Below are 72,089 nucleotides of genomic sequence, written 5' to 3'. Positions count from 1 at the left end.
CGCCCCTCCCTCCTCCGCCGCCGCCCTCCTCCCTCCGCCTGCGGCCGCCCCTCCTCCCTCCTCCGCCGGCAGCCCTCCTCCCACCGCCCTCGACCTCGCCGCCCCTAGCTACCTCTCCGTCGCCCCCCACCCCCTGCCACTAGTTAGTACTAGATTTAGTAGTAGTAGATGTTAATTTAGGGTTAGCTAGTACTAGATGTTGCTTAGTTAGTACTAGATTTTTAGTAGTAGTAGTGGTAGTTGAACTAGTTTAGTAAGTAAATTAATAAACTAGTTGAACTAGTTGAATTAACAGAACTAATCTATTTTTAGTAAGATAATTAATATAACTAGTTGAACTACTTTATTTTTAGAAAGAACTAGTTTTTTTTCTATTTATAGTAAGTTTATATTTAGTAAGAACTAGTTGAATTAATAAAACTAGTTGAACATGTCATGTTTGTTGTTAGTGATAACTTATATGGTTTCAGGTGACCTCCGCCGTCCCCGTCACCAACCCCCTCCGACATCCCCGCCGTCGTCCCAGTCACCGACCCCCTCCGACATCAAGGTGAGACCAACCAAATATCCTTCTATATCTTGTGTTGTTGCTCAAATTGGATATGTGGTTGCCCAAGTGGCCGTTCATGTTCAGTTTACATCTCCGAGTGGCCTATGTTTTGCCGGAGTGTTGATTAATTTCCGTTCCGGCAAATTTCAGGCGCTCGATATGTCCTTTTTTAGCAAAGGTCATGCCGGATTTTATCGTGAATTCTGGCATGACTTGTGCTAGAATATGTACAAGTTTAATCTTTGAATTATGATTGTAGGAAATGTCGTACTCGGACGACGACGGTCTCCCGGGGGAGTGTAGCTGGTGCCACGATGATCGAGGTATGTGCGACAGGTTCGTTCGGCTGGACGACGATCGGCGCTTCAGCATTAAGCTCGAGGAGACCTTCGATTGTGAAACGGTACGCAACAACGACAAGTGTTTTTTCTCCATTAAGCAGGACTTCAACTATTTCAACGTCTAATTTTCATATTTTACAATTCGACTAGCTTATCCCATGCCATGCAAGACGCTATGTCTTGGAGAGGATGGGTTTTGAAGACCATGAAAATTTCGAAACAAAGAAAATACACCTAAGGACCCATCATGATATGGATTTTGAAGTAAATCTGTACAATGCTCAGAGCATAAGCCATTTTGGTTGCCAAAATTGGGAAGCACTTTGCAAAATGTATGGTTTTTATGAGGGTATGATTGTCAACATGGATCTTGGTGATCCTGACAGCGAGGAAGACAATATGGACATTTGGGTCCTTGTTCATACGCTTCCGATTGTACCGCTATGTGAGTTTCTCAAACATAGTTATTAACTAATTTATATTGTTTATTTCAAAATAGTTGATAGCTTATTTCCATTGACAGCTTATTTTGATTCTTCAAAGACTGTGCGGAAGATGGTAGATAAAACCCACTACACCGAAGGCACCCAATTAACTTATAAGGAGAAAAATCATCTGATCGCATTTTGTACTCTTCTTGAGAATTACAATGACTATTATCGAACTCCTCCAAATTATGGTGAATACGTGCCACTAGTGCATGTGTTGAACAATGATAACTTCTCTGGAGATACCCTGGTAAGATTTTTTTAATATTACGACATCCGTGCATTTTTTGCATACTTCTAAAACTAGTACATCATTGCTAACTACGAAGTTATTATTATGTTTTTCAACAGAAACTCCCGATGGATTGTGTGCCTGATCTGATGTCTCTGCATGGTCGCCTCTCAGTTCTGTACATACTGCTAGGTAAATCTATGGAGCTCACCTGTGCATATCGGATTTCTAAAACCCGTGAACACATGATCATCAGAGAATGGAAGAAATGTATGGACATTCGCAAGGAGGTTCTTGGAAGTAACATTCAGCGAAAGGCAAGAATGGGAGACAGGCTAATCTCCATTCTCCATAATGGAGAGTCAGGGGCTATCTTGTTTTTTGTTATTTTACCTTAGAAAATGTAGTAGGTCTTAATCGAATGTAATAGGTCCTATGAGGTACAATATGTTTATTATGTGGTAATGTGTTAGAGTTGATAATGATGATCTTGAGGAGGTGTTATGTGATGTCAATGATGAAAACGATGATATTGAGGAGGTGTTATATGACAATGATGTATTATGATCCTAAGTTGTTAATGATATGATGATGATGATGATATTATTATATCATTGGGTGAAAGAACCGCGGATTAGTTTCAAGTGGATGGACATCCACTTGAAACTAGTCCACGGTTCTTTCACCCCATGATGTAATAACTCATTATGATGTAAAAACAATCTCTAAATTCCTGTTGTATGAAAACTTGTGTAAAGGTGTATGAATACAACATGAAAAAGAAAAGAAATAAAATACTAAATAATAGTAGTAGCGCGGGTAAGGAGAAGCGCTACTACTAATTACCAGCAGCAATGTTCTAAAGAACCGTTGCTACTAAGTCAATTTAGCAGTAGCGCGTGTCAAGACGCACTATTGCTAAGCATTAGCTGTAGCGCCTTATCAGTAGCGCTCCTGCCCGCGCTACTGATAGGCCCAAAACCTGCGCTGCTGCTAGGCTTTTCCCTAGTAGTGCCAACCTTTTGAGGATTTCGCAATGAAGCAAGTTTTAGGTTGAGCCTTTTTAGTGAAATCAACAATGTATAGATCACCTCTACGCACACCGGTAAAGACCATTTTATGATTATCTCGATGAAGCACTTGGCAATCTACTTCAGTAAATAGAACATTGAAACCGAAATCAGCAAGTCTAGATACTGAAAGTAAGTTGTATCCAAGAGATTCAACGAGCATGACATTTTGTATGGAGCTATCATGTGATATGGCCACCTTACCGAGGCCAACCACCTTACCCTTTGAGTTGTCACCGAAAGTGACATACTTTCGAGGACTATCATTATCAACAAGCTCACGAAACATGTCTTTATCTCCGGTCATGTGATCGGTACATCCACTATCAAGAACCCATTCCTTTCCTCCTGACATATATCCCTGAGGATTTGCCATAAGACCAAAATGTCTCATTGCATCATCAAGATCGAAGTCACTATCATCATCCTCATCATAGTATCCCATGTTCAACATCGTCATGTGGTGGATCAAGTCCTAGAGAGGGTGATTCATTAGAGTGAGTTTGACAATAATCTTGCTTATGAATTTTTATAGCTTTGGAAATAATATCACTAATGATACCAACATTTCCTTTGGCACGCATAAGGTTTGTATGCTCAAATAGACGATCACCAAACATAGGATCACTAGTATTCATCTTACTCAAAGCAATAGACTTATGGAGAATTTCATCAAGATTTTTCAAGGAATAATCTGGAAATCGTTCCTCAAGAAATTTCCATATGGTGTAGGCACACTTGAAGGTAGGCAAACATCCAAGCAAGTTTCTAGGCAATCCTCTAATGATAAGTTCGGCAGTTCTAAGATTCCTAATCATGTCAATTGACTCATCATGGGTAGGATGCATAGGATCAACATAAGGTGCACAAGGACTAGCAATGTAGTTGTTCAAATGATATTGATTGAGAATAACAAGCATCTCATTTTTCCACTCATGAAAATACTCTCCATCAAGAATAGGCACTCTATGTCTAAGACTCCCAATAGTAGACTCATCCATCTTCCTCCAATGGTGATTAAACCAAAGCAATGGAGACCAATGCTCTGATACCACTTGTAGGACCTTGAGAAGAGGTGTCTAGAGGGGGGTGATTAGACACTAAGTACCAAAGTTGCAGTCTTTAAGTTTCTTTAAGTTTAAGTGGAGTTTAGGCACAATTTCAACAGTCAAAATACATGTCAAGCAAGCATGCAAAGAGTATATGAGCAGCCGAAAGTAAAGCATGCAACTTGCAAGAAAGTAAAGGGAAGGGTTTGGAGGATTCAAACGCAATTGGAGACACAGATGTTTTTGGCGTGGTTCCAATAGGTGGTGCTATGGTACATCCACGTTGATGGAGACTTCAACCCACGAAGGGTAACGGCTGCGCGAGTCCACGGAGGGCTCCACCCATGAAGGGTCCACGAAGAAGCAACCTTGTCTATCCCACCATGGCCGTCGCCCATGAAGGACTTGCCTCACTAGCGGTAGATCTTCACGAAGTAGGCGATCTCCTTGCCCTTACAAACTCCTTGGTTCAACTCCACAATCTTGTCGGAGGCTCCCAAGTGACACCTAGCCAATCTAGGAGACACCACTCTCCAAGAAGTGACAAATGGTGCGTTGATGATGAACTCCTTGCTCTTGAGCTTCCAATGATAGTCTCCCCAACACTCAACTCTCTCTCATAGGTTTTGGATCTGGTGGAAAGAAGATTTGAGTGGAAAGCAACTTGGGGAAGGCTAGAGATCAAGATTCATATGGTAGGAATGGAATATCTTGGCCTCAACACATGAGTAGGTAGTTCTCTCTCAGAAAATGTATGCTGGAAGTGTAGATTCAGTCTGATGGCTCTCTCCACAAATGAAGAGGAGGTGGAGGGGTATATATAGCCTCCACACAAAATCTAACCATTACATACAATCTACCAAACTCGGTGGGACCAAATCGTTAAACTCGGTTAGAGCGATTTAGCAAATAATGTGACCGTTAGGATTTTCGGTGGGACCGCTATGCAACTCGGTGAAACCGATTCGGTTAGGGTTAGGGCATAACGTAATCTCGGTAAGACCGATTACACAAACTCGGTGAGACCGATTTGGTAATAAGCTTTCCAGAGAGTTGGTCAGGCAAACTCGGTGGGACCGATTACTCAACCTTGGTGGGACCGATTTTGGTAATAAGTTATCCAAAGAGTTTGCATTGTAATCTCGGTAGTACCGATTTCTCAAACTCGGTGAGACCGATTTGATAATGGACATACATAGAGAGATTACAATCCCATCTCGGTGAGACCGAGATCCCTATCGGTAGAACCGATTTGCTTAGGGTTTGTGGCAGTGGCTATGACTTTTGGAATCGGTGGCGCCGGATAGGAAGAATCGGTGTGACCGATTTTGGCTTTAGGTTTTAGGTCATTTGTGGAAGTGGGAAAGTAGCTGAGGGTTTTGGAGCATATCACGAAGCACATGAAGCAACAGGCTCATTAAGCAACACCTCATCCCTCCTTGATAGTATTGGCTTTTCCTATAGAGTCAAAGTGATCTTGGACCACTAAAATGTAAAATCAAGAGTCTTGAGATTGAAGCTTGAGCCAATCCTTTGTCCTTAGCATCTTGAAGGAGTTCCCACATCCTTTAGTCCATGCCACTCCATTGTTGAACTTATCTGAAACATGCTAGATAAAAGTGTTAGTCCAACAAGAGATATGTTGACATTAATTACCAAAACCACCTAGGGAGCACTTGTGCTTTCAGTTGGTCACATGGCGATGTGAACTATGGGTGTTAATCACATACATATGTGAACTATTGGTGTTAAATCACATGGTGATGTGAACTAGATTATTGACTCTAGTGCAAGTGGGAGACTGAAGGAAATATGCCCTAGAGGCAATAATAAAGTTATTATTTATTTCCTTATTTCATGATAAATGTTTATTATTCATGCTAGAATTGTATTAACCGGAAACTTAGTACATGTGTGAATACATAGACAAATCATAGTGTCCCTAGTATGCCTCTACTTGACTAGGTCGTTAATCAAAGATGGTTATGTTTCCTAACCATAGACATGTGCTCTCATTTGATGAACGGGATCACATCATTAGGAGAATGATGTGATGGACAAGACCCATTCGTTAGCTTAGCATCATGATCATTACAGTTTCATTGCTACTGCTTTCTTCATGACTTATACATGTTCCTCAGACTATGAGATTATGCAACTCCCGAATACCGGAGGAACACTTTGTGTGCTACCAAACATCACAACGTAAAAGGGTTATTATAAAGGTGCTCTATAGGTGTCTCCGAAGGTGTTTTTTGGGTTGGCATAGATCAAGATTAGGATTTGTCACACCGTGTTTCAGAGAGGTATCTCTGGGCCTTCTCAGTAATGCTCATCACTATAAGCCTTGCAAGAAATGTGACTAATGAGTTAGTTGCGGGATGAAGTATTACAAAACGAGTAAAGAGACTTGCCGGTAACGAGATTGAACTAGGTATGATGATACCGACAATCGAATCTCGGGCAAGTAACATAACGATGACAAAGGGAACAATGTATGTTGTTATGCAGTTTGACCGATAAAGATCTTCGTAGAATATGTAGGAGCCAATATGAGCATCCAAGTTCCGCTATTGGTTATTGACCGACGATGTGTCTCGGTAATGTCTACATAGTTCTCGAACCCGTAGGGTCCGCACGCTTAATGTTCAATGACGATTTGTATTATGATTATGTGTTTTGATGACCGAAGTTTGTTTGGAGTCGTGGATGAGATCACGGACGTGACAAGGAGTCTCAAAATGGTCGAGATGTAAAGATCAATATATTTGAAGGCTATATTCGGACTTCGGAAAGGTTCCGAGTGATTCAGGTATTTTTTGGAGTACTGGGGAGTTACAGGAATTCAACGGGAGAAGTAATGGGCCTTATTGGGCCATACGGGAAATAGAGGAGGCAGGCCAATGGGAGGTGACGTCCCCCCCCCCATGGGTCCGAATTGGACTAGGGGAAGGGGGCGGCACCCCCCTTGCCCTTTCCTACTCCCTCTCTCTTTCCTTCTCTCCTACTCCTAAAAGGGAAAGGATCCTACTAGGACTTGGAAGTCCTAGTAGGACTCCATACACTTGGCATGCCCCTAGAGGGTCGGCCTCTCTCCCTCCCTCCTTTATATACGGGGGCAGGGGCACCCCAAAGACACACAAGTTTCTCTTAACCGTATGCGGTGCCCCCCTCCACAGTTACATACCTCGATCATACCATCGTAGTGCTTAGGTGAAGCCCTGCGCCGGTAGCATCATCATCACCGTTGCCACGCCGTCGTGCTGACGGAACTCACCCTCGTCCTCAACTGGATCAAGAGCACAAGGGACGTCATCGAGCTGAACGTGTGCTGACCGCGGAGGTGCCATACATTCGGTACGTGGATCGGTTGGATCGCGAAGACGTTCGACTACATCAACCGCGTTATTGAAACGCTTCCGCTTTTGGTCTATGAGGGTACGTGGACACACTCTTCCCTCTCGTTGCTATGCATCACCTAGATAGATCTTGCGTGATCGTAGGAATTTTTTTGAAATTACCGCGTTCCCAACACTATAAATCTCTTACGGATTTTTTTCAAAGGACGGGCCTTTGCTCAGTCCCGCGTCCAAGGCACAGCAGTTCGGAAAGTCGCATATGCACCAGGGGCTAGTACTTAGCCACGTTGTCAAACTCCTATGGCTAAGTGAAAGTGATAAAGCTGCATAGTCTGATTGCCTAGTTCGCTGCGCAGACACCTCCTTTATGGACCAACACGTTGGGTCAAGTGTGGTCGCGCGATATTCCGAACACCCCGGTAGTACCTACGTGGGGGCTGAAGCCGACGACTGGTAAACTCTCAGCAATAAAAAGGGCCGCGTATGAGGAAAATAATTTTAGATAAGGGCATAAATATATTACAAAGCCTTGGTTCATAAAACAACACCTAGACAACTTGGATACATTCATATAAACATGATATCCTTTGAGCATTGGCCCTCTACTATCCGGGCACCCTCCAGGACGTCATCAAAATACCGCTCCGGCTTGCGGTGGTCCTTTCCTTCGGGCGGGCCCTCGGTTGCGATGATGGTGGCCTTCATCTTCGCCCATTGCATCTTGACAACTTCAATTCGGGGTAGCGCGTCAGCAAGCCACTTCACCAGGCCGAAGTAACTGCTAGGAATGGGTTCGGTTGGCCAGAGCTGGACTATGACATCCTTCATGGCCAAACCGGACATCCTACGCAGCTCGGCCAGCTGCATCATCTGGTTGTTCAATAGCGCCGGACGCTCTGGCGCCAGGTACTGTGACCAGAAGAGCTTCTCCGTGGTGTTCCCCTCCTGGGCCTGAAAGAATTGCGCAGCGTCGGCCGCACTCCTCGGAAGATCCGCAAAGGCGTCTGGAGTACTCCATAGTCGAGTGAGCAGGGCATATTTCTGACTACCAAATTTACTCTGCAAGAGAAAGGGCTTACCAGCCGCTATCTGTTCGGCCTGCTTAATCTCCTCGTGAGCCGCCCGGGACAAGGCCACGCCTCCTTGGCCTCCTGGAGAGCCTTGGCGAGATCGGCCGCCTGGGCCTTATTCTTCTCCTCCAAGGCCTCGCACTTGCCGGCGGCGTCCTTGAGTTCTCGCTCCACTTCGGTCACCCGCTCCTCATACCGGTGGCGGATGACAAGCTCGGCCTTTAAATCCGCGGCCGCTTTGCTCACCCGTGCCTGCTCCTTGGCTTGGGCGAGGGCGCTCTTCAGGGTTTCGACCTTGGCCGCACTACCTGTAATAATGATCAGGGTGACACACAAGCTTAGACTCCGCATTGACATATCACCTCAGGTGTACAAATAATTTTTCAAAACATACCTTGCATCTCATCGAACCGCTTGTTAATGTGGACGATATCATCATCGGCCAGTTGTAGTTTCCGCTTGAGTTCGGAAACTTCAGCAGCCTGGGCGGTTGTTGCTAACAGGGAAGCCTATTTACCAATAGACCAGTATGTTACCTCCTGCAACTATTATTTGATCCTCTATTCGACCGGTTTTTCAAAACAGAAAAGAGTCACAGGGGCTACTATCTATACACAGGCATATTTTTCATATGAAAAGCGGCTAAAAATATTACATCGCATACCTCGAAGCCTGTTAGTAGGCTGGTGAAGGCTTCGTTCAGCCTGCTCTTGGCGGACTGAACCTTCTCAACCACCACACCCATCAGGGTGTGGTGCTCCTCCACAATGGAAGCACGTCGCAGTGCCTCCATCAAAGTGTTCGACACCTCTTGATTAGTGGAGGTCGCCGCCGGAGTTGGCACTCCCTCCTCCTTCTAAGAGGGTTGCTCACTCGATTCCGGAGCCACATGGGTCTCCGGAATGGTGTTTGGCTGGGGGCCGGACTGGTCAGGGCCCCCGTCATCAGTCTCCATGGGGGTTGTGCCCCCCATGTTCTCGGCAGCCGAGGCATTACCCTTTGTCACCGTCTTGGCGGCCTCCCGCACCTCTCCTTAGCATAGAGAGGTCCTTTGGGATAACACCTTGGTTTTATCCGCGGTAGGTGGCGGAGAGGATCGTGGAGGCATCTCGCTCTCCACCATCTCCGGCACCAGACAGTTCCCCGAAGATGATGATAGTTGGGGGAGGTCACGGGCTGGACTGAAACACATAAAACAATACGTTATACCACAGTCATAAAAGACCGAATGAATGTAAAGCATCCTTAGATACTTACAATTCGGCCAGGGGCTTCGCCCTGAGGCGCCGCTTGGGAATGGTTTCAGCATCCGAATCCGAGCCATCCGAGAGGGATATCTTCCCCTCTTGGACGCCTCTGCCTCTCGGTCTACGGAGGCCGCCCTTTTCTTCTTCCTCCCCTTAAGGGGAGACTCGCTTTCTACCTCCTCCTCTTCTTCTTCGTCTTCATCTCCCTCGTGGGAGGAGGGAGCTTCGGTCTCTCCCAACACAGCGCCTGAAGTACCTTTACGGTGGAGGCCACTTTTGGCCTCCTTGCCCTTCTTCTTGGCCTTCTTCTCCGGCGCCGGGACCAGTATCCTTGTTAGTAGAGGAATGGCTAGGTCTTCGGGTAGCGGAGCCGAACACTTGATCCTCCCTGCCTTCTTTGTCCAGCCCTGATTGAAAGATGGAAGGCTCAGTATACCCTTTGATTTGTGAACTGAAGTTATGTTCGAAAACGAAATACTTACCGGGGTTGCCGGATGCGCGCTATCGAGGCAGATGTCGTCGGTCGTCTTCGGCCACGTCTTCTGGGCCTTGAAGAGCAGCTTCCAAATCTCTTCGTGCATTGTGCCGAAGAATCATTGCAGGGTCCTTGGCCCTTCCAGATTAAACTCCCACATATGTAGAGACCAGCACTGACAGGGGAGGATCCGGCGAAAAAGCATCACCTGAATCACATCAGTGAGACTGGTGTCCTTCTCTATAATATTATTGATGCGCTTTTGCAGCATCATCACTTCGTCGGTTGACCCCCAGTCCAGACCCTTCTTGGTCCATGATGCGAGCCGCATTGGGGGTCCGGATCTGAACTCAGGAGTGGCCGCCCAGTTGGCGCCGCGAGGTTCAATGATGTACAACCACTCCCGTTGCCATATCTTAATACTTTCCTTGAAGGCCCCTTTGGGCCAGGTGGCGTTGGGGAGCTTGCTCACCATGGCACCTCTGCAGTCTGCGTGCTGCCCGTCAACCACCTTCGGCTTCACATTAAAAACCTTGAGCCATAGGACGAAGTGGGGGGATGCGGAGGAGTGCCTCGCACACGACGATAAACGCCGAGATGTGGAGGAAGGAATTTGGGGTAGATCGTGGAAATCTAGCCCATAGTATAACATGAGGCCGCGGACAAAAAGGTGAAGAGGAAACCCTAGTTCGCGGAGGAAATGGGGGATAAATACCACTCTCTCATTGGGCTCCAGAGTGGGGATGACCTGCTTTTTGGTAGGGAGCCTGTGCGCGACGCCTACGGCCAGGTACCCCGCTTCCCGGAGCTCCTTGGCGTCCTTCTCCGTAATGGAGGAGGTCATCCACTTGCCCTAAGATCCGGATCCGGACATGGCTAGAGAGGTTGGGGGCGGTGGGAAAGATCGAAGTTTGGGTGCTGGAGCTTGAGGATTGGAAAGCAGAGGGAGGAAGAAGGCGTGGGATAAAAAGAAGGGATCTTTTCGCTTATATAGGCAATGAATATCAACCCCCCCCCCCTCAAGCCTTAAAATTCGCCTATTCCCAGGGGGTCGTGTGAATGGAGCAGTTGGATTACCCAAGCCCATATTCATGAGAATCCCGCAATAAGGGGACACGATCTCTGCTTGGACAAGACGTGTCAATAGAGGTTGCGCCTCGAAACGCAAAGCGGGAGGCTGAAAAATGGTTCGAAATGATAAAGAAGCCAAACGTGGCGTTTCGCCAAAAAAAGTTGTCAGTTCACAAGCCTCATTTTTTAAGTATATTGCCTTCGTGGTTGAGGGTTGTGGCTGTTATACAGAGCCAGATACAATTCATTTATTCAGAAGTTTGCTTTGAAGTATTCAGAGGAGGAACCCGCCTTGCAATGTCGAAGGCAATCTGTGCGCCGAACATATCGTCATTGAAGACTGGTTCAGGGGCTACTGAGGGAGTCCTTTGGTTATGGGGTCCTTGAGTGTCTGGCCCGAGTGTTATGGGCTGGACTGATGGGCCGTGAAGATACAAAGTAGAAGGCCTTCCCCCGTGTACGGATGGGACTCTCCTTTGCGTGGATGGAAAGATTAGCATCCGGGTGTATAGTTTCCTTCTCCTGTAAACTGACTCTGTACAACCCTAGGCCCTTCTGGCGTCTATATAAACCGGAGTGGTTAGTCCGTAGAGGCTATCAGAATTCATATAGGCTAGACTTCTAGGGTTTAGCCATTACAATCTCGAGGTAGATCAACTCTTGTAACCCCTATACTCATCAAAGTTAATCAAGCAGGACGTAGGGTTTTACCTCCATCAAGAGGGCCCGAACCTGGGTAAACATTATGTCTCCTGTTACCTTTGATCCTCAGACGCACAGTTCGGGACCCCCTACCCGAGATCGGCTGGTTTTGACACCGACACCCCCTCCACCCATTTCGGATTGTAATCGAGGGGAAGATAACTGTTCTGAGGGAGATTCAGAAGGAAAAGACCACTCCTATTTACCCCCTGAGGTCTTCGCTCTAACTTGGCATGCTGATGTTGGTTATATCATGCATATGGTGCCTTGCATTTCTTACTTTATACATCAAATATGTTATCTGCTTAGTTTAGACATGCTTTGTGTGAATGCCATCTGTTTAGTTTCTTCATCGTATATGTGAATTATGCAACGCCATCTTGTTTAGCCAGGCATCATATATGTGAATTTTGCAATGTCATCCTTCTTAGCCAGTCATCTTACATGTGAATTATATTAGGCCATCCTTTTTTTCATTACGTATTACATTTGTTAACAATGTTAGTACATTCAACTACTCTTCATGTGCATCAGCCATTTGACATGGTGATGGAAAATTCTGGAGTGAAAACAAGGTCTTTAGAGCAGACAATGCTATCTTACGAAGCACATATCTCGCTGGTTACGGGTAGCTCCTCAGAGGAGGATTCGGAGACAGATGACCAGTCCTATTTTCCCCCGAGGTGTATGCTCTAACTTGGCAGGGTTATGTTGCTCATATCATGCATATGGTGTCTTGCATTGGTACGTCATTTGATTAGATTAGACATGCTTTGTGTGAATGCCACCTGTTTAGTGTCTAATTACTATATATGTGAATTATGTATTTCCATCTTGTTACAAGACATTATATATGTGAATTATGCAATGCTATCTTGTTGCAAGGCATTATATATGTGAATTATGCAATGACATGTTGTTTGGCTAATCGTCATGTATGTGAATTATATCACGCTATCATTTTTTTGTATTACGTGTTCCATTTGTCGACAATGTTTGTATATTCAACTACTCTTCCTGTGCATCAGCCATTTGAAGAAGTGATGGAAGTATCTAGGGTGAAAACAAGGTATTCAAAGCAGACAATGCTACTTGCTGAAGCAGACATCTTGCTGGTTACAGAGAGCTCCTTAGAGGAGGATTCAGAGACTGATGACTAGTCCTATTTCCCACTGAGGTCTATGCTCAAACATGGCAGGGTTATATTACTCATGTCATGCATGTTATGTTGCATTGCTTAGTTTTTACATCATATATGGATTGCCATCTGCTTACTTGCTTACTATATAAATCATATATTTGAATTATATCATGCCATCATGTTTACATACACAACATCTATCTGAATTATGGCATGGCAACCCATTTAATAAAGAAATCATATAGTTATATCATCTCATCCTGTTTAGTGTTTACAGTCATCATATTTTGAATTATGTCATTCTATCCGTGAATTATATCATGCCATCATGTTTGCATAGGCGGCATGTATGTGAATTATGGGATGCCAACCTATTTAATAAACACATTATATAGTTATATCATGTCATCCTGTTTACATAGTCATCATATTTTGAACTATGTATTTCCATCTTTTTTAGTTAGCCATCATATATGTGAAATTGTGTCATGCTATCATGTTTAGTTAGCCATCATATATGTGAAATTGTGTCATGCTATCTTGTTTGGTTAGACAACATAACTGTGAATTATTTCATGCCCTCTTTTATTCCCCACTATCCATTGCACCTGTCTATCATGCAATGTTTGTACATTCAGTTACTTTTCTTGTTTATCAGCCATTTGAATTGGAGAGGATGATGGCAGTATCTAAGGGAGTAACAACACGGTCTTCAGAAAAGATAGTGCTACCAGTTGATGCAGATAGAACCACGGTTGTACTTGCCCAAGAACCAGCCCCACCACACATAACCCAGACTCTCGAAGATTGTACCCCTACCCAGTTGGACAGAGAACCATCTACACCCCTTCTAACCTCAACCCCAGCAGATAGTAACCCAGTTCCAGTTGACACAACACCATCTCCACCACAGAGCACCCAAACACGAGCAGTTAGTAAGGGAACTGCAGTGCCCAAAGCACGAGGACCACCACTCTGAATCCCAACACAATGCTTAAAGTGGAAGAAGAATTGTTCTCAGGTCAGGTTCTGTAGCTATGGTTCATACTCCTTTGCTCTTGCATCACTGTATTTACTCATACCAACTATTTTTCAAATTTGAAGGATGGAATTGAAACTCCAATGGCGCAACATGTATGTTTTAAACCTGTTTCTTTAACTGGTTTGCTGTTGTAACTTGCTCTATGTTGATTTCAGTTTCAATTGAATGAACATTTATGCTCTCATGTCATGCACATTACAAGTGTTGTTATTGTTTCCCACACTTATATTCTGTCTATTCAACTTTGTCTTGAACAAATATTATTTAAACTTTGTCTCTATCTTGATTTGGCAACAAAAACTAGAATGATATAGACCATAAAGTGACCATGGTACATAGATATATGTTTGTTTCATGTTGTTATCCTGTCCATTTTACTACTGAACTGATTTACCAAAATGAGTTTCATATACAACATGGTAAACTTGTGATGTGTCTGCTTGTTTCTCTTTTAGAATGCGGACAAAATATTGGAGAACAGTACCACGTTATGCAATGGTAAAGGAAGTAATGCAAATAAGGTTCAAGATAGTGAGACATCCCTATTGGCCTCCAAGAAAGCTGATAAAAACTATCTTGACGATAGTGAGAGAACCCAAAAGTCCTGTGTTGATGTAGTGTTCGAGTTACTGGCCACTATAGCTGGCACAAGCTCTTCGAACTCACTGCCTGAATCAGTTCATCTTCTTGAGTCTCAACTTCAAGTTAAAAGACATCAATCAGATGTGCTGCGACAGGAAGCTGAAGGACTGAGGAAGTCCCTGCAGAATTCAGATGCATACTTTCTGGTGCAACAGCAAGCGCTGGAGGATTTAAGTGCCAAACAAGAGAAAGTTAATAAGCTTGCTAAGCATCTTGCCGGCATTATGGGTACCCAGGATATTGTTTCTTGAGCTCTTCTGAAGTGGTTTCAGTTCTGGACTTGTTTTGTTGCGGCGTTTATTTGCACTGGTCGCCAACTTTGACAACCAGTGTATATAATATGCTGCTTTGTTCCCTATATTTGCACTGGTGGCGAACTTTGATGCCTAGTGGATGTAATATGTGTAATAGCCGTGATAGCCTAGCGTAAGTTGCTTGCTTATTTATTTCCTTGTTGTCTTGTTTATTTGTTTGCTTGTACTGAGTGCAGTTCTTTTTCCTCGGTTTGCTAGTGGCCGCAATAACCTATTTTTTAAAACTAGGCAACAATAACCATGGGCTACATATTTACTGTAGTTACCATGGGCCTCCTACGGGTCGTAGAAACAATGGGCCTTCTATATTGACCCGACCCGAAATCCGTCAAGTCTCTATGTAGCTGTACCATCCCAAGATCATGCTGGCACACACAGTACATTGATGCAAAGATTCAAAGTTCAATCACACCTGAATTTATTACACGATTCTCATATCGAGTCTTTATTACAAGATAATAAATTCGGCCGAAGGCCAACTCATGAGAAATAAACTAAATAAAGTTGCGGAAGCGTAGACGAATAGCGAGTCCATCCGACTCCATAGGGCAATCGCCAAGCGTGGATCGTAGCCTCACTCCTGATCGGAAAACTCTGCAACATAAGACGTTGCAGCCGTGTAGGTCAGCATTTTTGAATATGCCGGCAAGTCATAAAGAGAGTACAACAATAAAATTACTAACACTATATGCAATTTGGCTGTGGGGCTCTAAGTTTCATTGTTTTGCGAAAAAACCAGTTTTTCCCTACGACAAGGACTTGTTTGCAAATACTACAAAATGTTGGTAGTTATTAAGATGGTTCCTCCAACCAATGTCTCATTCCCAATTATTAAATAACCCCCTCAATTAATTTATTAAGTTCGGTGTTGAGATATCCGAAATACTCCAAGTTCTAGAGGCTCAAATTGTCCGTAATCGGGGACACGGCTAATCCATTAGATCTTCACTCTGTAGAGGTTTGCGCACTTTACCCGCAAGAATCGTTCCCTCCTTTAAGTCTTTGCACTTCCTCGTGTTTGAAGACGGGACGAACGAAACAGGGTCTTCCGAAGAGTTCCTCTGGGCCACTGCCGGTGCCCATCCAATCCTACCGTTCTTCTACATCTCGTAGCACCGTCCGGCCAGAGTCACGCCTAGGGTCGACCAAGCCAGAGCCCATAATGGCTTGCGGCTGCACAGGTAAGCTTCCGGTATGGGGTATCCATCCGACTCTTTGTGGCTGGGTGAAGCTTTCAGCAAGATGTCATGGCGCTTCTCCATGCATCCCGGCCATCCGCTGGTTTCTCCAAGGTGCCCGTCAACCGTCCTCCACCCAGTAGTGAATTTTGAAGTCCATCTTGAGCTTGAAGTCATGGGGTTTGTCATCATCTTGACTCTCGCATCTCCCTTATGAATCACTCAACCAACCCCGTCTACTAAAGCATATCAATCAACTACATCGTCCCGGGCATCGGTAACAAGGGAGAAGGGTTCATCCTACCTCATGATACTACTCAAGAACAACTTAACAAAATTCTCCTACTGCATGCAAGCTGGGGAGGTATAATTCTGTTGAACTTGGAGGAGTAGCGTACCAGGAGCAGCTGCTGTTGTGTCTTTCTTGGTCTATGGCGGCTCACACGAAATAGAGGAGGAGGAGCTCCTCTTCTAGGTCAACATTCCTCATGGGCTTGGGCCTAAGAGATAGGTACAGATGGGCTAGGGCCCATACCGGTTCAACACTCCCCCTCAAGATGAGTGGTAGATATCTATCATTCCCATCTTGTCGCAAGCTAGGTTGCATTCCATTGCTGCCAAACCTTTTGTCAAGCAGTCTGCTATCTGTTGTCCTGTGTGCACATACTCAATATTTATAACCCCAGCATCAAGCTTCTCTTTGATGAAGAATCGATCAATCTCTACATGCTTAGTTCTGTCATGTTGCACTGGGTTGTTAGCTATGCATATAGCAGACCTGTTGTCACACCAGACATTCAGAGGTCCTTCTCTTAGCAATTTCAATTCACTTAGAAGGTTTCTCACCCACAACATCTCACTTAACCCCTGAGACATGGCTCTATATTCTGCTTCTGCTGTTGATTTTGATACAGCTGGCTGCTTCTTGCTTATCCATGAAACTAAGTTACCTCCCACAAACACACAATACCCAGATGTTGATCGACGATCATCCAGGCAACTTGTCCAGTCTGCATCACTATACCCATCAACTACCAAGTGGTCATTCCCTTCGAACCACAGTCCTCTTCCTGGTATTCCCTTCAAATACTTCAGAATTCTGTGTGCTGCCTCCACATGTCCACTTCCGGGCTCATGCATATACCTACTCACTATGCTCACAGCATAAGCAATGTCTGGCCTTGTGTGACACAAGTATAGTAAACGCCCTACCGGTCTTTGGTATTTATCCTTATCCAATAGATCTCCAGATTGTGCTGTTACCTTATGGTTTTGGTCAATTGGGGTAGTAGCAGCTCGACACTCTAACATTCCCATATCACTGAGGAGATCCAAGGTGTACTTGCGCTGGGAGAAGGCTATCCCTTTGGCAGATCTTGCAATCTCAATACCCAGAAAATACTTCATCTGACCAAGATCCTTCACTTCAAATGCCTTTCCAAGACACTCCTTTAACCTTGCTATCTCCGTCCCATCATCTCCAGTTATGATTATATCATCTACATAGACTGCAAGGATGACAATCTTCCTATTCTTATGCCGGTAGAAGACAGTGTGATCCTTATTGCATTGTTTGTATCCCATCTCACACATAGCCCTTCGGAATCTATCGAACCAAGCTCTCGGTGATTGTTTCAGACCATACAAAGACTTTTTCAATCTACACACCTTGCCTTCAGTTTTAGATGAGTCCAATCCAGGGGGGACTTCCATATAGACTTCTTCTTTTAGTTCTCCATGCAAGAAAGCATTTTTCACATCTAATTGATGCAAAGGCCATCCAAAGTTTGTTGCACATGATACTAATATCCTCACAGTGTTCATTTTTGCTACTGGAGCAAATGTTTCGTCATAGTCTATCCCATAGGTTTGACTATATCCTCTTGCAACTAGTCTGGCTTTGTATCTCTCAATCTTGCCTTCAGGATTCTGTTTGACAGAATAAACCCATTTGCAGCCCACTGTTTTCTTTCCTGCTGGCAACTCAGCTAACTCCCAAGTCCTCTGTTTTCTCAATGCTTCTAGTTCTTCTCGCATAGCAGCACACCACTTAGGGTCCTTCTTTGCATTTCTCCAATCTGAAGGAATAACCATCTCTTGAAGAGAAGCAATGAACACTTTATATGATGCCGACAGAGCATCATAATTCACATAATTCCCAATATTATGCTCAAACCCATATCTCTCGACAGGTTTGGCAGCCGCAGCCCTAGTTCCCTTCCTCAACACAATTGGCATCTCCGTGGATGAGTCCTCCTGTTCTATGTGTGACTCCCCCTGCATCACATTCCCATTTCCTGCTTGCTCCCCCTGGGGTTCATTTGCCTTGGCTCGCCGGGTGTAGACTTTAAGTGGCTTCTGTGCTATGCCCTGCTGCTGCTCAGGTTGCTCTTGAACCTGATGCGTTTCTGTTTCACCTTCTCCACTAGACAATGGCAACACGGGTATAGTGCCCACCATTGGCGGTCTTGCTTGCTGCATCACCTCTTCCTGACCTCTTCCTTGTTCTCTCCCTCTTGCTTCAGATACTTGAGGTTGCAACACCACCTCCCCCTCTGGACCAACCACAGGCTGGTCCAGACATTCAAACAACAAGCTCAAGTCAGTTTTTTCCCCATAGTAAGGATTAGATTCCCAGAATATCACATCCATGCTCACGAAAGTGCGCCTATCAGAAGGACTCCAGCACTTATACCCTCTCTGTCCAGAAGGATAGCCAATAAAGATACACTTCACCGCCCGAGGATCCAGCTTGTTCACAGCAGGTCTATGATCCCTGACAAAACAAGTACATCCAAACACCTTTGGTGGCACACTAAATTTATTCTCTCCTAATAAGAGTTCACAAGGAGATTTCATACCCAGTATCATGGATGGTGTGCGATTGATCAGATAGGTTGCAGTTAGAATGGCTTCACCCCATAGACACTTTGGCACATTCATAGTGTACATGATTGAGCGCGCCACCTCAAGGATATGCCGATTTTTCCGCTCTGCCACGCCATTTTGGGGAGGAGTGTCCGGGCAAGATGTCTGATGCAGAATACCTTAGTCTGATAGGAACTCTCCCAGCCTTCTGTTGACATATTCTGTCCCATTGTCAGTCCTTATCATTTGAACCTGCACCTTGAATTGAGTTTTCACGTACGCACAAAAGTCCTTGAAACACTCAAACACCTCATCTTTATGTTGCATTAGATACATCCATGTCATGCGAGTATTGCAATCAATGAAGGTGACAAAATATTTCATTTCCGTTTATCGAGGTTGATGGACATGTCCAAACATCTGAATGAACAAGCACAAATGGGACTATACTCCTGAGCCCCTTACTCACATACGATATCCGAGTGTGTTTAGCATACTCACATGCCTCACACCTTAACTTGGTTTTATCTAAACCATTCATTACATCAGGGAAAGCTTTCTTCATTTTCTCAAAAGAAACATGTCCAAACCTACAATGGTGGATCATAGCTAATGCTTCCTTCTCTGTCGCAGTCGCAGCAAGAGCCATGCCAGCAGTCTTCACATCCTCCTGGCGATCCATGTACCATAGTCCTCTATGCCTGGTTCCTGCCCCAAGCCTCCTCCCAGTTCCCATCTCCTGAATCAAACAGCGGTACTTATTAAGAGTTACGTCACAATCTATCTGATCAATCAAAGCACTCAATGACACTAGACTAACTGGGAAAGCTGGAACATGCAAAACTGATTCCAACTTAATACTTGGAGTACATTGCACTGCCCCAACCCCCTTAATAGGTTGTGCAGTACCATCTGCAGTTTGAATAGTTCCATTGTACGATTGGGGGTACTGTTGATAGCATTCAAACTCTCTAACGTTGCCGGTTACATGTTTCGATGCCCCTGAGTCTAAAACCCAATCTACACCAGCCCTATGAACAGCAACAGATGCAGTTTCATTACCTTCATCAGAGTACACAAAATGAGCAAAGTCACCAAACACTGTCTCTGCTTGCTGTTCGTTCCTCTTGTCTTGACCCTGCTGCTCATTTCTCATGTCTTGACTATGAGAAGAACTGGACTGACCCTCACTCATGACAGATACATTCGCTCTGGCCTCCCCTTGGTAGCGATTGTAGTTGTTATAGTTACTTGGAGCACTTCTGCCCCTGTTGTTGCTTCCACGATAGTATCCCCTGCCATCTCCTCTGTAGCTGCCTCTGTAACCTCCTCTGCCTTTGTTGTCTCTCTTTGGTGGGGCTGTGCACTGGTAACTGAGATGCCCTTTCAGCCCACAATTGTGGCAGTCTCTTGTCTCAGGCCTATTCATTATGTGATAAGCAGGTCTGGAAGCCACCTTTGACCGCTCCACAGCTTTCAGTCTAGTCTCCTTCTGTGCTATAGCAGCAATGGCATCTCTTAGTGACGGCAACTCAGCTTGTTGCATTAAGATAGCCCTTCTATTCTCAAACATGGAGTCCAGCCCCTTCAAAAACTTGAGGACACGCCTATCCTCAACCCACTTTCTAGCTATCACTGCACACTCAGCATGTGGCAACACAATAGGTGCAAGATAGTCTAAATCAGCCCAAAGATGTTTCAGCTCTTCAACATACATCATTACAGTCCTATCACCTTGAGTGAGATCATGCACAGTGTCTTCAATTTTGGAGACCAACATGACATTTCCCTTCCCTGAGTACATACTAGCTAACGCTGCCCATACCTCAGCAGCAGTAGGGAGGTCCTCCACCGAAGCAGCAACAGAAGGGGATAGAGAACTCAGCAGCCAATTCAACACGAAACTGTCCGTGGCATTCCATTTCTTCCATGAAGCTCCCCTCTTGTCTTCTGGTTCCTTCACCTCACCAAGAGCATAGTCTTCCAGTGACTTAGTTCTGAGGATGAGTTTACCTCTCCTCGACCACCTCAGGTAGTTTTCTACACCTTCTAACTTCACCTCGTTTGGAGCCAGCTCAATCTTCTGCACCATCTCTGCCTGCGCAGCACTCGAGCCCACATCAGTAGGTGCCTTCTCACCGGCAGCCACCATCTTCGCGGCCATGATGTCCGCAAGCTTGTCCATTGCAGCCGCCAGTGCTTCCTCCGCCATTTTCCCTTTCAGTCAGCAGCAGACCAAAAACAGCGGGACTTTCAGCACCTGCAAGCAGCAGTAGCACTCCTCTTCTCCTCTTCTCAATCAGCAGTAGTTCGTCACCTCTCCTTCCTTTACCAACCCGCAGCAATCAACAGCCGAGAGCAGAAGGGGACTTGGAGACAAACTGCAGCTTCTCGTGGTGGACCTGACAGCGTTGCTGCCGTGTCAGGTGAGATGCGTGACCTGCCCTTCCTTTTCTCTCTTCCCCTCAATCTCTCTCTCGCTGCCTCACGCAGCAGCAGCAGCACCTCCAGCACGCAGCAGCTCCAGCAGCACGTGCGCACAGCAACCTCCTCTCCCGAGCCGGCTGCGCCGTCTCGCTGCACTCCGCCACCAGCCGCAGCCGCGGCGTCTAGCTCGCCGCCGCTCGCCCCCCGCAGGTCCTCCTCGCCGGACTACACCACCGGCGCCGCCGCTGCCGCTGCAGCCTGGTCTGATACCATGTTGAACTTGGAGGAGTAGCGTACCAGGAGCAGCTGCTGTTGTGTCTTTCTTGGTGTGTGGTGGCTCACACGAAACAAAGGAGGAGGAGCTCCTCTTCTAGGTCAACATTCCTCATGGGCTTGGGCCTAAGAGATAGGTACAGATGGGCTAGGGCCCATACCGGTTCAACAAATTCTAATGCAATAAAACCATAGGTATTGTAAAAACATGATCAAATGACTTGCCTGGCTGACGGTCTTCGAAAGCTAGCGACTCGTAATAGCAGGCTTCGCACTCCGGGAATTCTACTGAGTCAAACAATAGCACAAATAAGTATAGCACAATATAACATAACAGCAAGTTGAAGTAAAACACCCAAGCACTCAAACCAAAATCCAAAGAAAACTCAGAGAAAGCAATTCAAGGTTTTCACCACATCAAGCAACAACTAAGAAATAGTTTTACACAACTAAAACTTTTCTTAACAAAACCTAAGCATGGGTTTTGCTAACTAACAGAAGGAAAATCATCATACAAACTATGAGTAAAAAGAATCATATTAAAAGCTATTATAGAACTCATATTATGCCTAAAACAATCCTGGCAAAGAAAATAAAATAAAAAATTTATTCTACTGTAAATAAAAGTTCATCCTCTGTAGCTATAGAAACTAATCTAAAATAAACTATAACATAATAAAAATAAAATAATTTACTAACTAGAACAGTAGGAAAACAGTTGCTAGCTAAATAAACAAGAAAAACTTGATTTCGACTAAAAATATTTTTTTTATTAAATCTAAAATACCCAAACAATTTCCTACTGCTAGGCATTGACTAAACTAAGCAGTAGCAAAAAGAATCACTAAAAATAATAATCCTAACTCAATTTATGGCAAAAAAAACTAATCTGTCTAAATCTAATATAAAACTATTTATAATAATTTAAGCATGGCTAAACAAATTTTCTACAGAAACTACAACAAATTTTCAAACTAACAAAAAAAGAATCAACTAAAAATAATAAACCAGCTAAAAGAAATAGCAAAACAAAAACAGAACTATTCTGCAAAAATAATAGAAATTGAAAATAAATAAATAAAGAAAACTAGCGCGACTGGGCCTATCTAACGCTCAGGCGTAACATAGCTAAGTCATGCCCGCGGCTAAACAAAAAAACCTTAGACTGGTTCGATCTAATCTGAACCGGTAACTAAACCACAAAAAAACCGTAACTAAACCGGCCTTTTAAATAAAAACCTACCCCTTCACTCTTCTAATCTATGTCGTGGGTTTCAGATCTAACGAAGGAGAGGGCTCCGGTGGCTTATCACGGCGGTCGACGGCGACGGCGACGGCGCGGCTGATCCGGTGGTCCTGGGCGGCGGCGGAGACGTCAGGCAGGTGCGGCGGCTCGAGGGGAGGTCGAGGGTGGAGTCGATGGAGCTCAATGGTGACGGAGACGATCGGGGCGAGCTCGGGTGAGCTCTTGCTCCAGCGGGCGGCGGGCGAGCTCGGGACGACGGCGTCGGGGACTCCTGGGCAGGTAGATGGTGTCAGCCGGGTGCGCGTGGAAGCAGCGGTTCGAGCGGAGTAGTAGGAAAGGGCAGAAAGTGCTCACCGGCGGTGAATGTGGCGGCGAACCGAGGCGGCGGCGGCGAGATGCGAATGGCGATGGCATGTGCTGTGGTGGGTTTGGAGCGTAGGGTTTTAGGGGGTTCAAGGGAGGAGGGACTTGGCCTTTTATAGGGCATCAACTTGGAGGAGGGGGCGTCTCGGGATCACGATCCCGAGAGGATCGGAACCGCGGCGGCGGTGGTCGCGCTCTGGGCGGCGTTTGCGTGCGTGAGAGGAAAGAGAAGGGGTGGGGCCGGCGCGTCAGCGAGGGAGAGAGGAGAGGGTTCGGTGGGGCGACTGAGGCGGAGTGGGATCGGGCGCGGGGCACTGGGGGCAGGCCTGCTCGGCGCTGGTGGGTTGCGCCTGGCCCGCTGGTGAGTGGCGCTCGGTGCTGGCTGGGCCAGTTGGCCTGGCTGGCGCTTGGGGCTTTTCCTTTCTTTTTTCTTGAATTAGACAGGAAAGAAAAAAATATAGAAACATATATATTATTTTTATATATGACATATATATATATATCAAAATTCTCACGGGAATTAATCCTACAACATGGACATTTTTTCAGGGGCAAAACTCAAACTAAAAAAACACTTTCTGGAAAATTCCAAATAAAATTCAAATTTGAATTCAAACTTTTTGGCAATATTTTTCTTCTGACATTTTTGGAGCGTCATGTTTACTCCTCCCATACTTTTTCACAAGTATTTGTCAAGCATTGATTTGAAAGAATTTCATTTGCCAATTTGAATCCAAATTCAACAAACTCAAAAGCCTATGAAATATTTCAATTGCCACTCAATTTCAAACAATATGCATAGATGCTTAGCTATAATTGTAAAACATTCCAAATGGGAAATTTGGGATGTTACACCTTCTAAGGGCCGTAGAAACAATGAGCCTTCTATGGGCCATAGCATCAATAGGCCTTCTACGGGTCGTATGATCGATCGGCCAAACATGGGCCAATAACAGACCGCATTATGGGCAATAAACGGGCTAGATTTGGAATTGTCCGTTCATGGGCCGACCATAACGGGTTGTCGTTAATCGTTCGTATTTGATGACACTATGAAAACGGCCCAATGGGTTAACGGGCCGCAAACGGGCTGATTGTAACCACGGGATGAAGTTGGCCCACAAGCAGTAAAGGCCAGTAACGGGTCGTAAGTAACCGAATGCTGGAAATGAGCCCAAGAATAAATGGGCCCTGAGAAGGCCGAAGGATAACACGGGTTGGAAATGGCCCAATGGAATAATGGGCCGTTAACGGGTATAAAGCGGTACACTGTTCATTGCGGGCTAGATTCACCATTAGCCGTTAATGGGCCAAGAGTTACAAATGGCCTCGTATGGGCCGAGAGACATCATGGGCCATACATTGGCCGGAAGTTACAATGGGCTGGCATCATATTGGACGGCCCAGATGAAGCTACTCGGCTTAGTTCCGATAGGCCGTAACGGGCCGGGAGTTAGCGGGCCGTAAATGGGCTATATACGAACAGGCCGTTAACAGGCTTTCCGTGGGCCGGCCCGTTACCTTTTGACCAAGTCAAACGGTCCGGCCTTTTCACCAGAATGGGCCTCTATTGGGCCATGCCACATGTCGATGTATCATAGGCACCTCATGTCCAATGAATGGATGACATCTGTCCCAACGGTGAGCCAACACGTGTTTCCTCCAGCCAATGAGAATTTTACACGTGGAAAATCCTCATTGGTCCGGGCTGTTAACGGGTTATCGGATCCAAAACCGGACCCGATAGCTTAACAGCGACCTGTTACGGTGGATGCCACGTGTCGGTCACCCTTGACGAAAACACTTCCATGACGCGCCATTTATCGTCATGGAAGTGGACACTTCTGTGATGATAATTTTGGTAATGTCATGGAACACTTCTACGACAGCACATGTATGACTATCTTGATTCTGTCATAAAATCGTCATGGATGTACATGCATGACAGTAAACGTGACCTATTGTGAGAAACATGTATCATCACGGAAGTCTATTTTTTTGTCGTGCCTAGAGCCCAGTGCCAGTTTCTGTTTTTTTTCCTTGTTTTAGAGTTTCGCAGAAAAGGAATATCAAATGGAGTCCAAATGGAATGAAACTTTCGCGACGATTTTTCTTGGACCAAAAGACATCTAGAGGACTTGGAGTACACGTCAGGGAAGCCACGAGCTGGCCACAAGGATGGAGGGCACGCCCAAGGGGGGTAGGGTGCGTCCCCCACCCTTGTGGGCCCCTCGTGACTCCACCGACCTATTTCTTCCGCCTATATATTCACAAATATTCCCAAACAAACCAGCCACAAAAATACTTTTCCACCGCCGCAACCTTCTATACACGTGAGATCCCATCTAGGGGCCTTTTCTGGCGTCCTGCCGGAGGGGGATTCGATCATGGAGGGCTTCTACATCAACACCATTGCCTCTCCGATGAAGCGTGAGTAGTTTACCTCAGACCTATGGGTCCATAGCTAGTAGCTAGATGGCTTATTCTCTCTCTTTGATTCTCAATACCATGTTCTCCTCGATGTTCTTGGAGATCTATTTGATGTAATACTTTTTTGCGGTCTGTTTGTCAAGATCTGATGAATTGTGGATTTATGGTCAGCTTATCTATGAATATTATTTGAATCTCCTCTGAATTCTTATATGCATGATTTGATATCTTTGCAAGTCTCTTCGAACTATCGATTTGGTTTGGCCAACTAGATTGGTTTTTCTGCAATGGGAGAAGTGCTTAGCTTTGGGTTCAATCTTGCGGTGTCCTTTCCCAGTGACAGTAGGGGCAGCAATGCACGTATTATATTGTTGCCATCGAGGATAACAAGATGGGGTTTTCATCATATTGCTTGAGTTTATCCCGCTACATCATGTCATCTTACTTAATGCGTTACTCTGTTCTTCATGAACTTAATACTCTAGATGCAGGCGGGAGTCGGTCGATGTGTGGAGTAATAGTAGTAGATGCAGGCAGGAGTCGGTCTACTTGACACGGACGTGATACCTATATTCATGACCATTGCCTTAGATATCGTCATAACTTTGCACTTTTCTATCAATTCCTCGGTAGTAGTTCATTCACCCACCGTAATATTTTCTATTTTGAGAGAAGCCTCTAGTGAAACCTATGGCCCCCGGGTCTATTTTCCATCATATAATCTTCTAGTTTCCATCATATTAGTTTCTGATCTACTATTTCTCAATCTTTTACTTTCTGATCTATAAACCAAAAATACCAAAAATATTACTTTACCATTTATCCATCTCTATCAGATCTCACTTTGCAAATAACTGTGAAGGGATTGACAACCCCTTTATCGCGTTGGGTGCAAGTTGGTGTTTGTTTGTGCAGGTATTCGGTGACTTGAGCATTGTCTCCTACTGGATTGATACCTTGGTTCTCAAAATTGAGGGAAATACTTACTCTACTTTGCTGCATCACCCTTTCCTCTTCAAGGGAAAAAACAACGCAAACTCAAGAAATAGCACCACTCACCTACCAAACCGCGAACCGTGAAATAGAGGCCAATCATGTGGGGGCGGTTGTCTTGCCAGATCTTTACATTTTCTTTTTTGCACACCAGACATTTACATCTTCTGATGATTTTTTAACTCGCACACAAGTACACAAAAATATGATGTTTCAAACCGTTATGGTTAGCCGTTGCATGTAGATGTAGTTCAAATTTGAATTATGGTTATTAAATAGCTAGAAAATCACTTAAATGTCTTTAAAAGGTCAAATGTCCCATAGAATTTTCCAATTTTTCACATGATAGTTGTAGTAGTGCATGTTAAACGTAGAAAAAAAATGAAGATCGTAAGAGGAAGTTATCTCCCGTTCGTCATCAAGCATGCATTGTTTCCTCTCGGAACCACAAGCCTTCTAGTGAGTTGCTCCGGTTTGTGAGGGGGGTGTGTCCAAACTTTCTTCAAACAGGCCAATTTTTTACCACATCATCTTGGTGGCATGACATTACATCAAGCAAGGTTTCATGTTTTTCTGATCATTTTTTAATTTTTTTGGAATTAAAATGCCATGGCACTCCATACGTGTGTACATGCCGTGAGACTAACATGTTTGTAAATTCCTTCTAATTTACTGCACATAGAATTAACTCGCACACAAGTATACAAATATGATTTTTCAAACCGTTATGGTTAGTCGTTGCATGTAGATGTAGTTCAAATTTGAATTACGGTCATTAAATAGCTAGAAAATCACTTAAATGTCTTTAAAAGGTCAAATGACCCCTGAAAATTTCCAAATTTTCACATGATAGTTGTATTAGTGCACGTTAAACGTAGAAAAAATTTGAAGGCCATAAGGGGAAGCTATCTCCCATTCGTCATCAAACATGTATTGTTCCCTCTCGGAAACACAAGCCTTCAAGTCAGTTGCTTCGGTTTGTGAGGGGTGTGTGTCCAAAGTTTCTTCAAACATTCCAATTTTTTTACCACATCATCTTGGTGGCATGACATTACATCAAGCAAGGTTTCATGTTTTTTTGTTCATTTTTTAATTTTTTGGAATTAAAATGCCATGGCACTCCATGCATGTGTCCATGCCGTGTGACCAATATGTTTGAAAATTTCTTCTAATTTACTACACATGGAATTAACTCGCACACTAGTACACAAATATGATTTTTCAAACCGTTATGGTTAGCCACGGCATGTAGATGTAGTTAACAATTTGAATTACAGTCATTAAATGGCTAGAAAATCACTTCAATGTCTTTAAAAGGTCAAATGACCCCTGAAGTTTAGCAATTTTTCACATGACAGTTGTATTAGTGCACGTTAAATGTAGAAAAAAATTGAAGGTCGTAAGGGGAAGCTATCTCCCATTCGTCATCAAACATGCATTGTTCCCTCTCGGAAACACGATCCTTCTAGGAGTGAGTTGCTTCAGTTTGTGAGGGGTGTGTGTCCAAACTTTCGTCAAACATGCCAATTTTTTTACCACATCATCTTGATGGCATGAAATTACATCAAGCAAGGTTTCATGTGTTTTTTATCATTTTTTTCTTTTTTGGAATTAAAATGCCATGGCACTCCATGCATGTGTCCATGCCGTGTGACCAATATGTTTAAAAATTCCTTCTAATTTACTGCACAAGGAATTAACTCGCACACAAGTACACAAATATGATTTTTCAATCTGTTATGGTTTGTCGTTGCATGTAGATGTAGTTAGAATTTGAATTACGGTCATTAAATGGCTAGAAAATCTCCTAAATGTCTTTAAAAGGTCAAATGACCCCTGAAATTTTCCAAATTTTCACATGACAGTTGTATTAGTACAAGTTAATAAATATAGAAAAAAATTGAAGGCTGTAAGAGGAAGCTATTTCCCGTTCGTTATGAAACATGCATTGTTCCCTCTCGGAAACACGAGCCTTCATGACTGAGTTGCTTCAGTTTGTGAGGGGGGTGTGTCCAAACTTTCGTCAAACATGCCAATTTTTTTACCACATCATCTTGGTGGCATGACATTACATCAAGCAAGGTTTCATGTGTTTCTGATTATTTCTTAATTTTTTGGAATTAAAATGTCATGCCACTCCATGCATGTGTCCATGTCGTCAGACCAATATGTTTGAAAATTCCTTCTAATTTACTGCACAACGCACACAAGTACACAAATATGATTTTTCAAACCATTATGGTTAGCTGTTGCATGTAAATGTAGTTCAAATTTGAAGGCCCGTACGTGTTCAAATTTGAAGGCATGTAAATGTACACAAATTCCTTCATTCCAATGTGGAAACGCTTCGTGAAGGCCCGTACGATGGTCGCGTCCTTCCCGAGCGTCACTGCCTATGCCGAGAGCGCGACCGCCTACGCTGATAGTGTCACCGCATCCGCATTGAGCGCGGACGCATCTGCCGAGAGGGCATTTGCGGTAACCGACAGGGCAGCTCCAGCAGCCGAGATGGATGTAGTTGTTGTTGGGACGGCATCTGCAAACGCCGAGAGCACTCGAGCTGCCATCCGTGCCGCCGATTGTCGCCCTGGCCCAGGTCGAGGCCATCCACGCCAAGAGCGAGGATGCACACGCCAAGATATTCCAAGCCACCTCGAAATCCAGCATGCAAGCCACGTAAGAAAAGGCCGTGGTGGCCATGGAGCACCTGCTTCCTCATGAGATCGCCGAGCGGGAGCTCCAGATGCAGGAGGCGGCGGAGATCGAGGAGTGCCGGGAGGAGGAGTTGTGCATGGCCGAGGTCGAGGTAGAGAAGAGTCTGTCCATCTAGGAATCAGCGGTGAGGACGGCACCGAGGACGAGGACGAGCACGCGGTCGACTTCAGCAGGGGGGGCGCGGAGTCCACCAATGGCGGCATTTCGCCAGGACAAGTCATCGATGTCTCATCTCACACCGACGATGCATAGGCCGGCGCGGCGGCGTATTTGTTAAAATTATGCGTAATTAGGCTTTGTTTTTAATGCTGGTCTTTTGTTAGAGCAATGTTTAGGTCAACTGGCTCTGTTTAATTACTAAAATTGCTTGATTCAGTAAGTGTGGTATGTGTGTTGTACGCTCTTTTGTGTGCCCATATTAGCAAGTGATGTTAAATTATGCAATGACGTACCCGGGGAAATTTCCACCAAAATTTGAATTATTAAACTCATCCCATGCGCGTAAAGCAGAAGAATCGTTTGCGATGCACACGATCGTTGAAAGTGAATGGTGTCCGGCGACACCGCGCGCAAAGTTTCCCTCCACATCTCCAAATTTTTGGCCTACCGCCAAAATATCTACCCCCGCCCCCCTCCCCCTTCCCCACCCCCTTTTCTCCCCGACCACAAGTCACATTTCCCATGTTTCCTCCTTCCTTCCTTTCTTCCTAAGCTATAGCCTCTTCCTCGCTTGCTTCCTCGCTCTCGCCGTCTCGCATCCTACCGCCGGGTCGCCATGGTCTTCTTCAATGACCTCTCCAGCGGTTCCTCCTCCGACGATGACTCCTTCACCACTCGGGTATGCCTCTCTTCTCTCTCTCTCGGGCTATGACTTGGAATGAAGGATTTTAACCCGGCGGTCGATTTGAGTCATTTCTTCCTCTTGTAGCTCCCTAGGACCATCAGCTGCAACGAATGGAGCGGGGTGGCTGAAGATCTGTCTGCTCGTTGTCATCATCAATCTCCATGTGTGAAGCTAGTTGCGTTTGAATCTGTGGACGGTGGGAGGAAGTTTCTGGTATGTGCAGAGAAGGTTAGACCCTCTTTCGTTGTTACAAATCATTTGTTAGATGTGATTCAGACACTGTCATGGTTCCAACCCATTCATACCAGACCTTCAACCAAACGCATCCTAAGACAGTGTCACAGTTTTTACCTATTATCTAAAAATGTTGCCATCTCATCAGCGGTGCCATTAGAAAATTATTTGGCACCGCTTCAGCACTTTGTGCAGCCAACTTTGGTCCACACATCCGAGCAGCCAAGCAGTCAAATACTAAATCTTTATGGCACGAAGGAACTGGGCATCGGAGCAACTAGGTGCTCTGGAGTCCGGGTCCCTGATTTTTTCCACTGCATCGGCTCGCCAGTGCAGGGCATCGGTGCGAGATGTAGCAACAGTTGTCTTTACACCAGTTTTGGCATACATAGTGGATTGTCTTAGTGCTATTAGTTCTATGTTACTAAATGTGTGCATGTACACACATGTTAGTATCGATTTTTTGTCATCCAAACACTATCGCTATGTTGTTGTAGTTATATTTACCTTCCTCATAAAATGTTCAATTTGTTATTTATAGTACATGAGTAAGAACTTGTAGCGTTGTTGTAGTTAATTATAGCTTATGATGTTCTAATAGTCTTATTATGAAGTTGAACTAGCTATATGTTGTATTGTGTTGTTTTCACGTAGCTATCGTACTGTGATGTTAAAATATATTTATGTGCCTGATATGAAATTGGCAAACAACTGTTCGATATGAAATGTGAATTTGCGTAATACTAGAATTATTAATTGTAAACTAATAAACCTGCTAAATGGGTCATGAAACTTTGCAAACGATTCTAGCAGTAAAAGCGCTTGTGATGGATAGCCCAATGCCACATAGTTTTCTTCATCAAATCGTGTGTGATGTAGTTGATAAAAGCAAACGGTTAACCAAGGCAGAGCGTGTGTGATAGTTACACCTTTCACACACGAGCCTATACATAAAACTGTGTGGGATGTATATACGAACGAGAACGTTTTCCCTGGATTGACTGTGTGGGATGTACATAAGAACGGAAATGTATACCTTGGATTGACTGTGTGTGATATACATACGAACGGAAATATTTTTCTGGGATTCACCATATGGGATGTACATAACAACAAAAACGACTGGGTTTTGATGCCTCGCCCGATCACACACGAGCTCATTTTCCCCCAGCCTATGTGCCAGGAGGGCCTATCCATGTGGGAAGGACCCCCCTATCGCCCACACTCACTTGGCGACGGTTCCAAATGCCGTCGCGGAAAGGGGTTAAAAACCGTTTGTATAGCACCGACGTGTACCAGTGGGTGGCACTAGATGCACTTACACATAGTTCTATCCAATTCGAGCTTTTTGGTACTTGTTGCCAAAGGGGGAGAATTTGTATACATCATTAGGCTGGAGGGAGAGAGAGAGAGAGAGAGAGAGAGAGAGAGAGACTACGAAAGAAACTACGTCTTCGCACTCCATTTCTTCAAGCGAATGTCTTCACACGTCATTATCTTCGACGTGAATGTCTTTGCGAACCATCATTGTCTTTAATGTCTTCATACATTTTTAAGGGTCATCTTCGATGGGTAAACCGAATCAATAGGGACTTCTACCTGTGTTATCCTGTGAAACTCACAAACACATTAGTCCCTCAACCATATTTGTCGTTAATACTCCAAAACCAACTAGGGGTGGCACTAGATGCACTTACACATAGTTCTATCCTATTCGAGCTTTTTGGTACTTGTTGCCAAAGGGGGAGAATTTGTATAGATCATTAGGCTGAGAGAGAGAGAGTCTTGCTTTTTCCCGGTTGATTTCTTTGAGTTTTTGCTGCTACTTTGTTCGTTATGTTTGCGAGATAGTATGCTTCATGTTATGCACAATGCTTATCATTATCTTTGTACGATCATACACTTGTGCTTTTGGTGATGCGTGCTTACTATTTCAACCATATCATTTTGTGCGCTCACTAGGTTGTATGTGACATGGAAGAATGACTCATGCTCCTAATTGATTGTGCATTTGCATTCAAACGCAAATTTTTAATAATGCACAAATTTAGAGAGGACTCTTACTTATCACATACTTCTCAAAGTGACGATGTATTTCATTTATTTAATCATTTGTCGAAGCTTTGATCTATATGTTGTCATCAATTATCAAAAAACTGGAGATTGAAAGTGCAATTAATCCCCGGGTTGTTTTAGTAATTCATAACAACATATATCACATTGAACTAATGTCCATTCAAGTTAAAGATTTCAGGAAGTCCAATGTTTGGCATGGCAAGGACTAGTGGGACCCCTCAAAATGCTAAGGACATGGATTGGTAAAAGCTCAAGACTCTACATTTTTTGGTTAAGTGATCCAAGATTATATTGAGTCATAGGAAAGTCAATACTATTAAAAAGGGATGAGGTTTTGATGATGATCTGATTGCCAGCGTAAAAATTGTACCATTGTAAAAAAAATCTAACGATCTAGAAAGCTTACCGCACACAAGTGCCTCATATGGGCGGGTAGCCTAGCGGCGTTTAACTACCTGATGGGGGGAGGGGGGTCAGACAACTTCAACATGATCTTCATGGAACCAATATCCTAAGATAAACTTTTAGCAACCGATAACTATATTGTCGGCACACCAAAATAAAATTAGCTACATGCACTTTCACAAAGGAAGTTGATTGGTGACCCCTCCACATTCCATGAAGACAAATGTTGGCCTAGCCAAGAAATTAGACTTTTCATTTTAATGATCAACAAAGGAGAAAGGTTGCTGAGCTGAGTTTCTTTCTCCGTCTGCTCAAAGATCATGTTGCAACCAGATATAGGCGTTGCAACTAGTCGGAGCTACTAGCTCCCAAACACTTCCAGTCGGATCCGCAATTTGCTCTTTCACTCGGAGCCGCCAAAGCAATTTGCTCCATCTTGGTAGGTGTTCCAGAGATGTTCAGAGCCTCTTAACGATATTTACTCAAACCTTCCGAGCTACTCCCTCAGTCCCAAAACCAAAACAAGTGTCTCAAGTTTAATACTACAACTTTGTATTAAAATCAGTACAAAGTTGAGACACTTATTTTGGAACAGGGGGTTGATGTTGACTAGCCTCTTAACGATACTTGGTCAAACCTTTCGAGCTACTCCCTCCGTCTCAAAATAAGTGTCTCAACTTTGTCCTCACAGGGTGAGTATTCGCAAGTTGACGCATTTAGCTTTGTTTGGTGATTCTGTACTCATCCTTGGAGCCTCAAACTATTCAACACCCACGGATCCTACAGGCTAGCAAGGCAGCCAACTGCTGGATGCGACAATGCTGCCACTTGTTTATCAGTTCTAATAACGAAAAGCTTCCTCAGTGTCTTCCTACATTTATGTTTTCAGGGAGAAGCTATGTCAGTATCAGTGCAATTCAAGCTCGAACCCATGGTAATCCCTAGCTTTGCTCAGACAAGTTGTTGCATCTCAAAAAGAAAATACTTCCTCCAATCCATTTTACTTGTTGCTGACTTAGTACAACTTGTACCAAGTCAGCAACAAGTAATATGGATCAGAGGAAGTAACCCTTTCGGTGACTTGAGTTCCATATAAACATGCCATTGTACGGCTTTGAAATGAAAATGGAAACATGTCATTGTACTCTCATTGAGAGGAATTAACCTTAGTACAAGTGGTAAAAGGTTAATGCCTACTCACGCAACAAGTATGGTGTTTCAGTACACAAATTGAAAATGCAATGTTACACAAGTTTAGAAGTCCACCATATCATCATCACTAATTTCACAGTCACCATCGGAAAGCCAAACATGATCAGGTGTTCCTCTCTCATAGTCACCTCTAGTTGGATGCCGAACCTTCACCTTCCCATGTTGACATCCATAGCACTCACCATTGTCTGACGGCTCCAGGAAACAGCAACAAAATGTCTCCACACCACATTCTAATTTTCTTTCAGCAAAGTAGATACCTTCAGTCCAGATTCCTGATTTACTCTTAATCTTGGCAATGAAATTGTAATGCCAATAGGTTTTTCCATAACTTTCAGGGCTATAACAATGCTGAGTAACCTTGACGAAATAGAACTTGAGGAACTGCAACAATTATCAAAACAAATATACAGACATGTAAGTATATTCACATGAAAGATGCACTGCAACTTCAAAGTTGACAACTGAATATATACCTTGTATTCTTCTTGTTGTGTAAATGCAATACAACAATCTTTAGACATTGTCGTGATCCTACTATCATCAAAGCTTTGCTTATTTCTCCTGCAATTTAATTCAGCCCAAACACCTGCCAGATCGTATATGTTATCAATCTTGCGTGAGGCGAGAGACCTGCATATGCAGTTTATGAAGTATTAAACACTAGATGTTATTATACGCTCAAACGAACTTGACACAGAACTTAATGTGTTGGATTTGCATACCGAGCTAAATCATATCTGTACTTATCATTCTCCTCATCTTTTGAGTCCAATTCCACAGATCTAAACAGTTTCTTTCAATATAATGAAGTTAGTAAACATTGCACACAAAATAAATCTGGATAAAATTATGATGGTCCTTAGGATCATTAGCATGAGCCTGAGATAATCACTCACCTACAAGTATAATCAGGATTAGCATAGTCCAACAGCCAATGTGGCACTTCTACATTTGCCTCAATCATCAATTCCAGCAAGCCTTTTGCTATGGACCGGTTGGACTCAGTGAAGAAGGAAGTGGCAGAACCAACTCTCCCAAATGTTCTAATCCTCTCAACATATTCCTCAACAGACTTTGGAAGATCATAGTTAATCAAATGATCAACATTTGCAACGTCCAAGCCTGGTGAGGCTGCATTGGCAGCAATCAGGATAGAAATGCCGCTAATCTGGAAAGGTAGCGATGTGCTCTCTCTCTCCTTCAAATAGCATATGCATATGATCAATATATAATTAAAGATGACAAACAGAACAGTTAAATATTTACTGCTCTCGGCTCAACAGACAATTGTAATGAAAGAGCCAAGATAATGCTAAGGCCCATTATCTATCTATTTGCATGATTAATAACAGCCTTGACTAGATGCAATCTCAGAATACTTGTTCACTCATTCAGCTAAACGAGACAAGTGAACACAAGAGGCATGTAAGAGAATAGATGAAGCATTATAGTAGGTCTTCCAAGCAGAAGTGCAGAACCGTAAGTTCTTACTAGAACCTAGCAAACACTGAACGCTGAAGGTCATACATATAAAGCTACAGGAAGTATGAGACCAGCATGGTAGATGAGAGTAATTTAGGTTAAAATCTTCTTTATAACACAAACAATGCAGTTTAAAAACAAGTTAGGCAATTAGTGAAGAGTTCATATAAACATACATACCTGCTGTGAACTGTCAGCAAAGATCACTGTTGCAGGAAAACCTTCATTGCATAGCCAATTCTTCAATGAATCAGCCTTTCCTTTTGTCTCGACAAAAACTACTGTTATGAGTTGGCTCTGCTAGACAAGCATGCAAGGTAACTTGAGAATTCTTTAAGCAGCAAACAGAGACCAATGTACTTGTTACACTTAGAATGGCAACAAGTATTACCATGCCGGCAGAAGAGACGGATTGCTTCTGTAACAGATTTAGCAGGAGGCCTCTTTTCTCTGCTTCAGAGGCAAGCTCAATTTTCTGCTTAGTTAGGCCAATACTGAACTCCAACCTCCCATCGGTGATAAATAAGTAATCTGACAAGAAATCCCAAGCCAGTTTCTGCAAACATGATCAAAGTAAAGAAGCTGGATAGAAGTCAAACGTATCTAAGCAGGCATAATCAAATGTGTATCAATATGTTAGTAAATAGCAGTCCCACTAGACAGAGTGAGTATACCAAAGAATTATTGTTGTTATAGACGCCCCATCTATTCTAACCAACGTGTAGCGTGAGTTCAGAAAGGACAGTCTCCCTCTCCCTCCCCCTTTCCCTCCCTACCTCCCTCCTGCTTATCCACACAAGGCGTACGAGCTAAATGTCTAGGCAACAGGGCATGGAGGAGGGCTCAGCTAGCTTAAGCATTAACTTTCCGAGCTAAGGCTACCATGAGAACCGGCGGCTCGGCACAGGACAGCCGACAAGCTAGCTGAGCCCTCCGCCGCCGCCGCAGCCGCCGCCGCCGCCATGTCGAGCGCCGTCACCACCGGTTCCACTGCTGCGGGGTTCCTCCCGGCCTCTCTTGCGGCTCTGCTCAACCTCCCGCTCGATGCCGTCGCCGTTCCGGCTCAGATCGGGACCAGGAGCATCGGCCCCGTCTACTCCACGCCGCCGGCGCCCTCGCTTGGGCGCGACCTCGTGGTCCACACCGCGGCGCCGCCGTCCGCTGCGGACTCCGCGGGCGTCGTCCCGCCGCTCCTGCCGCAAGCGGATCACACCGCCCCGCTGGCGGGGTTGGCAGCGTCCGCCCCGGCCGCGGGCCTTGCAGCGTCCGACCCGGCCGCGAGATTTGCGGCGTCCGCCCTGGCTGCGGTCCCGCCTCCTCCCGCATCGGCTTCGGTGCCTCCGGCTGCCTCCATGGTGTTTGCACCCCAGGCAGCCCCCTCGATGGGATCGTCTTCGCCGCCGCCGTTTCACTTCGGTCATCTCATCACCATCAAGCTCTCCGCCGACAACTACATCTTCTGGCGTGCGCAGGTTCTCCCGCTCTTGGGGAGTCACTACCTGCTAGGCTACGTCGACGGATCGCTTCCCTGCCCACCCGCATTGGTAGACAGCGTGCACGGTCCGGTCTACAATCCGGCCCATCGCGTCTGGACGGGGCAGGACCAGGCGAACCTCTCCTCCATCCAGGGGTCGCTCTCGCCGGCAGTTGCCGGACTTGTTGTCTTCGCGAAGACGTCTCATGAGGCCTGGACCATCCTTGAGCGAACCTTTGCAGCGCAGTCCCAGGCTCGTGTCTCTGCACTCCGTCGTCATCTTGGAGAGTGTCAGAAGCTTGACTCCACTGCCACTGAGTTCTACAACAAGGTCAAGGGCCTCGCCGACACATTGGCCTCCATTGGACAGCCCCTCACCGACTCCGAGTTCAACTCGTTTATTGTCAATGGTCTTGATGAGGAGTATGATGCCTTAGTCGAGATCATCAACGAGCGGGGCAACTCGACACCCATGCTGGCACACGAGGTTTTCTCTCGGCTCCTTCTCACTGAGCAACGGGTCGAGACACGCCGCTCCAGGGGCACTGGCTCCCTCTCGGCCAACGCCGCCACCAAGGGTGGCCGCTCTTCTTCATCACCCCGGTCTCCCTTGGGGCTGCCACCGTCACCCGCCTCGGCCCCCCCACCTACTGCGACCTTACCGGGGGCTGGCGGTCCACGTGTGTGCCAGCTTTGTGGCCGCGATGGGCACTGGGCCTCCAAGTGTCATAAGCACTTCCAGCGAAGCTTCCTTGGTCTGGGCAATGACGGAAAAGATACACGCAACAATGCCCGTCAGGTCGCCATGGCTGATCGTCCCGCGCCGCAGAAGCCACAGGGACACACTCAGTCCTACTCCATTGATCCACACTGGTACATGGACTCTGGGGCGACAGAGCATCTGACCAGCGAGATGGGGAAGCTTCACACTCGTGAACCCTATCATGGCTCCGACAAGATCCACACCACCAATGGAGCAGGTATGCACATCTCTCATATTGGTCAAGCATCTCTTCTCACTAGACATGCCAATAGGAGTCTTCAGCTTCGCAATGTTCTTCGAGTTCCATCTGTGACCCGTAATCTTCTTTCAGTTCCTAAACTCACACGTGATAATAATGTGCTTTGTGAATTTCACCCTTTTGATCTTTTTATGAAGGATCGGGGCACGAGGGACATTCTTCTTTGTGGGCGGTTGTGCCAGGGCCTCTACCGTCTGGAGCATCCTGGCGTCGCCCGTGTTTTCAGTGGAGTTCGGGTCTCTCCGTCACAGTGGCATGCTCGTCTTGGTCACCCGGCCACACCTATTGTCCGTCATATTTTGCGTCGTCATGAGCTTCCTAGTTTGTCTAGTAATAAGGATGTAGCAGTGTGTGATGCTTGTCAGCAGGGGAAGAGTCATCAACTTCCTTTTTCGGAGTCCAGTCGTGAGGTGAAACATCCTTTAGAACTTGTGTTTTCAGATGTATGGGGTCCTGCTCAGACTTCTGTCAATGGTCATAATTATTATATCAGTTTCGTTGATGGTTATAGTCGCTTTACCTGGCTTTACCTTATTAAACGCAAATCTGATGTGTTTGATATTTTTGTTCAGTTTCAAAAACATGTTGAACGTCTTCTCAAGCACAAAATTGTTCATGTCCAGTCGGACTGGGGGGGCGAGTATCGCAACCTCAACTCCTTCTTTCAGTCGCTTGGGATAGCTCATCGTTTAGCATGTCCACATACACATCAGCAGAATGGTTCAGTCGAACGTAAGCATCGTCATATTGTTGAAGCTGGTCTTACTCTTTTGGCCCATGCATCTGTTCCGTTTCGGTTTTGGAGTGATGCTTTCACCACTGCATGCTTTCTCATCAACCGTACTCCCACTCGTGTTTTAAACATGAAGACTCCCATTGAGGTTCTCCTTAATGAACAACCTGATTATACCTTTTTCAAGGTATTTGGGTGTGCTTGCTGGCCGCATCTTCGTCCATATAATAAGCGCAAGCTTGAGTTTCGTTCTAAGAAGTGTGTTTTTCTTGGCTATAGCTCTCTTCATAAAGGTTACAAATGTCTTCATGTTCCCACTAATCGTGTCTATATATCTCGGGACGTCGTGTTTGATGAGCATGTTTTCCCTTTGCCAAACTTCCTGTGTCCACTGTCGAACCACCATCTCTGCATTCATCCTCTGTTGCTTCTGACCAATTTGATGATGTTGCATACTCTCCTTTGCTGTTACCTAACCATGGTGCAGGAACCGGACGTGGGGCTCGTTTGGAGCTGTTGGAGGATTCACCATCATCATCGCCGCCTTCTGATGGGCACGTCGATCGCCCTATGTTGCATGGCATCGATTCGCGTGCCCATGCATGGTCACCCGAAGAGCCCGTCGCGCCGAGCATCTCCACTGCTCGGTCCGCTACGCCAGCGACCGCCGAGTCTCCAGCGGCTCGGCCCTCTTCGCCAGCGGCCGCCGAGTCTTCAGCGGCTCGGCCTGTCACGCCGTCTTCGCCCGCGGCTCGGCCCGTCACGCCGTCTTCGCCTGCAGCTCGGGTCCGCGACGCCGTCCTCATGTCGCCTTCATCCGCGGATCGGCCCGCGACACCGGCCGCGCCACGGCCCACTATGCCGGGCTCGCCATCGGCCCGGTCTGTGACGCCGGCGTCGCCAGCTGCTTCGTCTGCTCTGCCGGTTTCGTCGGTGGGCCGGCCTTCTTCGCCGACCGAGCCCGAGGCTATTGTGTCTGGCTCCTCGTCACCGGCTGACTCGTCAACGTCGCCGTCCTCCAGCCCGTTGCAGGCTGCTCCATCGACCTCGGTGGTTCCTGTGTCCCGACCACATACACGCAGTCGCAGTGGCATTTTCAAACCTAAGGAACGTAAGGATGGTACGGTTGCTTGGTTGGCTGCTTGTTTGGCTGCTGCTGTTGCGGATCCATCTTCTGAGCCTCGCTCATATCAGGCTGCCCTGCGCATTCCACATTGGCGAGAGGCTATGGAGCAGGAGTTTCATGCTATCCTTCGTAACAAGACATGGACTCTCGTTCCTCCACCACCACGGGTAAATGTTATTGACTCAAAATGGGTATTCAAAGTGAAGAAGCATTCGGATGGATCTATTGAGCGTTACAAAGCGCGACTTGTTGCTCGCGGTTTTCGGCAGCGCCATGGTCTTGACTATGAGGACACCTTCAGTCCTGTCGTCAAGCCTACCACTATTCGGCTTCTTCTCTCCATTGCTGTTTCTCGTGGTTGGTCACTTCGTCAACTTGATGTGCAGAATGCTTTTCTACATGGATTTTTGGAGGAAGAGGTTTATATGAAACAGCCGCCTGGTTTCTCTGATCCTGATCGTCCTGACTATATCTGTCGTCTCTCCAAAGCACTATATGGTTTGAAGCAAGCTCCTCGTGCCTGGCATGCCCGCCTTGCCTCTGCCCTTCGTGCTCATGGGTTTGTGCCGTCCACTGCTGACACTTCATTATTTCTTCTACAGAAGCCAGAAGTCACTATGTATCTTTTGGTATATGTCGATGATATTATCCTTGTCAGCTCTTCTCAGTATGCTGCTGATGCTCTTGTCTGCTCTCTTGGTGCTGATTTTGCGGTCAAAGATCTTGGGAAGCTTCACTACTTTCTTGGAGTTGAGGTCACTTCTCGTGCTACTGGTCTTGTCCTTACGCAGAAGAAGTACTCCTTGGAGTTGTTACAAAGGGCGGGCATGCTGAAGTGCAAACCGACCACCACACCCATGTCGTCTACCGACAAGATAACAGCTGTTGATGGTGAGCTTTTGTCTCCTGCGGATGCCACAAAGTACAGGAGCATTGTTGGTGGACTTCAGTACTTGACGATCACGAGACCAGATATCTCTTATGCTGTTAACAGGGTTTGTCAGTATCTTCAGGCTCCCAGAGATACTCATTGGGCTGCTGTTAAACGCATTCTTCGTTATGTTCAGTTCACCCTGACATTTGGTATGCATATTCGGCCGACTTCCTCTCGGGTCCTTTCGGCCTTCTCTGATGCAGATTGGGCTGGTAGCCCAGATGACAGGTGATCTACGGGGGGTTATGCAGTATTCTTTGGCCCTAATTTGATCGCCTGGAGTGCTCGGAAACAGGCTACTGTGTCACGTAGCAGTACTGAAGCTGAGTACAAGGCTGTGGCTAATGCTACTGCAGAGATTATTTGGGTGCAGTCTTTGCTTCAGGAGTTGGGTTTGTCTCAACCACAGCCTCCTATTCTTTGGTGTGATAACATCGGTGCTACATACCTTTCTGCAAATCCAGTATTTCATGCCCGAACGAAACACATTGAAGTTGACTATCACTTTGTACGGGAACGTGTATCACAGAAGCAACTCCAGATCAAGTTTATCTCATCTAAGGATCAACTTGCAGACATCTTCACTAAGCCTTTACCTCTACCACAGTTTGAGGCTTGTAGGCGCAATCTTACCCTTCTCAGTTCTTTAGAAAGTGGCTAAGATTGAGGGAGGGTGTTAGACTATGTATAGCTTCTGTACTTATGTACGTATTGTAACACATCCATTATATATAATGAGATAAGCCACCCCTAGAGGGTTGTGCTGGTTCCCCCAAAACTTATTGTCTTACAAGGTGGGACGAGATCGATGGTGTGACCAGCTTGAGCTTCCTGACCAACGACATCCATGTCGGACAGGGGTAGCGGTGGCTCATCGCCAAGCATGGTGTCACATATTGATCCTAGCGATCTGCAGCATGCGAGCTTTGTCGATGTCTATCAATCCTTGGCTTGATCAATGCCTCACCCCGCCATCATGGCCACACTCCGAGCTTCACTGTGAAGACTGGTGAAGACTCTGGTTATAATGGTCACGAGTAAAAAGAATTATTGAGCGACCTGCTGGCGCTTTAATCAAACGAGGCACCAGACTCTTCTGCTGGAACCAGTTTTGCCCTGCAAGCATATAGGCAGGACCGGATACAGACAGAGTTCATATCGTATGTCCAGCCGCTGGAAAACTAGCTATGATCTATCCACCCATGACAATCTGATATTGGAGCCTCCACACCATGTCTGGTGGCAAGGACATTCCAAGGAACTCACTGACACAGTACAGCTCATACTAGAAAAGATGACAGCGATGATTCTCATTTCTCACAGCTCATAGTAACTTGGGGAAGATCATAGAGGATACCAGTGAGACATGAGAACATGCTGCCAACGTTGTGTAAACAAAAATATGAAATGAAAAAATGCTTCAAACAGTAAAGAGAATTGCATGCTTCGTACAGTAAAGAATAAAAAATACTGATCCAGTTGAATGTTTGGAGCTATTGCAGAAAACAGAAGGCATGACAACATTGTTCTTACCTGTACTGCTGGTTGGAAAGTACCACTGGAAAGTAAAGTATGTCTGGCAGATTTCGGTGGAATATGCATGTCATCAACTATCTTCCTTAACATTTTTTCAAACCCCATATCCAGCATCAAACCAAGCTCGCATATGACCAGATACTTTACTGCCTCAAGGGAGACTTGAGAGGTTCTAACCATGTTGATAAGACGTAGGGGTGTAGAAACAACTATATCAATGCTCGCTTCAAGCTGACATTTCTACAATCAGCAGCAAAGAAAAGAACTTAATGGAAATGTGAAACTCTGCCAGAGGAAGAGAGAAGAAAACAAACGGCAATCACCTGCATCTTCCCTTTCATCTTTGAATGAACTCTTATTCCAGTTCGGTAAGAGAATTTCCTGATATCAGCACCAATCTGAAATATGATACCATTATCAGCGAAGTCTTTAGCACCGCTAACAGGTACTAGTGGCACACATAAATAAATACTCCCTCCGTTCCTAAATATGTCATTTTAGAGATTCCATTGCGGACTACATACGGATGTATATAGACGTATTTTAGAGTGTAGATTCACTCATTTTGCTCCGTTTGTAGTCCATATTGGAATCTCTAAGAAGACTTGCATTTAGGAATGGAGGGAGTAAAATTACCCTTTATGTCTGTGTAAGTGTGTATAACCATACTAAACAGACTCAATATTCCACAGATGAAGAAAAAGAACAATAAAATTGAAGACAAGAAACATTAGTAGTATGAAATATTCCACCGGACAATTGCAAAACTATTTCAGATAGATGCTGTACAGGGTAGTAACATCAAAGCATTTTTACTCACACAATCAAATATCAACAATCTCTCAAAGCAACTCATGAATAACGAATGTCACCACAGCTCTATGTGATTGATTCAAACAAGTGCAATATATTGTTGATCGGAAACTGTTTCAAATGTACACAGGCATAGAAACACAGAAGTGTTTTCACATAAGCATCTTCACATACCAAAGGATTACATCTGGTACGGATGAGAAGATAGTTTCTAGCTTTCTGCATACTACTAGTGCACGCTTCACATTTCTAAGCTAGAATAGGTCACAAAAAAGCAGCTACCAGCTTTAGAAAACTAAAAATCATCAGCAACGGCTGCAGATAACGAAGCTTTACTTTTGATCAAAATTAAGAGCCCCCCCCCCCCTCCCCGCCACCTTGATTGATACCCTTAGTTATGGAAGCCACCTATTAGTGAGAAAACAAAGCGCATATGTAGTTACCGATGTGAATAGAAAATGCACAACAGATGTGCAATATATCCTAAATAAACAAATTCAACATTAAACTGAACTCACAAAACCAGGAGTAATAAAGCTGATTCTTTGATTTGGCAGCCTCAATCCGTAAAAACTAGTATGTTCGGTTTGCAGTCGCAACCAATCTGCTGCAGCGTGTAATCATAAGGAGTTATAGCATAATTTGGCTCCGTAATAATGACAACATAACAGCTACCTGCCTAAGTATATTTTTCATGATAAGGATGTCAAAGCTACCATGGTGAGTACAACTAATAGACACAAGACAATTGCGACCACAGGCGTGGCACAAGAGATATCACCGACAAGACATCTTGCAGTTTGTGTTTTATTCTAAAACGATTGCAGAGAAAAGTTTGGCTTGGCTCTCTTCGAATAGTTGTAAGATTTTACAGAAAAATATAGCTGTAAGGTCTTTTGAAAAAATTCATCCATATTTTATTATTCAAATAAACACAAAACTTTTTGAAGTCGGTTGCAAGATAGAGAGAATATGCGCAAACAAATTCACCTTGGAATCTGCTGAGAGGCATCCTCTTACCTGTTTTGCAAGCCTGGCGGTAGGCACGAGCAAGAGCGCGCGTGGTTTTGTTCTTGCTGCTGCTACCGGCGCCGTCACCAGCCCACTCAACACCGGGATGAGTAAGGCGGTCGTCTTCCCGGACCCCTTGTGCGCGCAAACCAACAGGTCCCGGCCGGCCAGCACCATCGGGATCGAGTAGCACTGCAACGGAGTCGGGGTCTCGAACTGACACCTCGCCAAGTTGTGCAGAAGTGCTTCCCCCAGACCTACCTCCTGGAACCCATACACCGGCCCTGGCAATGCCTCCCTGCTCAGATTCCCGATTGCCCCTTCCACAATCTTGAGCTCAGCTAATCCAAACGCTACAGTACAACGGTAAAAAGATCCTACGGTGTAAAACCTCTGAAGCCATCCTAGCCGTCCGTTGTCTAAAGCGTTAAGTTGCCTGAAACGCTACAGTTAACTGAATCCTTCACACTGCTAACTGCACATGTCTGACATTGCCTTCCCCTTGAGAAACCACGAGTCCTCACGGCGTTTGTTGATGTGCGCGCCATGCTTGTGTAGTGATCTTGAAAAAGTCAGGAAATGTGTACTTGATGAAGTCCGCATCCTCCCATGTTGCTTCTTCTGGAGATAGATTTTCCCACTGTATAAACCACTGCACCACAGGGAGATTATGCCTGGGAATTTGCCTCACTTGCAACACTGCTTCTGGCCCTGTTTTAATAGTTCCATCCGCTGCTACCATTGGTAGATTAGGGCTTGGAATAGATTTACGACCAATGTGCTTTTTCAACTGGCTGACATGAAAAACAGGATGGATTTGCACATGAGGAGGAAACTGTAACTTGTATGCCAGCTTGCCCACTTTCTGGATAACTAAGAATGGTCCATAATACTTGTTTTGTAGCTTCAAGGCTCCTCGGAATCCAAAAGCTACTAATCTGTAGGGAGCCATTTTTAAGTATACCATATCTCCCACTTCAAACATCCTTTCACTTCTTTTAAGGTCTGCATACTTTTTCATTCTGTTTTGAGCTTGCTGTAGATTTTCCTTCAGTTGCTCCATCATTTGCTGTTTAGCAGCTAGGAAATTGTGTGCTTCTTCCTCATCAGGTCCTGGTATTGCTAGTTCCGAAATCAATGGAGGAGGAAATCCATATAAGGCTTGGAAGGGGGACATTTTCAAGGCAGTGTGATAAGTAGTATTGTACCAAAATTCTGCTAGAGGTAACCAGGAACACCACTTGTTTGGGTGAGAAGTTGTCATGCACCTGAGATAGGTTTCTAAACATTGGTTTACTCTTTCTGTTTGACCATCAGTTTGTGGGTGATAGCTGTGCTATATCTCAACTCACTTTTCATTCCTGCAAAGATGTCTTTCCACAACTTGCTTGTAAAGATTCTGTCTCTGTCTGTTATAATGACTTTGGGAGGGCCATGCAATCTGATAATGTTGTCCATAAAGGCCTGGGCTACAGTCATCACATTATAAGGATGTGACAGGGGAATGAAATGGGCATATTTTGTAAACCTGTCCACAACAACTAGTATGACTTCGTTGCCTTGAGAGTTGGGCAGCCCTTCTATAAAATCCATGATTACATGATGCCAGGCCATGTCAACTATTGGGAGTGGTTCTAGAAGACCAGGCTGCAAGCAGTTCTCATGTTTAGCTCTTTGGCAAATTGGACAAGCTGTAATAAATGATTCTACAGCAGCTTTGAGGCCAGGCCAATAGAATATGTTCTTGATTCTCTGATATGTAGCCCTAGTACTAGAGTGACCACCAATTGGAGAACTCTGCAAAGCAGTAATTAATCTCTGCCATAAGTTGGAAAATTCTCCCACTAAGATTCTTCCTCTATATCTGATAATGCCAGCCTTCAGACTATAGTCAGACATAGTATGGTTTGGTTGCAACAGCAGCTTCTCCAAGATTGCCTTAGTAGTTGGATCCTTCTGATATCCTTCCACCAGTTCTTGTGCCCAGATTGGAGTGGCTACAGATATAGCAAAACAAGATGGCAGGACTCTGGACAAGGCATCAGCCACCTTGTTTGTTATGCCTTTCTTGTATTGTATCTGAAAATTGAATTCCAGTAATTTCATCATCAGTTTGTGCTGGACCCCTTCAGTGATTTTCTGGTCAGTTATGAACTTTAGGGATTGTTGATCTGTTTTAATGATCAACTCATGTCCAATGAGATAATGCCTCCATCTTTTCAAAGCTTCCAAAATAGCCAGAGCTTCTTTCTCATAAGTGGACAATGCTGCATTTTTGGGGCACAAGGAAGAACTATAATATGCCAAGGGTTTTCCCTGCTGCATGAGTACTGCTCCTATACCCTTTCCTGAAGCATCAGTCTCTAATACAAAAGGTAAAGAAAAGTTGGGCAGAGCAAGCACTGGGGCAGTAATCAGTGCTTGTTGCAACTGAGAGAAGGCTGCATCATGTGCACTTGTCCACTTGAATTGTCCCTTTTTAAGGAGATCATGCAAAGGTCTGCAAATAACTCCATAGCCCTTAATAAATCTTCTATAGTAACCAGCTAAGCCCAGGAAACTTCTCAGTTTAGTGACATTGTCAGGAATGGGCCATTCTGCAATAGCTTTGATTTTCTGTGGATCAGTAGCTACCCCTTCAGCAGATATGACATGACCCAAGTACTCTACTTGTGGAACTGCAAACACACATTTAGAGAGTTTTGCACATAACTGATTTCCCTTCAATATTCTAAACACCTCTTCTACATGCTTAATGTGCTCTTCCAATGTCTTGCTGTAGATGAGAATGTCATCAAAGAACACTAGCACAAACTTTCTCAGATGAGGCCCAAAGATCTTGTTCATTAGGGCTGGAAAAGTAGCAGGAGCATTGGATAAGCCAAAAGGCATTACTAAGTATTCAAAATAGCCCAAGAATGTTCTGAATGCAGTTTTGTGAATGTCATCTGGGTGCATTCTGATCTGATGGTAGCCTGCCCTCAGATCTAATTTGGAGAAGTACTTTGCCCCTTGCAATTCATCCAACAAATCCTCTATAACAGGAATAGGAAATTTGTTTTTGATGGTTAGGGAGTTTAATTTCCTGAAATCAGTACATAACCTCATAGAGTTGTCCTTCTTCTTGACCAAGATTACAGGAGCAGCATAAGGACTTTGACTGTGTCTGATAAAGTGAGCTGCCAATAATTTCTTGATTTGCTCTTCCATTTCCTTCTTCTGGTGCAGAGGGACTCTGTAAGGCCTAGTATGAGGAGGTTCAGTTCCAGGTTTTAAAGGGATTGTGTGGTCACAATCTCTATTTGGGGGTAAGTTACTAGGTTCCTCAAACAGATCTGCATAATCCATTAACAGTTTCTGTAATTGAGGGGGAGTTTTGAAACCAACAGGTGCTTGCAGGATTATATTATGCACTTGTAACAGAAATGCTTCAGCTCCTTTCTCCAACAATTTGCCCATTTGTTCAGCTTGCACTTCTTTAACATTCTCTGGTGTATTGAAGATAGCAGCAATAATTGTTGTTTTTCCCTGCAATGTGAAACTGAAAGTATTCTCTGGAATATTGAAGGCTGCTGGGCTCATCTGAGTGAACCAGTCATACCCCAATATAACATCATATCCAGGTAAGGGCAAAACTCTGAAAGTATACTGCAATGATTGCTTGGCCAACTGGAATTCACAGCTAGGAACTACTGCCTTTGATATTAATTGACCACCACCTGCAACTGCAATCTTTCTAGGTTTCACTAGGAGTAGATGACAGTTTGCCTTTACTGCAAAGTCTTGGCTCATAAAGGAGGAACTACTGCCAGAATCCAGCAAGGCTGTTGCTCTTTTTCCATTAATGTGAATTGTCACAGTTGGAGTTGGAACTGCAATTTGTTGACCTATTGCATGGGCAGTTATAAACATGGCTTGTTCTCCCTCCTCTACCATTTCCTCCTGTTCTTGTTCCATACTTTCTTCTGCCATAGTATCTTGTTCAACCTCTTCCTGTTGCATTAAGTGTACATTAGGTACTAATTTGCACTTGTGCCCTGGTATCCACTTATCTCCACATCTCCAACATTCTCCTGCTTTTCTCACTTTCTGGAATGTATTGTTGTTGGTCTCTGTTTGTTTGGCTGGAATGTTTTGCTGTGCAGTATGGAAAACGGAGTTGTTTTTGTTTGGAACACCTCCAGTGTTTTTCTGATAGTAATTCACAAAAGGAATGCTTGGTTTCTTTGGCACTGCACTGATGTATGGATGATTGGGTTCCACTTCTTTTGCTAGACAGTAAGCATCAGTTAGAGTTTGTGGTCTCAATGGTCTAAGTTGGAACTTAATTCCTTCCCTAAGACCATTCACATAACATCTAACAAACCAAGTTTCTCCTAGTTCAGGGCTTTCTTCCATGATTTCTGCCATTAAATCTTCAAACTGTTTTGTATAAACAGCCACTGTATCGCTAGCTTGTTTCAGTGAATTGAATTTTTCAGTAAGGTCATAAGATCCTTGTTCAGAGAATCTCTTCACCACCTCGGCTCCAAATTGTTTCCAAGTTAATTGTTTCTTTAACAGCCCTGATCTTCTTAACCAGACATCTGCCTCCCCCATGATATACATCTGAGCCAATGAAACTTTGTATTCCTCAGGAGCAGCTGCCATTTGAAAATATTTATTACATTGCCCGATCCATCCCACTGGGTCTTCACCAGAAAATCGAGGAAAATCCATTTTAGGGCCTTTTGTTAGAGATCTCATGAACTGTGCTTGCATGTCCTGTTCATAAGTCCTGTGATAGCCCTGCCAGAGTTGCCTATCCCTGTTCTATTGATAAAACTGGTTAAAAACGGGTGTATGAGCATTTTGTCTTGCTGTCATAGGAGTACCAACATTGCTATGAGTTTCCTGTCTTCCTTGGGGCACAAAACCAGGAGGTCCATTTGTTCTGTTGGTTCTGATTGGTGGAAGGTTCTGCAATTGAATTTCCTCCAGCTGCTTGGATTTCTCCTTTTCTGCTACTAATTGCCTCCTGAGCTGTTCTACCCTCGATTCTTGTTCCTGAGCTTGGTCTTGGTTCAGTGTAGGTGACCTGGGTACTTCCTGAGAGCTGGATGGACGATCCTCAGGTTGCACTATTTGTGTTGTTTTCACCAGAGTTTGCAACACTGTACTTATTGCAGATAATTGTTTGCCCAAATCCAACACTACCTTTTCCACTTCTCCCACAGTAACAGAGATTTCCCCTTGCTTGGAGCCGATTAACTTCACTTCCTCTTGCAATTTTGATACCTGTGTTTGCATCTGACTGCTATCTTTTTGCAGAATTCCAAAATCCTCACGCATCGCTAGGATTTCCTGGAGGTCAGTGTCATCGACCCCCTTGGAGCGTCCCATCGCCTCGATCTGAAGTATGGGTAAGGAATTTTACCACTGAAACTCAGCAACCCTCCCCAAATCTTCAGATCCTGCCGCCGCCAACCAATTCTCCGCCCTGACACAAGGATCAGCGCCTAGAACACGGGATTTTACCGATCGAACTAGTGTGTTCGAACAACCGCTTCTGCTCGGCCGATCTGTGCCCGAATGTCACCGCCGCCTTCGCCGCCACACCGGACCCCGCCACCTGCTCCGCCCAGACTGCGCCCCTCCCGGAGCTCAAGAAGAAGGGTGGGAAAAAGGGTGGGAATTGCCGATCGGAAAAAAAATTGCACCACGGGAGCGCTTCTCTGCCGAAGAACTATGGCTCATGATACCAATTTGTCAGACCCGAGAGGAATCGAGGAACTAGATGGCTAATTACAGGCAAGGTAAGAGCTAATTCAGGCCAATTTCGAAGGTATATTGCGAGTAAATGGAGCTTGAGTATTAGGGTTCTAGCCCATGATTCAGAATTGGGAAAGTAGGATGGTCTGTCCAGCCACAGCCCGGCTGGTTATAAGGCTCGCAGTGACCGCTAGCGCGCTGGTAAAAACGGAAAACGCTACAGTACAACGGTAAAAAGATCCTACGGTGTAAAACCTCTGAAGCCATCCTAGCCGTCCGTTGTCTGAAGCGTTAAGTTGCCTGAAACGCTACAGTTAACTAAATCCTTCACACTGCTAACTGCACATGTCTGACGGTCGTCTTCCCGGACCCCTTGTGCGCGCAAACCAACAGGTCCCGGCCGGCCAGCACCATCGGGATCGAGTAGCACTGCAACGGAGTCGGGGTCTCGAACTGACACCTCGCCAAGTTGTGCAGAAGTGCTTCCGCCAGACCTAGCTCCTGGAACCCATACACCGGCCCTGGCAATGCCTCCCTGCTCAGATTCCCGATTGCCCCTTCCACAATCTTGAGCTCAGCTAATCCTTTGGTGTGCTCACCTCCTGCCATCTCGTAAGCTCTCACCTTGGGGAGAAGTGTGGCGGGCGAGAGATCAATCCTGTCCTCTTGCTCGGGCAAGACGCCGTGCCGCGACATGGTGTGAGGATGTTGGTGATTTGGTGCCTCAAAGTAATTTGGGGATTTTCACGAGAGGAACAACTAACAGAGGTTTTCCTTTATATACCTCGTTTGGAAGTTGATATTAGGCCTCAATATTGGATATTGGCATTGGTCTGACCCGAATATCGCTCCTCTTCAGATGGATGTGGTATTCGCGATTGGAAACCAGCCTGAATATTCGAAGCCTCCATGCTCCTCGATAGTGCCTTGACATTCACTAGCCAGAGCCCCTCCCTGCCAAACATACCCCTTTGCCCCCGCTCGAGGAAAAGAAAGAAGCGCAGGCGGCGGCGCGATTCAGGAGCTCCAACGGCGGCGCAGGTGAGTTCCATCCTCCTCCTCCTTTTCTATCCCCGGCGAGGCTCCGGACATCCCCATCCTTCTCCCTCCTCGCGCCAATCCTCCTGTAAGACCCAGATCAATTGATGTTCGAAATACCACTCGATTTACTCTCTGAAATTTTGAAATTGGTTCGGTTCATGAGGATACAAAGGGGATCGCAAGGGCAGAGACCCCGCTTCTGTACGATAGCTAGGGTTCTACCTAATACTAGATATGCGAATATTCGTCTTAGCCCGAACAAGCCTCGGTGCCCAGCTTATAAACACCGCCAACTCGATCTGGAGCGTTGGATTGCTTCGAACCGTTTCCTTTTCATCTAGGCCGTTCGTTATCTGAACCCCTCTGCAGTGTCAGATCTCTTCTTTAGTAGCTACGAGGTGCAGGTCCTGACAATGCCGCCGCCTTGACAACCGCCCTGTCCTCGAGGCGAAACAGTTTATGGCCCGGAAATGTCTTGTTGAGAAAGGTTGCATCTTCCCACGTAGCATCATCTGGTGCGAGGCTTTCCCACTGTACTAAGCACTGTCCCACTGGTGACTTGTTGCGTTGGATGACTCTGCGATCCAGCACCGCGACAGGAATTGTTTTGAGGTATCCTTCAGGTGTGACTAGTGGAACATGTGGTAATGGTACTGCTCTATGGCCGATATGCTTCTTCAACTGACTGATGTGAAAGACTGGATGTATACTTGTGCCCTCTGGTAATTGGAGTTTGTAAGAAACTACCCCAATCCTTTCCAAAATCTTGTAAGGTCCATAGAATTTGGATCACAACTTGAGAGATCCCCTGAGTCCAAAAGCGTTTTGTCTGTATGGTTGGATCTTCAGATACACCATATCTCCCTCCTCCAATTGTCTCTCTGTTCTCTTTTGATCTGCAAAGTATTTGATCCTGCCCTGAGCGTGTTCCAGATTAGCTTTTAATCTTTGTAACATGTGTTCTCGGGCAGTAACTGTTACTGCTGCTTCTGACGAGAGTGAGGAGTCTACAGTAAATTCAGCAACCTGTGGAGGTTTATATCCATATAAAGCTTCAAATGGAGTGCATTTCAAGGAAGTGTGATAGCTTGTATTGTACCACAACTCAGCAAGGGGCAACCACTTCATCCACTGTTTGGGCTCCTGGAAAACCATCCCTCTCAAGTATGCTTCCAAGCATTGGTTCACTCTCTCAAACTGGCCATCTGTTTGAGGATGAGATGCAGTACTGAACCTGATTTGGACTCCAAATGCTTTGAACAGCTCCTGATATAAGGCACTTGTGAAAATTGGATCTCTGTTAGACACAATGCACACAGGCAGACCATGAAGTTTGATGACATTATCCATCAGCATGTCAAAGACTGTCTGAACTGAATATGGATGAGCTAGTGGTAGAAAGTGTGAATACTTAGTGAATCTATCGACCACCACTAGAATGACCTCTTTGCCTTGAGAATTTGGCAGGGCTGTGATGAAATCCATGGTGATATGAGCCCATGCCATGTCAGGAACAGGAAGTGGTTGCAACAGTCCTGGGGGTGTATATGTTCCACTTTGTTTAACTGACATACAGGGCAATGAGTGACAAACTGTTCTACATCTTTTTTCATGTTGGGCCAATAAAACACTTTCTTGATCATGTGATATGTTGCTTTAATCCCAGAATGGCCTCCCAAAGCTGAAGAGTGGAATGTTTGTAAAAGGTGTTGTCTGAATTCAGTTGTAGCTCCCACATATAACCTGTTCTTGTATTTCAACAAGCCTTGGTGAGTGGAAAACTTTGGTGGGTCCTCATTGTCTGTGGCCACCTTCTTGAGAATGTTGTCAGTGTCTGGGTCACCCTGATAACTTTTCCTTAAATCTTCAGTCCATGTTGGGATGACCATAGTGACATTGTTGCACTGCATAGAGTGTGTATTATCTCTTCTGGACAGAGCATCAGCTACTGTATTCTCCTTCCCCTTTTTGTATTCAATAGTGTAATCATACTCCAATAACTTCAACAACAATTTATGCTGCACTCCTTCAGTAAGTCTCTGAGTTGCCATGTACTTCAGAGCTTGTTGATCTGTTTTAATGATCAATTTGTTTCCCCATACATAGTGTCTCCATTTCCTTAAAGCTTCTAGAATAGTCATTGCTTCCTTCTCATATATAGAAAGTGCAGAAGATTTGGGTCCCAGACTTTTACTAAGGAAAGCAATAGGCCTGCCCTTTTGCATTAGAACTGCACCAATTCCTTTTGCACAAGCATCTGCTTCAATTGTAAAGGGCATAGTAAAATCTGGCAGGATCAAAACAGGACAAGTGGTCATTGCAGTTTTCAAAGTCTGAAAAGATGTGTTCTGATCAGAACCCCACTGGAAAGCATCCTTCCTTAACATGTCATGCAGTGGCCTGCAGATTTGGCCATAATTCTTGACAAACCTCCTGTAATATCCAGTTAGACCTAAAAATCCTCTGAGATGTTTTACATTTTTAGGTGTTGGCCACTCCACTACTGCTTGTATTTTACCAGGGTCAGTAGCTACTCCTTTCTCTGAAATAATATGTCCCAAATAATCTACCTGATTGGTTGCAAAAGTGCATTTAGATAACTTGACATATAATTCATGTTTCTGCAAAACAGCAAAAGTTCTCTCTAGATATTTGTAATGTGCCTCCATAGACTTGCTGAACACTAACATATCATCAAAGAAAACCAAGATGATCTTTTCTGTTTCAGGCTCATTTATCTCTTCACACACTGTGTTCATCAGTCCTTGGAAGGTACCAGGCCCACAGGCTAATCCAAAAGGAACTACCTTGTATTCATAGTGTCCCATGTGTGTTCTGAAAGCTGTTTTTGGGATGTCCTCTATGCTCATTCTGATTTGATGGTATCCAGACCTGAGATCCAGCTTGGAAAACACTCTAGCTCCATGTAATTCATCTATTAAATCTTCAATTATCGGCATAGGAAACTTTTTCTTAACTGTGATTGCATTGAGTTCTCTGTAATCCACACAAAGTCTCCATCCTCCATCTTTTTTCCTGAACATAATTGCAGGGGAGGAATATGGGCTGAAACTCTCCTGAATTTCTCCTTTCTTAATCAGCTGTTTAATGATTTCTTCCATTGCAGCCTTCTGGTAATGTGGAACTCTGTAGGGCCTCAAATTAGGAGGTTTTGCTCCTTCTTGCAGCACAATCTTATGATCACATTTTCTCTGTGGAGGAAGCTTTTCTGACTCTTGAAAAATCTCTGCATATTTCTGCAATAGAGGTTTTAGAGCTGCTGGTGCTGCTGGAGTTACTGTATTATCTTCATTTTGCATCTCCTGAATCTGTAAGATATATCCCATTACTCCTTTCTTGAGTAATTTTTCCATTCTCATTGCAGACACCATACACTTCTTTTTTGGGAATGGAGTGGTCAAATAGTGTCACTGGTTGCCCTTGTTTTGTGACAATTAAAATCATCTCCACTAAGTCCAAACAAATAGGACTGTACTGATAGATCCAATCAGCCCCCAAGATTATATCATATGCCTGTAAGTCCAACACTTTAAAACTACTGCAGAAAGTGTGGCCTTGAATGCTGAAGTTCATATCTGGAACTTTGGACTTTGATATTAGTTTTCCTCCCCCAGCAACAGTCACTTTCTTGGGTTGCATTGGCTGTTGGTGACAATTGCTTTTAATAGCAAACTCAGTGCTAATGAAAGTATCTGAAGATCCACTATCAAACAAAGTTGTTGCTCTTTTGCCTGCAATTTCTATGATCAAGGAGAAAGTGTTTGCCCCAGGAGTTCCTTCTACTGCATGCACTGAAATATGCATAGCTTGTGCAGGTTTGTCTACAGTCCCTTCACTGGGCTTTTCTTTGTCAGGAGTATTTGGGGCTGTATGATACACTTTTTCTTGACTGGCACTATCCTCAGTATTATCACTATCTTCCTCATCTTCTATTTCTTGTAAGATGTGTATTGTCTTCCCAATTTTACATTTGTGTTGCCTAGTCCATGGCTCTCTGCAATACCAACAGGCCCTAGCATCTTTAGGGAATGGAACATTGTATTTCTCTTGGGGAGGAATTTGCACTTGCATAGGATTGCTAGAGTTTCTATAAGGGTTTTGGTATGGCCTGGTCTTATATACTGGAGTGTTTTGCACTTTCCTTGCTGCTGCAGCTTTCTCATACACCTTGGCATACCAGTATGCTTGAATAATACCAGTTGGTTTTTGTCCACACACCTCATGTTTAATATCACTTCTTAACCCCCCAATGAAACAGCTGAGGAGGAAATTCTCTTGTAAACAAGGATGGTCTCTTTTCACCAAGGCAACACACTGTTCAAAGCTGTCAATATACTGTGCCACTGTATTTGTCTGCTGTATGTTTTTCAGTAATTCCACAGCTTCATGCACATTTGCTTCTGAAAATCTATCAGCTATCATCTGACAAAATTGTTGCCAAGTGACCATTTGCCATGGCACACATATGTTTTTCAACCAATTGGATGCTCTTCCTTGCAGATGTCTTGTTGCTAAATTAACCCATTGCTCATAAGGTGTCCCAGACATGTCAAAGAACTTTTCACAAGCTATTAACCAGCCTATAGGATCATCTCCACTGAACAAAGGAATTTCCAACCTGGGTCCTTTTAGCACTACTTCAGCAAAATAAGAAGGCCCACCTAGTTGAGTTGCATATTGATTTCTCTGCATATCATACAAGTTCCCCACTGCTTGATACACAGGGGAGACTCCTTGAGCAGTTGTTGTCATATTAATGTACTGACCAGTGACAGGGTTGTAAGTATGAGGAGGAGAAAACAAAGGAGCACTTATAGGAGCAAAATATCCACTATTTCCTGCAAACCCCAAAGTGTGTGCCTGTATTGTGGCACTTGGATTTGCTTGATGATTTTGGCCTTGTCCCATTCCTCCTATCTCTTGTTGCCTTTCACTGCTTACTCTTGTACCTTCTGACATTAACTGGGAGTGTGGCAGATCAGTAGTGACACCCACAAGGCTAGTCATTGGGAGTTTTCCTGATATCTTGAACTCCTTTTCCAGATTTCGAACCACTGGTTCTACTGATGCCGTGGTCTTGCCTATACTAGCAACTGGTACCTGATCACTCGCCTTAGTCTGGTCAGGATGTTCTGTTGCTTTAGGATCTGGAGTGACTCTCTCTGTTTTCTGGCTGTTGATGTTCATCTATTGCAAAATCAACTGCAGGGTCTGTTGAATCCCTTCATTCATTTCCGACAACTTTGCTTCCACCTTGGGCATCGTCACCATCTCTGATCGAAGCTTAGTTACCTCCTGCTTCAATTCTTGTAAGCCTTCCACCTCTGCCCGCAGATCTGCAACTTCTGTTTCCACTCGATCGACTGTGATCTGGACTTTGGCTCTTGTTTCCGCCATGTTGTGCTTGACCCGCGACTCAGGTTCCCCTCGATGGCGCACGGACCTCCCTCAGATCCTGGAATTTTACCACCAAGAGAGTGTCTCCCGGCAACCGGATCGGAGCCGGTGGTCTGCGCCCGAATGACTCCGCCGCCTGTCGCCGCCACCCAACACCGCCGCCGCGAACTGGGAGGGACGGGAGGGATTTTACGAGAGACCCCAACCTCCTGCTCTCCACAGCCCGATTCGCCGCCATTGAGCTCCCGCCGAGGAATCAACCGGCTGCTCTGATACCTTTGTAAGACCCAGATCAATTGATGTTCGAAATACCACTCAATTTACTCTCTAAAATTGGGAAATTGGTTCGGTTCATGAGGATACAAAGGGGATCGCAAGGGCAGAGACCGCGCTTCTGTACGATAGCTAGGGTTCTACCTAATACTAGATATGTGAATATTCGTCTTAGCCCGAACAAGCCTCGGTGCCCAGCTTATAAACACCGCCAACTCGATCTGGAGCGTTGGATTGCTTCGGACCGTTTCCTTTTCATCTAGGCCGTTCGTTATCTGAACCTCTCTGCAGTGTCGATCTCTTCTTCAGTAGCTACGAGGTGCAGGTCCTAACACCTCCTGTCTTCCTGCCATCCCGACGGAGGTGCTCCCTCCCCCCGCGGCGGCGACTGTCTCTTGTGTGCCATGGTGAGAGCCCACCTCGCCCTCCCCTCCCAACCACTGCTTGAACCCCATCTGGAACGCCCCCTCGGGCCAGAACCCTAATTTTTTTTCTCATTTGATTTTTCTCTGCTTCTTGCAGGCCACTGTGTGGGTCTATGGATCCTTCTCGGTGGCCCGATTCAAAGTGCTGCTCCTATATAAGTGTTGCTGCTCATGTGCAAGTGCAGCTGTTTTTGTACAAGTGCTGATGTGTACAGTGCTTCTGCATACATTATTCTGATGTATAAATGTTTTTTCTAAAGAAAAGGCGACCTCACCGCTAGGAGTCTTCCCCGCCGCCGCCGTCCGGCGGCTCCCCTCCGCCGGCGGCCTCGGTCGTCGGTGGTGAGGGGGGTCGCCGGATCCACGCGCGTGGGTCATTTTCTCTCTTGTAGATTAGGATTTTAGGCCGTTCATCGTCTTGGCTTCATCGGCGGCGATGGCGGCGCTGAATAAAGTTTCTTCAGATCCTACTCCAACAAGGGGATCGGTCCTATGGTTGGGGATGGATTTGGCAATCAGTTTTTCAAGCAAGGATTACGTGGCGGCGGCGACATCCTTGTGGTGGACCTGTGTCCTCGGGCTCCGTCGTTGCGACAGCGTTTGCTCCAGCGCCGGCGCGGAGCTTGGGAGGTAGTCCAGGAGCGGATGCAGATTGTGGTCTGCATCGGCGGCATCTGGAAGATGGTGGATCGTGTGCTGGGTTCGCGGTTCGTGGATGGCAGATGTGGTTTTCTCCTCCGGCGTTCTAGTCGTGTGGGGGTGCCAGATCTGGAGTTCGATGGCGTGTCCGGGGTGTTGCCCCGGTCTGATTCGTTCAACGGTAATGGTTTTACCTTTGGTGAGCCACCTTGGAGGTCCGCAAAGCTGCATGTCAGCAATGGAGCCGCTACGAGCTCGGGTGTGAAGGTGATCCGTCACTTTTCCCTTTGGTGGTTGCTGTCGTGGTTCCAGAGGCAGGTGACGAGCGTTGGTGTCAAGTTCAGAGGTTTCTTCAATCTTGATTGTAATTTTACTTCTTGGTTGTTGCTCCTTTGTGCAAAGGCTAGCTTTCTGCTGTCTTTTCAGTTTTGCCAGGTCAGTTACGTGACTTGTACTATGATACTTATGATATAAATGAGACACGTATTACCATGCAAAAAAAATGCTGCTAGTATACTCTTTATATACAATTATTGGAAAATGTTCACATATTGCATATAATTTAGTTCTAAACATTACACAAAGTACAATGTTCATCCTCCACTTTATACGCCCGACAAGGTAGCCACCTCACCCACTAATGCTTTTATGACATATCTGTGGGGCGAATGCAAATGAACTGAAAACCGCGGCTTAAATTGGGGATTACTTAAAAACTGTTCTGCAATTACGAATACCTTTTACCTGCAAAAAATATATTTACGAATACTTTTTGACAAACGTGACCAATTTTAAATTTCGGAACATCTTTTGAAACTGCGAATACAATTTAAATTCCCGAATATTTTTTAAATTTGTAACAAAAAAGGTGACAAATTGTACATCTTTTGAAAATCAGAACAATTTTCTATAACGCAAACATTTCTGAAATGTTCCAATTTTTTTGTAAAACGTGAATAATTCCCCAAATCCCATAACATACTTTGAAAATGCAAACATTTTTTTAAAATGGTGAACAAAATTTGAAAAAAAAGTATGACTTTTGAAATGCAGATAAAATTCTTGAATCTGAGAACAGTTTGAAAATCCTTACGATTATTTGTTCACATGAACAAAAATTATAAATGGAAACCTCTTTTGTACACTATGATTTCAAATTCCAGAACATTTTTGGAAAATGCAAACATTTTTTTCATTGGTGAACAAATTTTCAAAACAGGTACAATTTTTCAAATGAAGAAAAAAAATTGAACCTGAGAAGAATATGGAAATCCCAAAGATTCATTGTATATGTGAACAAAAACTTGAAAATGGAAACATTTTTTGAACTTTTGAACAAAATTTGAAAACATGATTGTTTTTGAACTTATGAACCTGTTTTGAAAGGCAAACATTTTTTAAATATCACGAATTTTTTTTTAATTGTGACAACAAAATTAGAAAAAAGAAAGATTTTCTGAATTTCTAAACAAATTTTGGAACTGGACCGTTCTCTGAAATTCCCAAACATATCTGAATTTGTGAACAAAATTATAAAAATGAACATTTATTGAATTTCTGAACAAAATTTTAAAACAGAAACATTTTTCTAAAATTGGCATATTTTTTTCATACGTGAACAGGAATGAAAACATGAAAGTTTTCTGAATTTGTGATTTTTTTACAACGGGAACATTTTTAAAAATTTTCAAACACTTTTCGCAAATGACAACATCTTTTAAAATTCCTGAGCATTTTCTAATTCGTGAACAGAATTTAAAAACGTGAACAATCTTTGAATCTGTGAACAAATTTTGGAACATGATTATGTTTTGAATTTTTCAACAAATTTGAAAGTGGGAACATATTTATTATCCGAACAATTTTTATTTTGTAAACAAAACTTAAAAAGACAAACACTTTTTGAAATTTGGCACATTTTTTGAATATAAGTGAACAATTTTCGAAATTTTAAGTATTTATGAAATATCTGGAAAACAATTCGAAAACAGGAACATTTTCTGAAAAAACGAAAAAATTCTGAAAAATACAAATTTTTAAAATTTCTGAGACATTCATTGAGAATAGAAAAAATTCAAAAAGAAAACAGAAGAAGGTAGAAAAAAAGACAGAAAAAAGAACGAGAAAAAACAAAAAAGGAAAGAAAAAACAAAAATAAAAACGAAAAAGAAATTAAAAAATAAAAACCGGTTCAGGAACCTTCTAGAAGGTTCCTAAAACCAAAAAAACCCGGCTAGAAAGATTCATAGAAGGTTCCCAAAACCGATATATGGAACGCTTAAAATGCCGGCCCGGCCGGCCGAACTTGAAAAAAGAAAAAAAGAGGGACAGAAAAAAGAAAACAAACACACGAAAGAACTAAAGGAGAAAAGCATGTAAGGAAACACAACAACTGAACTAGTCGGGTGGTTGTCGTGTCCTGCTCTTAACACGCTCGTTGTGAGATCAAATCTAGGCTCTCATACAATTTTTGTTTAAGAACAATCGAATCGATCGTTTCTTCTCAGACACACTCTCTGGATGCAAGGGAAGGGAACCGGCATAGAGAACTACTTATAATTTGACTTTATATTCATATCCCAAAAGACATGTTCCCTTTTCACTTTCATCTTAATCACATCTCCTACAACAGATCTAGTGAAGCTATCAGTGCTAGCTCTCGACTCATCACTTAATTTCTTCGCTAGATTCACTCGACACTAAACTCCAGTACTGTTAGCTTACCCGTACTTCCCACCACCTAGTCATTATACTCATATTGAGCCTTTAGTGATTTTTTTGAAATTGTGTTATGGGCCCATAGCCCATCCTATATTTCAACATCTTCTTATCTTCTTCACCTTCACACACTTTTTGTGTATATAATTTGGATGTCTCATTGCGATGTCATACTGGGATTATAGACATATCATCCATGTATATGGAGTGTGCGCATTTTGTGTTCCCTTTGGCCTCGACAAGGCAAGGACAACCACACAACTACACCAGAATATGGCCCACCACCTTAAACATATGAGAGAACGCTCGACAACAAAAATCATTGGGCAACTGTGGCATCCCCGTCTGGCCCAAACGGGTTGCTTGCATGTGCCGACCCAGGATAACTTCCCAGCACGCGTCAGTATCATGTTACATTGCTCCAAACATGACTTTATTGATAATGCGGGGTATGTAGCCCGATTACAATGGGGTATTATCCGTATAACTCCATAGCAGAGTTATTCGGCGGCGAAAGAACTAAATGACAGCGGAAGACTAGGTTGACGGCTTGGTTGGGCTTCACAATTCACAAGACTGGCTGGGGCGACCATCTAGCTTATCCATCTCTAGAATCTGGCCACGTGCAAGGTGACAAGTATTTGAGTGGACTTGCAAGACAACTGGTTATATAGCAAAACGAACAAGTAACAACGTAATGACAAAGTTTAAGCAACAACAACAATAATATCTTGACAAGATCACAGGTAAACTTACCGCTATACTAGAAAGTAAATACGCCCGACTCCCTGAGACCATGTCTCGCGTGGAGTCCGAACAACACTTTGCCTTTCTTAGGCCAACACAAAACAACTTATTGTACCTTGGTACGACGGCCGACCACAACATTATCATGCAATTCTTTCCCAAACTTGACCATTACTAAATTAAAGTTGACCTGATCCGAGTGTTCAAAACTCTCTACCATAGCCTCTTACTTCTTTACGCAAGTGGCCTTATATTAAAGTTATTGTAATCTAAAGTGGCCAAACAGTTCGTCTTAAATCATGACTTACATACTTTACTCAACTCTGAAACCCTGTTCTGCTAAACTATACTCTAGTTAATGAATGACAGGTTAGTGGATTACTCCTGAACTTTTGACCACGATCGTGGACGCGGCTAGTCGAATAGGTTTAACACACACTGTGTAGGGGTTGTACACTTCATCCACACCATAGACTCTAGTCTAGTGAATACTATTCATATCATGGCACTCTAACCGTGTCTCCGACCTTCCGCAGGCTAGCCCTGGGAGAGAGGATTTGGGTCCCTGCCACCCCGTGGCACAACTTATTCCCCCTAGGAATCTTTCGAGTATACTCTTACCAACCAAGGCTCTAAAAGTTAGGATGCAAATCTCCTGGCCAAAGGAGCTACTACCTTCCAAACTCCCCATCCATGGAGACACGTGAAAGAGACATAACTATAAACAAAATAAGGCCCTCCCACAAAGGCAAATGTGGTCGTACAAGTTAGTAAGGTTCTCGGGCACCGTGGTTTCTCATGTGAGCATCGATGGAGAAGGGTGCGTGACACTACACTATTGTTCCCTCCGTCGGTAATAGTGGCATCCCACTTTTACTACTGAATAAAATATGACTGATATCATTTAACAGTAATACAAACTGTGAACATCTACTAAAGACTGCAAAACAACTATGTAATTCATCTACTAGCACTAAGACGGTAAAACAACTAGGTAAGCTTTTACTGAAAGTAATACGGTAGTGTAGAACTACTACTGAAAGATACCGACAAATGTAAACAACAGACAAAACGATGAGCATAGAAACACGGAAAAACACTCAACAAAGTCAAGCGATGTCACGGGTTGTCCGTTGCTCGTGATAAGGAGTTGGCTTGCCTTTGGTCAACATGTCTTCATGAAGTGGTGCGGTGATCCTCCTGGCAAAGTGCGTCGACGAACGGGGTCTTAGTAACGGCCTACTTAGGTTAGACAAACAAGGGCAAAACTATTAGCACAAACAAGTAAGCGAGCAATACTAACAGAACGGCCTCATAACGAGAAAATCGTGGGCATGGGAATCACCTAAATCGGAAATACGAGTTAAAAGATATGAGGGTTTGATTGTCACAGACCAATCTATAAAAGAAATATTAGCATCCGGCTCCCTGGACAGCACTACGGCTGGCGCCTTCTCTCCGAGAATACTTTTTCCCGATGGGAGAGAACATATTTCGATTAGATGCGCTCTCTGAAAATAAAAGCGTACCTCACTCTAGTATGCTTCAACCGTTCTGAACACGTAAAACGTCTTATGCGCGTCCACTTATCCATGCTGGCCGGCCTTCTCTCGCCTACAGGTGGGGTCATGGTCCACCTGTCAGGTATTCCTGTTTCCTCCTCTCCTTTCTTCTTCCTCCTCTTCTCTTTCCCAGCAGTCGCAGTTGTGTCGCTCTTCTTCGGTGGCTGGCGGCTCTCTGGTGGGTCCTAGGGGTACGCAAGGGGTTGGGTGTGCTCTACGGCGTGTGGGGAGTCCAGTGGAGGGTTCGGTTGGGGTGGGGGAGGGCTGGACACGGAGCTGCGGTGCTGGACAAAGTGTAGCTGCTTTGGTCAATTGTGGCACTCTGTTGAGGGCTTCGGCCCAGCGATGATGTGGGAGGGCACTAAGAGGTAAGAGGGAGCGAGGGGTGAGGTCTAACACGCTCAGGGCTTGCTATTTATAGGCGGAGCGAGTCATAGGCCGCCGCGGTGGTGCAGCTCACCGGGGCGGGTCCGGGGGCTGCGTGGTAGGCTCTGTACATTTGAGCGGTTGCTGGCTGGCAGAGCAGCAGGGCTAGGCCTAGCCGCTAGCTTGCGGGGATGGACGGAAGCATCTTGCGACCTGGATCGGGACACAGTGGGCGCGAGGGAGAGTCAATGCTAGTGCCAGTAGTTTCCAGCGTAAAAACAATTTCTAGGAGGTGCGTTGATGGTCAATTAGTGTGTGTATGTGATTGTATCTTACCCAAGATGAAACAGTGGAGTGCTTCATCCATTTTTCCATTCAAAAAACAATATTATTGGCTTGATGCAGTGCAAGTTGTTGTGATTAAAGTTCTATATCCATGTCTAGTAGTGGTCACTCACTGAGGTTCAGCTCTCCACAAAATTTCGGCTCTAACAGATCCTTCTAGCTTGCACTTCCTTCACAACTTGCAATTTAGGGCAGAAAACCAAACTTAGCCCTGTGATTTTGTGTGGGTGTGAATGACCAAATTTGTGATATATTGTGGTCATGTTTGACTACTAGGTGCAGCCCAAATTATTTGGTAATTTTCAGGGCTACCAAAATGGCAGTTCCTTCACAACAGCAACCTAGGTCAGTTTGGCTTTAGCAATTAATTCAAGTATTTTCCTTGACCTAATTGAGCCAATATTTTTACCAGAGTTTACCATAGGCACATTTATCATCTCCAATTAATTTCATGATTCTCCACGGTGCCAAAGTATTCTTTAGATTTATTTCCCCAATGTGGCAGAAACTTGAATTACTTCTGGAAGAGAAATATTGCATGGATCTTAGCAATATTGTGTCACTCCTTTGATCCATATGGGGTGGAGAGCCTCTTCAAATATTGCGGTGATCTAGCTCAACAAAGAAAGTGAGGTTCCTTTGTGGCAGTCAGAGCTAGGTTTTCAATTTATAGTTGACTGGGAATTGAGCTGGTTTGGTCTTGGTTGTGATGTGATCCAGGTTTAACTAGGGTGAGATGAACTTTCAAAGCAAAGTTCATAAGAAAAAGTTTGGGAGAGAGTCCAAAGTCAATAATAACACAAAATTTTGGTTTGATTTTTGGGGTGTTACAGCAACCTCCATGGAGTGTTCATAAATATAAGATTAAATCAAAATAGCTCCTGAAAGTATCATACTTAACTCCAAAACAAGAAACAAATTTGTGTGTCTCGGCGATCAATAAAGATGCACATGAAATGGAAATTTTGTCTTCTGCATCAAGAATCCAGCCAATGTATCTGAAATTATTGGCATGCTGATTCACATGGAGATCAACCCATCAAGGGTTGCATTATATATGATAATAAGGACATGGATACGGGAGGCATCCATTTAATGTTGCCCGCATACATCCGACCTCCCTAATTTTTTTAAGAAGTCCACAATTTGAAATAGCCGCATACATAGAGTATATACGTTCAAATAGCTGCATGCATAGAGTACATACGTTCAAATAGCCACATGCGGCAGTATTTCAAATTTTGAAAAGTTCAAATATTACATTCCAACATTGTTGTCCCCTTTAACTGCCCATAGATGCTCAACCAGATCTTCCTTCAGCTGCTCATGAGTTGGTCGATGCCGAATTTGTTGATGCATTTGAATAAATTCTTCAAATGTGGTTGGATTTAGTCTGGAAGTTCGATAGGGTCACCCATGTTCTCAGTTCTAGAGTTGCCATAGTATCATCACCCTCATCCTCGACGATCATGTTGTGCATGATCACACAACATGTCATCATGATGTGGAGTATCTTATGATCATCCCCATGGACGCTACACCAACCTCCAAAATGCCAAGTCACCCTATGATGAGAGCTTGCAAACGTGCTATTGAAACGGAGGTGAACTACCTCCTTATTGAATTCCGCTTTGATCCACGTGAGACATGACTACTACCTCAAGGGGAGACACTTTGCATGCTCAAGTACCAAGGAACCAGCAAAGTTGGATCATCCAGGACCACTCCTAGATCATCTGGAAGATGCCTGGACGTCTGAAAGACTTCCCAGACATTCAGCCTGACGACCATAGAACGACCCTGCCGGATCATCTGGATGACCACCCCGATCACCTGAATGGCCACCTAGATCATCCGGCCTTGCATGCATGCAACACGACCAAGTGGCCATGTATCTCCCCACCTACCTCTTTATTTCACCCTAGATTATAAGTGGACGACCCCCACCACTCTCTTAGGGTCAGCAAAGTATATGGGATGAACTACAGTGCTCGGCTCCTCCCCTACCTATCCCATGGAGATCAAGGCCTCCATGTGAGAAGATCCCTAGAGTATTCAAGGCCCTTTTATGGGAAGATCCATCTTGGATTCAAGGCCCCTCTCTCCTAGAGATTGGGAAGAACTATCTACCTCTTTTGCCATTTCCTCTTGTTTGATTTGGATCTTGTATCTCATATGTGTATGCAGATTTAGTGCATGTGTGACTGGATATTTGAAAAACTAATCCTCGAGTGGCTTTGGTAATTCATAACAACATACTCCCTCTGTTCCTTTATATAAGGTGTATTTGTTTTTTGATAAAATTCCATAATGTAAGATGCATTTCTTCTAATTCCTCATAATCCCCTTGTTAGCCCTGTAGAAATAAGAAAAGTATCTCTGTCCTAATTGTTTGTATCTCTCCTTGTAGCAAAACAAGGAAACTATCTCTCTATCGATTGCATGTATCTCTTACTTTCCTGGAGTTACTAATTTACTTGCCACTTACCAATAATTGGCCAGGGGTAATTTCGTCCAAACATATCTATAATTATGTGCCTTGGTTACCATGCCAAAAATAATACACCTTACATAAAGGAACGGAGGGAGTATATCTCATTGAACTAATATCCATTCAAGTTAAAGATTTCAGGAAGTTCAATGTTTGACATGGTAAGGACTAGTGATTTTGGACCCCTCAAAATGCTAAGGACATGGATTGGCAAAAGCTCAAGACTCTACATTTATTGGTTAAGTGATCCAAGTTCACATTAAGACCATAGGAAAGCCAATACTATTAAAAGGGGATGAGGTTTCGATGATGATCTATTTGCTCAAGTACTTAGTGATATTGCCCGAAAACTCTCGACCACTTTCTCTATTCAAATCCATCCTAAACCCTACAATCCAACTCGGTCCCACCGAAACATACCTATTCAGACCCACTGAGTTCTTCTAGACACTGCCATTGTCAAACCCTAACAAATCGGATCCAGCGATATGGATCTCGGTCTCACCGAGATGGCCTTGCCAACTCTTTGTCATCTGTTGCAATTATTTAGGCCCTACCAAGATGATGCAATCGGTGCCAACGAGATGGCTTTCCAACTTTCTATTGCCTTATTTCTTCACTTTGGTCCTACCGAGATGATGCAATTGGTGCTACCAAAATGAGGTTTTGCCCTACCATTGCACATCGGTCCATCAGAGATGTTTCCAGTCGGTCCCACCGAGACCTCCAACGTTCATATCTTTTACACAGGTCGGTGCCACCGAGACTTCTGATCGGTGCCACCGAATTGAGTCAAAAGTGTGTAACGGTTGGATTTTGTGTGCAGGCTATATATACCCCTACACCCCTCTTACTCAATAAGAGATGTGCCTTCACTTCCACTACTCATTTTCTGAGAGAGAACCACCTACTCATGTGTTGAGGTCAAGAGATTCCATTCCTACCATTTGAGCCTTGATTTCTAGCCTTCCCCAAGTTGCTGTCCACTCAAATACTTCTTCCACCATAGCCATATCTGTGTGAGAGAGTTGAGTGTTGGGGAGACTATCATCTGAAGCACAAGAGCATGGATTTCATCATCACACCGTCTATTACCTTTTAGAGAGTGGTGTCTCCTAGATTAGTTACGTGTCGCTTGGGAGCCTCCGATATGATGTGGAGTTGAACCAAGAAGTTTGTAAGGGCAAGGAGATCACCTACTTTGTGAAGATCTACCCGAGTGAGGCAAGTCCTTCGTGGATGATGGCCATGGTGGGATATACAAGGTTGCTTCACCGAGTTCATGCAATTGGTCACACCGAGATGAGGTTTTGCCTTAACCCTAGCACATCGGTCCCACCGAGTTGATCATGTCGGTCCCACCGAAAATCCTAATGCTCACATTTTGAACTAGATCGGTCTCACCGAGCTTGGTAAAATGTGTGTAACAATTAGATTTTGTGTGGAGGCTATATATACCCCTCCACCCCCTTCTCCATTTGTGAGAGAGCTATCAGAACGTGCCTACAAATTCCACTACTCGTTTTCTGAGAGAGAACCACCGACTCATGTGCTGAGACCAAGATATTCCAATCCAACCACAAGAATCTTGATCTCTAGCCTTCCCCAAGTTGCTTTCCACTCAAATCATCTTTCCACCATATCCAAATCTGTAGGAGAGAATTGAGTATTGGGGAGACTATCATTTGAAGCACAAGAGCAAGGAGTTCATCATCAACACACCATCTATTATCTTTCGAAGAGTGGTGTCTCCTAGATTGGTTAGGTGTCACTTGGGAGCCTCCGTCAAGATTGTGGAGTTGAACCAAGGAGTTTGTAAGGGCAAGGAGATCGCCTACTTCGTGAAGATCTACCCAAGTGAGGCAAGTCCTTCATGGGCCATTGCCATGGTGGGATAGACAAGGTTGCTTCTTCGTGGACCCTTCGTGGGTGGAGCCCTCTATGGACTTGCGCGGCCATTACCCTTCGTGGGTTGAAGTTTCCATCAACGTGGACGTACGATAGCACCACCTATCGGAACCACGCCAAAAATAACCGTGTCACCATTGCGTTTGCCTTCTCCAAACCCCTTCTTTACTTACATGTGCAATGTCATACTTTCGGCTGCTATACTCTTAGAATTGCATGTGCAGGGTAATACTTGACTTGCTATAATTACTAAAATTTGTCTACAACTAAAATTGGGAAAACGTTAGGTTTTATTTGGTCAAGTAGTCTAATCACCCCCTCTAGACATACTTTTGATCCTACAAGTGGTATTAGAGGTTTGGTCTCCATAGCCTTGGTTTCCATTGCTTTGGTCTCCATAGCCTTGGTTTCACAACCTAGGAGACACTACAAAAAAAGACACATCTGTGACATTTTGGCCCGAACGAAAAAAAATTGTCATGCTTATGACACTTCTATGACGAAAATTGTGACAAAAGCATGTATCATCATAGATGTGGTGGGATCCTACTTCTATGACAAACAATCATGACCGAAAATGGGATTTTCATCCTGGGCGGGCCGGGGATGCACCTGCATGACATTCTTTGGGCCGTCCATGACAGAAAAAATCATGGTAGAAGCAAGGGCAAGGAAAAATTTGGGGAGTTCCCGGTTACGATGGGTGGTCGGGGCCGAGCGATGCATGGAGGTTTGCGCATGTGTGCGAGATGTTGGGCTCTAACTCAACCCGAGTGAGGCGTTCGCTTACTGAACCCGAGTGATTGCACTAGCTACGTTACCGAATATGAGCGGTCGATCCCTTGGTTGGTAACTGAACCCGAGCGATTCCTTCTCTACTGCTACTAACTGAAGCCGATCGAACCTGCCTCTTGATGAACAGTTACTGTTGTTGGGGGTTGGATGAACATGACCCCGTGGTAGTATGCTGTTGCCGTTGCATGAACAAGACCCCGGTCGAGGAGGCCGCAACACCCGAGCCGGTTGGGGGTGGATGAATAGGACCCCATGGAGGATTGGTTGAACAGTACTGGTGGAGGCTGGATGAATAGTAGCCCGTGGAGGCAGGAGGAAGACGTGGTGGATGGACAATAGCAGGTGGAGGCTGGAGGAAGTTGACGATGGATGAACATTAGCCCGTGGAGGATGGAGAGAGGCAGTAGACAGTGGATGAACAGGACCCTGTTTTAAACGTAGGCCACACCCCTCCCAATCAACAGACCCTGCTTCGATCGTAGGCACTCAAACAGAAGTCCGTCTCCTCCATTTTGCGGTACGCCAGACCCTTCCTGATGAATAGGACCCCGTTTCGACCATACACAGTCGAATAGAAGGTCGTTCCCTCCATTCTGCGGTACGCCAGACCTCGTTTCAGCTGTTCTGTCCAAGCCGGTTGGCTCCCAATGAACACGACGCATTCCGTTGCCTCCCGATGAACACGATCAGTTTCTCCGTTCTGACCCAGCCGGTTGGCTTCCGATGAATAGGACGCCGTTGCTGCCGTCCGTTGGCTCTCCATGTACATGTATCCTGGCCGTACGTATGTACTAGTAGCTAGGCTTTTGAGATCCCACCCGTATGTACGTATGTGATCGTATTTTTTGGCATGTGGTTGTATGTACGTGTACACGATCTAGAAGGGACTGCCTGAACTGCTACGTCGGGGGCTCTACTACTACATGTGTCGCAGCTTGCTCGGCCATGATTCATCGTTGTAGAGAGACCGATCGACCAGATAGACAATGCTGTGTATGCTTCAACCGGGTGGGTCCCAGCTGTCAGGGAGGATAAGGACGCACTTCCTTCCATGCGAAGATATAGATGGTGGGTCCGAGCTATCGGGGGGAGGATTCATTTTTTTGCCCGTAATATGGACACACTTCCTTGCGTATGAAGATGTTGCTGCTGGGTTCATCTGCCAGCCTCAGCGCGTAGAGTCCTCTTTTGATGGTTATCATTCGTTAACCACGTTCACCATGCCACGCGGACAACACCCATGCGGTGGACGATGGCGAGGCCTAGGAGGGGAACGACGTGGAGCCAGGGAAGACGAGGCAGGTGGATGCCCACGTGAAGGGGAGTACGAGGGTTCACTGGTTCAGCTACGGTGTGAGGCTGTCGTCGCTGGAGAATACAGGAGGTGTTGGTGAGTAGAGGAATGGACTGGACAACGATGGAAGTAGGGTGGGCATGTGAGTCCTGCGCGGCAGCACAGCCGGCAACGGGAGGCGGTAGCAGGCAGTACCGCCGGCAGTGGTTTGGCGGGCTGAAGCAAGAATATCCGAGATTGAAGAAGCATGACATCCGTTGGATGGACATCAAATGACCATTGCTGCTAGAATCGTGTGTTGACTACAACCCATTTACAGTTTGTTAAAATTACAACCCATTTTCTAGCCAGGACAATGATTAATAATTTCAACCAACCGCTCAAAACAGAATTCGACAAAAGTCCCCACCTTTTGATGGGATCCGAATGATTTTATCCTGAAATTTTGAGTCAGATTAAACATAATTTAAAAATAAATTTGTATTAGGTAAAAATCCAACAAAATACTATGTGCGCAACAAGTAATGAAATTAAAAATTTTAAAATACAAAAATAATATTTTTTAACTAATTACCTGTTTGGTCCATTTTTTTGTAGTTACAGCCCAATTTTTATAATTACATCCCATTTCCTATTTCTTAAGGCCCATTTTCTTGTTAAGCCTAATGCATCCCTCCGAGGAAAGATTTGCAGCCTAGCGGGGTGGAGAATAACAAGTTGATCTAGGCTGGGTATTCCTCAAAAAAAGTATAGTTTGGCTAGCCATTTTCACCTTGAAAAATTAATATCTAGGCATGATATTTGGTCGACATAAAATAATAGCCTGGGTTAGACGGGCCACAACCCGCCCAGTTGATACCCTGCTCCTCTGAACAATAACAAAAACATCGCTCAAGAAAAACTCTGCTCACACCTCAAAAAACAAATACTGCTCGAGCGGCCGGGTCCCAGCTATCGGTGTCAAAACCGGCAGACCTCGGGGTAGGGGGTCCCGAGCTGTGGGTCTAGGATAGATGGGGAGCAAGGGACGACGAACACAGTGTTTACCCAGGTTCGGGCCCTCTCGAAGAGGTAATACCCTATGGCCTGCTTGATTGTACTGGATGTATAATATGGTTTACAGAGTAGATCTACCTCGATATCAATATGAGCTAAACCCTAAGGCGATGAGGTGATGAACGTAGCTCTAGCCCTAAACAATATAAACCCTCAGTTTATATAGACACATGTAGGGTTAGGGTTACCGAAGATAGATTACAATAAGGTTTTAAATAGACCCTGTGCCTTCTTGACTTGGAGGGAACACCACGGCTTCACAGATCTCCTATCACTATACGGCTCCAGCAGTCCGACCCATGTACAATGGGATGTCGCCTCGAGGACCCCTTAGTCCACGACTCCCTGGGTAGTCCCCGAACTTGCCTCCAACGCTGGGGACCGTCTTCTGGAATCTTCATGTCCCCGGCTTGCAAGACGAGTTCTCTTATTCTTTCATTCTGTTTGAAGCCGTGTCAATTTCACCGAACACTATCCGGAACCCGCTCCAATATACATGGGTCAGGATAGTTTCAAGATTCTGGGATCCGAAGACATCTCGAGATTGAGGTGGGACCATTAGAGTTTAATGTCATTCCTTGGGGCGAGGGCTTCGCACACCTTTCCAGAGAGTGTGCGGCCCAATGATGTCCTTCCATGCCCCATCCTTTTGGTTTCACGATAAGGCGCTTATTTATAGATCCAAAGATGTTGAGAACAGTTACCTCTCCCCCATTCGCCAAGAACGACACCGAAGAAATTCCTCGATGCCATTGCGGACCTCCCAGGTTCCTCACAGACCGCTCCCAGGTGATTGGTCGAGCTGTTCAATTTCGCACCTCCACTTGAATCGCTTGCAAACGCAGTGCTTTCTCCCTTCGGCTGATTTGGTCCCAGTCCGCGCCGTTCTCATCTCCGTTGATGGTTGCGCCCTTGCCGAGAACTCCCCCGCATCAAGCAAGGAGGAGAGGGTATGTCTCGTGCCCTTCCTTCTAAGAGGTTTGGGTTTTCCTATTCATCCCTTTCTTCGAGGTCTGTTGGAGTTCTACGGGATCCAGGTCCACAACCTCACCCCAGGGTCCATATTGCA

General features: G+C 44.8%; 1 protein-coding gene across 1 annotated transcript; it reads right to left on the bottom strand.

The window, feature by feature from the left end:
• Window positions 1-33,967: 33,967 nt before the first annotated feature.
• LOC119275764 (DEAD-box ATP-dependent RNA helicase 52A-like) lies at window positions 33,968-51,219 on the bottom strand. Its single transcript, XM_037556672.1, has 10 exons — window positions 50,403-51,219; window positions 44,201-44,414; window positions 42,691-42,765; window positions 42,365-42,607; window positions 35,934-36,098; window positions 35,723-35,839; window positions 34,957-35,258; window positions 34,783-34,842; window positions 34,534-34,690; window positions 33,968-34,441 (listed from the first exon to the last, which is right to left on the bottom strand). Exons 1-10 carry the CDS (start codon window positions 50,636-50,638, stop codon window positions 34,100-34,102), a joined length of 1,911 nt encoding a protein of 636 aa, XP_037412569.1. The 5' UTR covers window positions 50,639-51,219; the 3' UTR covers window positions 33,968-34,099.
• Window positions 51,220-72,089: the final 20,870 nt, after the last annotated feature.

This window comes from Triticum dicoccoides, chromosome 3B (assembly GCF_002162155.2).
Source record: "Triticum dicoccoides isolate Atlit2015 ecotype Zavitan chromosome 3B, WEW_v2.0, whole genome shotgun sequence".
Lineage (NCBI taxonomy): Eukaryota > Viridiplantae > Streptophyta > Magnoliopsida > Poales > Poaceae > Triticum > Triticum dicoccoides.
The sequence above is the reverse complement of the archived record's forward strand: the minus strand, read 5'-3'. Positions and strand labels throughout refer to the sequence as shown.

Bases quoted from the DNA above. Each gene is read 5' to 3' on its own strand.
- LOC119275764 (XM_037556672.1), bottom strand. From the start codon at position 50,638: ATGTCGCGGCACGGCGTCTTGCCCGAGCAAGAGGACAGGATTGATCTC. The intron at 42,608-42,690 runs GTGATTGCCGTT...TGCTGATTGTAG, and splicing joins AGATGAAAGGGAAGATGCAG to AAATGTCAGCTTGAAGCGAG. The intron at 35,259-35,722 runs GTATGTATGTTT...TGCTATTTGAAG, and splicing joins TTGCTGACAGTTCACAGCAG to GAGAGAGAGAGCACATCGCT.